The sequence below is a fragment of the Bufo bufo genome, chromosome 8 (assembly GCF_905171765.1).
Source record: "Bufo bufo chromosome 8, aBufBuf1.1, whole genome shotgun sequence".
Taxonomy (NCBI): Eukaryota; Metazoa; Chordata; class Amphibia; order Anura; family Bufonidae; genus Bufo; species Bufo bufo.
This window is the reverse complement of record NC_053396.1, coordinates 97,398,256-97,470,344: the sequence shown is the minus strand read 5'-3', so window position 1 is coordinate 97,470,344 and position 72,089 is coordinate 97,398,256. Positions and strand designations below refer to the sequence as shown.

The following is a 72,089-nucleotide window of genomic DNA, read 5'->3' as shown; positions in this document are numbered from 1 at the left end:
AAGGGCCCTGGGACAAAACCGCACCCACACCCACCTCGGAAGCATCCACCTCAACAATAAAAGGTAAGGAAACATCGGGATGCACCAAGACGGGAGCAGACGCAAAATTCTCTTTAATCTTAGAAAAGGCTGCAAGCGCCTCCTCCGACCAAGAGGAAAAATCCACCCCCTTTTTTGTCATGTCAGTGAGGGGTTTGACAACAGAGGAATAATTCAAAATGAACTTTCTGTAATAGTTCGCAAAACCCAGAAAGCGCATCAATGCCTTCTGATTCTCAGGAAGCTCCCACTCAAGTACAGCACGGACCTTCTCGGGATCCATGCGAAAACCAGAAGCAGAGAGGAGAAAACCCAGAAATTGAATCTCCGATACCATAAAAAGACATTTCTCCAGCTTGGCGTACAATTTATTTTCCCGCAGAATCTGCAGAACCTGAAAAAGATGATCCTGATGGGTCTGAACATCAGGGGAAAAAATCAAAATATCATCAAGATACACCAATACAAATTTCCCCATTAAATGATAGAAAATACTATTAACAAAATGCTGAAAGACGGCCGGAGCATTCATCAGGCCGAAAGGCATAACGAGATTCTCGAAATGCCCGTCAGGGGTATTAAAGGCCGTTTTCCATTCATCCCCCTCTCTGACCCTGACCAGGTTGTACGCGCCTCTCAAATCCAATTTGGAAAACACCTTGACCCCAACAATTTGATTGAAGAGGTCCGGGATCAGAGGAAGGGGATAGGGATCGCGAATCGTGATACGGTTCAGCTCCCTAAAATCTAGGCAAGGTCTCAGAGAGCCATCTTTCTTTTTAACAAAAAAAAAACCCGCGGCCACAGGTGACTTTGAGGGACGAATATGCCCCTTTTCGAGACTCTCGGAGATGTAAGTTCGCATAGCGATTCTTTCCGGTTGTGAGAGATTGTAGAGGCGTGCTTTTGGCAGCTTGGCGCCGGGAATGAGGTTAATGGGACAGTCAAACTCCCGGTGAGGAGGTAGCTCCTGAACACCGCTCTCGGAAAACACGTCCGAGAAATCAGAGAGAAATGATGGCACCGTTTTAGTAGACACCTCTGCAAAAGTCGCTGTGAGACAATTCTCTCTACAAAAGTCACTCCACTCATTTATTTGCCTTCCTTGCCAATCAATAGTGGGGTTATGTCTAGTGAGCCAGGGTAACCCCAAAACTAGAGGAGACGGCAATCCGTTAAGGACAAAACAAGATATATCCTCCACATGAGTGTCACCTACAGCTAGCCGGATATTGTGAACAATGCCTTTCAGAGATCTCTGTGAGAGTGGAGCAGAGTCAATAGCAAAAACAGGTATATCTTTATCTAATGTGCAAACCTGAAAACCATGCATGGCTACAAATTGAGTGTCAATAAGATTGACGGCCGCTCCACTATCGACAAAAATCTCACAAGAAATGACTTTGCTCTCTAGCGCCACCCTGGCAGACAGGAGAAAACGGGAACTGCAGGTCAGAGGAAAAGCATCAAATCCTACATCAACTTTGCCCAAAGTAGCAGATGAAGCAGAACTTGATGATTTACCTTTTGAGATTTTTCTCTTATTATCGCTCTTAGTACGGTTCAAGAATCTCCTAGATGGACAAACATTTGCCAAATGACCTATGCCCCCACAACAAAAACAGACCATACTCTGAGGACTAAATCCTCTTTTATCAGGGGCAAGTCGAGCTAGCTGCATGGGCTCCTCCTCAGAGGGGAGCGAGACAGGATGAGGCCCCTGCACACTGAATGAGTCCGCACCACTTCCCCTAGACTGACAATGGCTGGACAGAGAGGTCTCGTTTCTTTCTCTTAGACGCCTGTCAAGGCGTACCGCCAATGACATGGCAGACTCTAAGGACGTTGGTCTCTCATGGAAAGCAAACGCATCTTTTAATCTCTCCGAGAGACCATGACAGAACTGACTCCGGAGTGCAGCATCATTCCAACCCGAATCAGCTGCCCATCTCCGAAATTCAGAACAATAAAGCTCTGCAGACCGTTTGTTCTGGCATAAAACACGTAGGTTAGATTCGGCCAGAGCAACACGATCCGGGTCATCATAAATCTGCCCCAGGGCCACAAAAAATCCCTCCACGGATCGAAGGGAGGGATCCCCTGATGGCAGCGAAAAAGCCCAAGTCTGAGCATTACCCCTGAGCAGGGAGATGACAATCCTCACCCTCTGCTCTTGATTACCAGAAGAGTGAGGACACAAGCAAAAATGGAGTTTGCATGCCTCTCTGAAACGAACAAAATTCTCACTGCCCCCGGAGAACGTCTCCGGAAGTGAGACCTTTGGCTCGCAACAGACTCCATGAGCCGGAGCAGGGCCCAATGCTTGAAGCTGAGTCATAGATTGACGGAGATCCGCTACTTCCAAAGAAAGACCCTGCATGCGGTCAACCAGGCCAGAAAGCGGATCCATGTCAAAAAAGGACGGTTTTGGTGGATTATAATGTCACGGCTGTATGTGGGCAACAATAGTAATACACAGTACAGAGCTACTGACTGGACCCAGAACTAGGGAGGATAACGGGTGACCCCTGTCCGACCCTCAACGCTCTCCCTATTCTGCTAAAGCACATGCCCGGATCCAAATGGCGGAAAGAGGCATGCCCACGTGCCTAAGACTAATGACCACTGTAACCCCTACAATAGTGGAAGGGGCACGGCCACCAGTGCCCTACTCAGTATATGGAGGGAACCGTGGCCACCTCAGATCCAGTCAGAAAATAAACAGGAACACAACAATGTCTGCACACTTAGCTGACGGTGTTGCAGCCGCAGAGAAGACGGATCCAAGGACAGGCTGGCAATATCCGGAGTGCTAGCTGCAGCAGAACACAGGTCCAGTGAACTGATAGCTACAAGTGAAGAAACTAAAGCCAGAGCTACAACTGAAGTGAGAACTATAATCCACATCCTATCATAGGAGGAGGGGTGATATAAAGAGAGGAAAATCAAACACATGAAGGACAGCTGTGGTGAAAGAAACCAAAAGTAAACAGAGTAGTGAGAACTCCTCCCAGCTCTAGTAGTGACATCATCACAGGGGTGGAGAAACAGAGCTGTGAGAACGTCCCAAAGCTCTGGTAGTGACAGCTTGCCCTCGTCGATTGTGGTGCTCCTTGGGTGTTATTGCCTCCATGATGATGCTCCATCCTTCGGTTCGATTCTTTGTGGAGTTGACTCTGAGGCAGGTCCTGATGTGGTAAGGTGTGGCGTGGCGATGAACGTTTAGTTGGACATCCTTTCCATCAAAGACATAGGTTGATCCGTGGTGTATCTGGGAGCTGCGATTAGGATGTGATTATCTGCACGTGACTGGGCGATCCGATCGATCAAACAGCAGGAGCATCTCACCAGGATATATATGATAAAGAGAAAAACAACAACATAAGTATATATATATTCCTATTTCCTTCAACCAGTTACCTATGGAAAACAGGAAATCTCCAAAACCACCCAAAGCTGCGAAAGGATTCTATCCCTCAGTAATAGCCCTATCTCTGTCCTGAATTACAGTGATCTTATCCATATGGGCCTGGACTTTATCCCTGGTATCTGCAGTCCTCTCCTATAAACTCACAGAAACCCCCCTAAGAAGCTAAAAGATAATCCAGCTGGTGCACCTGTTGGCAAGGGAAACAAGAGCGAAATATCATTATAGTCAATGTTTAATTTCTTAATCAGTTTTGCCACATATTCTTCTTATATCTGCTGCAAGTCTCTAGGCATCAGAATTAATGGACTCATTGTCCATGGGGTTGGGAAGGGTCTTCCCATCCAATACTACTCCTCCCTTTGACCATAGACCGCTAGAGTCTTTGGTCAGCCCTTGAATCTTTAATGCCCTTGCATATATTGTTCTACTGGGCTGTGCAGACTGCACAATAGGCTGACTAGCATGCCCAGACAAAACTTGTTCCACAGGTTCTGTAAAGCCAGGAGCTTGTGGTAGAGTCAAGTGTGCGCATATCCCATCATCCAACTGTACAATGGCAGATATGGGGGTGGGACAGGAGTTGGGGTCACAATGGGGGTTTTTTACTTTGCTGTCTCGTGTTTGAACTGCACAAGTCAGTCCAAAAATTTTTCACAGACAGCCATGCTTGGCCACAAGTTTTCATATACATTCTTTTCCAATGAGGGTCTCCTTTGTACCATGGAAAAGTGTCTATGTCATTCAGACATAGGCCCTTGATCATGGCCATATGAAAGTCTGAAAAAGACCCTTCTTTTGGGAACGGGTCAGTACATTTCATTCCTTCTGTCCATTTACACATATTATCAACCCAAGGATCAGTATAAAATGGACCTACACACCTCTGGACAAACATTTTTGGACTTTCCCCCAATTCATTTTTAGGAGACAGTTTAACCATAGAGTGATTCACAGCAGACTTAGGAACATGATTTTCCGTTCTAAATTAAAAATTCAGTTTCTTTTTGGGATCCTCCTTACCATAAGAATTGCCCATTTTTACTTAGCTAAAATATACAGTGAGATCAGCTGAATTTGGAGGTTTATCAAAGGATGTTTGTGTTCAGTGCAAAAATACTTACTGATAAACCTTATGCTTATCAGTTTATGTGGGTTTTTTATCCTATTTCTTCTAATTCAGGTTCATAACTACTCCTGAATTTATGGCAGATTTTTTAACTATTCTGGATGGTATTACTTCTAATTCAGGCTCATACTACTCCTGAATTTATGACAGATTTTAAACTATTCATGGCCAATTTTATACCTTCAATTTCAGCATGAACTCGCATACAATCTATACATAATCTATACACAGTCTATACAGTAAAATTCAACCTTATTTATATATAACGACTAAATATGCTTAAGCAACTATACAGCAATATACAGGTTTTAGCAAAGGATATTTGTTGCACACAATACTGTTTTTTTCAGATTAGGGGACTACAGACCCCATTTTTTCTTCAGGAATATCAGATTCCTGGGGGACATCAGATCCCTCTATTTCTTTAGGAATATCAGATTCCTGGGAGACGCTTATCAGAAGCGCTTACCGGGTTCAAATAATCCACTCTTACAGTATAGGGCAGTAATAATATATATCTTAAATATAGAATCACTTACCCGATACTGTATTTTGGTGGATCCCACTTCTGACACCAAACTGTTAGCGGTTTTCTTCAGGCAGGTTTATGCTGATATAAGAGGAGGCATCAGACCTCCGACCCGTGAATATTTCCCTGTGCAACGAATAAAGATGTCAGATATTTAACAACCTAAGTTTGGTCTGGGCTGATATTTATCTCTCTGATCAGAAGCAAAGGGATATTCGTTGCACAGGGAAATATTCACGGGTCGGAGGTCTGATGCCTCATCTTATACCAGCATAAACCTGCCTGAAGAAAACCGCTAACAACCGTTATGTAGCTGACTGACATTAGCGATGCGCTAATGTCAGCACTACTTAACAGTATGTTTCTGACATTTGTCCCTGCAGCCGTTTTTGTAAAATAACCACTTTTATAATATGCTAATGAGCCTCTAGGTGCTATGTGGGCGTAAAATCAGCACCTAGAGGCTCCGTCCACTCACCCTTTATCCAGCCCAGCTCTTGGTTCTGCCCGCCCCGCTCCTCTTGATTGATGTCCCTGTTCCCTGCATCGCTGCCGAAATCCCGCGCCTGCGCCGTTCACTTCTGTATTCGGCGCAACAGGTTAAAGGGGTTGTGAAGTGGCGCAAAAGTTATGACCTATCCTCAGGATAGGTCATCAATATCAGATCAGTTGGGGCCCAACTCCCGGCACTCCCGCCAAACAGCTGTTTGAAGGAGTTGTGGTGCTCATACAAGTGCTGCTTCCTCTTTTAAATTTACCCAAGCACCATCTTCCTTGTAGCAGCGATGCAGTGCAATTACAACTGCTGGTCTCATTTATTTGAATAGGACAGAGCGGTTGTGATTACACTACGCCACCACTACATAGATAACAATAAACGTTGAAGAAGCAGCGCTTGCACGAGTGACAGGGCCCTTTCAAACAGCTGATCTGTGGGGGTGCCAGTTGGAATCCTGATGATCCTGCATGTGATGGAATCCATAGGGTGGATTTGCACAAATTTTTTGCGGTGTTTTACAGCACTGTTGCATATTTTGAACATGCGGTTTTCGCTCCAGATGTTGGCTAAAAGTCTGCGGGAAATACAGTATCAAATGCAGGATATAAAAGCGTTTTGCTGTTTTTTTTTGTTTTGTTTTTCAAATTGGTCGCACAGTATGTCAAAACAATGGGGGGTTTTTTCAGGCATTTTCCATCTGCTGTTCTAAAATAAAAAGTTATCCACACATTTGTTTTGAAAAACACATCCAACGTATGTGTGAAAGAAGGCTTTTGGGTATAGCTAGTTCTGGAGCCTGTGTTTTATGCTGCCCGTGGTTAGGGAAATCTTTTGAGAGGTTCTCTTTTTTATTTTTAAATACAATTATTAACGGTTATCCTAATTCTACAAATATACTAACTGGCATCTTCCCCTCAGAGCGGCAGTAGACTGACTGAGTTCTTTATATCAGGGATGCCCAACCCTCCAGCTGTTGCAAAACTACAACTCCCAATATGCCCGGACAGCCAACAGCTATTAGGGCATGCTGGGAGTTGTAGTTTTGCATCTATTTAGTTTTATCTCTGTGCTGACTGCAACAGAAGGACAACATTGTATTTAATTTTCAATGGCATGAAATGTAAAAAAGCCAATAGAACCTAAAAAAAAAAAATTATCCTATGAATATTTCTTGCCACCTTGGCTGCGAGCATACTTTGTGTGATTACAATAGGACTAGGACTGTTTTGAGCACTAAGGCCTCATGAATGTTGTCGCTAAAATATAACTTTTATTCATACATAATATAAAAAGGATTTCTCCACTGAACATGTAAACACACAATGTGCACAGGACGTCCTAGGTGGCGTAGTTGCCGGGTATGAGTGTGTTATGTGACACTCACCCCTACACCTAAGGCCGAATGCACACGGCCGTTCTCCACCTACATTCACACACCCTAACTCCAGTGACTCAGAGCCACTAGCACTGCTGCCCTGTGTTAAGGATAAAAATGGCTACAATAGTGTCCCTTCCTATAAGAGCTGCCCCCTCTCTTTCAGGGTGACTAGCCCAGCTCGACGCGTTTCTCTGGCTGCCTCTTTACTATACAACCACTTCATCAGGAGCTTTTAGGACACACAAACACAAACAGTGTACTGCAAGCTTCCATACACCGCGTGCAGACACGTAGCCTGCGGCACTGGGACAATCAATCCACCTCCCCCTAATATCCAGTTAGTCCACTGCTCCCTTCACTGCACACAGACTTAGGTGTAGGGGTGAGTGTCACATAACACACTCATACCCGGCAACTACACCACCTAGGACGTCCTGTGCACATTGTGTGTTTACATGTTTAGTGGAGAAATCCTTTTTATATTATGTATGAATAAAAGTTATATTTTAGCGACAACATATGGATAGTAAAGATATATATTGGGCGAGCACTCTAACATAAAGCACACATTTAATCAAGATAAAATTATCATTCACAATAAAAACAGATACATAAAAGGAATAAAATTACATCAATAATTTTGCAATAACCACAATGGGGCAGCTATGCATATTAAGGTGAATATTTAAAATGCAGATAAGGGGCTATTCCGCCATATGGCACTGAAGAATCCTTATAAGGCCTGATGTTGTATCCTTGGCCTAATCAGCAAAAAATTCTACAAGGAACCGCAGTTGTGGATGTTATTTGCTTTTTTTGAGTCCCTTTTTTAAGGCTAGAAACGTTGGTCTGTAATCCTCATGTGACAATCACAGTCGACTTTGTATGGTGGTATTATTTGTGCAAAGTACTCAAATCCGATAATGTTCTTTGTGGATATAATCGGTATTATTCAAGTACAGTCTGGAAGTTCTTGTCAAGATATAGATAATGTTCAGTCTGATAATGATTAGCGGTAATCTCGGCTTTCCTCCTCCTTCCCGGGATGGTCCACGTGTGTCCGCTGGTATTTGTCGAGGGGCGAGTGATGCGGGAAGCTCCGGCGTCTTGCGTCGCACTCCTCGATAGCCGTACTTACAAGCTCTCGCGGGATCACACTCACGTGACTTTCTCTTTCGTCCGGCGATGACGTCTCTACTGTGTCGATTCAGAGAATTCGATCTTCCAGATATTATAATAGTGTCTGCATGGCCATGCGACTAGAAGTATTTCGACAGGTGTATGGCGTTTACCAGACGCGTTTCGGGAAATGTAACTATCCCTTCCTCAGTGGTTAGTTTGGATAGTGAAACTTAGTATTTGGGTTGTCGCCTACCCTTTACAAGATTAGTGAGTTAACCCAGCACTAAGGCCTCATGAGCACAAACCTGTGCATTAGGGACTGCAAATTGTCATTTCCGATGCATGGGCACTGTCCGTATGGCCTGTGCTGACAGATGCAGACCCATTCAACTTGAATGGGTTCGTGATTCCGTCCGCAATGCAGAAAAAAAATCTTCTAGTTCTTGGGTGGTACGGAGACATGGACCGAAATGCTACGGAAGCGCTCTATAGCATTCTGCTCCATATGTTCCAGACCCATTCAAGTGAATTGGAGCTCTTTAATTTGTGTGCATGAGCCCTAAGGGTCCATTCACACGTCCGCAAAATGGGTCCGCATCCGTTCCGCAATTTTTCAGAACAGGTGCGGAACCATTCATTTTTAATCGGGCCGGAATGTGCTGTCCGTATTTGCGGAGCCGCACTTCCGTTCCGCAAAAAAATAGAACATGTCCTATTCTTGTCCGCAATTGCAGACAAAAGGCATTTTGTATGAGTGCCGGTGATGTGCGGTCCGCAAAATGCAGAACACACATTGCCAGTGTCAGTGCTTTGCAGATCCGCAAAACACATACGGACATGTGAATGGACCCTAAGTCTGATGTGTAGAATTTGGACCACTACATTTTGTATAAGTAGATCATCTCTTTGGATGGAATATACAGTCTGATGCTATATGCTTCCAACATAGGTTACAATTAGGGTTGAGCGAACCCGAACTGTAAAGTTCGGGTTCGTACCGACCTTTAGGATTTTTGGACCCCGGACCCGAACCCAAACATTTCCGTAAAAGTTCGGGTTCGGTGTTCGGCGCTTTCTTGGCGCTTTTTGAAAGGCTGCACAGCAGCCAATCAACAAGCGTCATACTACTTGCCCCAAGAGGCCATCACAGCCATGCCTACTAATGGCATGGCTGTGATTGGCCAGAGCAGCATGTGACCCAGGCTCTATATAAGCTTGAGTCACGTAGCGCTGCACGTCACTCTGCTGTTACAAGTGTAGGGAGAGGATGCTGCTGGACTTGTGATTTCAGGGTGAGAATAGGAGAGAATCTAACTCAGCGATCTACATAGAAATAGTTGCGTGGGTGCAGGGCACTATTGTTTTACCCTGCCCTGAGGCCATTGACCAAAAAAAAAAAAAAAATTTTATAATTCCGTTAGTTAGGTGGGTGGCGGCACTGCATCTAAGCTTTTGGGACATTGCAAATCACAATTTTTTTTTGGGCAAACTACAACATCTGGATTAGTCAGTGTGCAATTTAAGGTAGAAAAACACCCATCATTTTCTGGGGTTTTAAAAACACACATTTTTTTTTAAAAAACTGTATTTTCCAGATCTGCAAGTGTTAAATTCAAGTTTAATATATACAGCTTTCATATTCTGTTACCAAAAAAAGACTTTTTTGGCAATCTACAAAATCTGTATTAGTCAGTGTGCAATTTAAGCTAGAAATACACCCATCATTTTCTGGGGTTTTAAAAACACACTTTTTTTTTCAAAAAACTGTATTTTCCAGATCTGCAAGTGTTAAATTCAAGTTTAATATATACAGCTTTCATATTCTGTTACCAAAAAAAGACTTTTTTGGCAATCTACAACATCTGTATTAGTCAGTGTGCAATTTAAGGTAGAAATACACCCATCATTTTCTGTGGTTTGAAAAACACACCTTTTTTTTCTTCAAAAAACAGTATTTTCCAGATCTGCAAGTGTTAAATTCAAGTTTAATACACTGCTCAAAAAAATAAAGGGAACACTTAAACAACACAATGTAACCAGGGCCGGATTAAGAGCATCATGGGCCTGGTGCTGAGGATTTTGCTGGGCCTTTTTATGGAACTGCACTCAGTGTCTTAATTACATATATATTTTATCGATACCATTAAAGTATTTTGTTCCTGCAACTACCCCTTCATTTGGCTTCTATCTTGGCAACATGGAGGGGGACCACGGGAGGGGGACCCTGAGGGTGGGGCACCCTCAGGGCACTATAGTGTCAGGAAAACCGCTTTGTTTTCCTGACACTATAGTGATCATTTAACATGACTATGAAGATTACTGTTTTCTAGCTGCTGTGGACTGTGGACAACAGCAGCTAGAAACAGTAATTTTCATAGAGCTGTGTTATGATTTATGGACACAGCACTCAGCATGCTTAGCCAGTCAGATAGAAGGCTGGCTAAGCATGCTGAGAGCTGTGTCTAAATAACATAACACATTAAATGGATTCTGTCACCAGGTTTCACCCCTGTCAGCTAAAAATATGCTGATGTTCAGGGCGTCTTCACGATTCCTAATGTGGGCTTATAAATGTCATCTGTGGGCTTATTTAGCTAAAAAACAGCTTTTACTAACCTGTCAGTCAAACAAATAAGGTGCCCAAGGGGATGTTAATGAATGCAAGGTGTCGGCCGCACCCGCCGCCGTTCGTGCCCAGCGCCGCCTTTCCGGACTTCTGCGCCGCCTCCTAATCCTCTGTGCCGCCTCTCGCTCTCCCTCCCTCCCCCCTCCTCCTGCTGTAAGATCTTGCGCATACAGGGGTTGAGCGAAGTGCCGGCGCATGCGCACTTCGCTGTAAGAAGCCAAATGGAGAAGTCTGCACGGGCGCATCAGGCAGAGCCCTGTGCGCAAGCGCGAGATCTTACAGCAGGAGGAGGGGGGAGGGAGGGAGAGCGAGAGGCGGCACAGAGGATTAGGAGGCGGTGCAGAAGTCCGGAAAGGCGGCGCTGGGCACGAACGGCGGTGGGTGCGGCGGGCATCTTGCACCCATTAACATTCCTTTGGGCACCTTATTTGTTTGACTGACAGGTTAGTAAAAGCTGTTTTTTAGCTAAATAAGCCCACAGATGACATTTATAAGCCCACATTAGGAATCGTGAAGACGCCCTGAACATCAGCATATTTTTAGCTGACAGGGGTCAAACCTGGTGACAGAATCCCTTTAAAGAAATTACTGTTTCTAGCTGCTGTGGACTAGCAGCTAGAAACAGTAATTTCTTTAATGTGTTATGTTATTTAGACTGAGCTCTCAGCATGCTTAGCCAGTCAGTAATTTCCATAGTGCTGTTATGATTTATGGACACAGCTCTCAGCATGCTTAGCCAGCCTTCTATCTGGCTGAAGTATTATACATGAGTGAGCAATGAGTAAAAACAGGGCATGGAGGGGGGGTAAATGATGAAAAGTGGAGGACCTCCTCTTACCACTCCATTCCAGTCTGTATGGATCAATGCAGAGCTGATTGTGAACTTCAAATACTTGCTGTTAGGGGTTGAAGGACCTGTGATGATGTCATCACAGGTCCTGGCAGATGTACCTTTGAAACCTAGGAACTACACCATTTTTGGTGCAGTTCCTTTGCTAGATTCTGCAGGACCTGTGATGCTGAAGATGATGTCATCACAGGTCCTGGCAGATGCACTGTCCTAACCTGGGAACTACACGTAACACTGTGCAGTTCCCTTACAGGACCTGTGAAGTGCTTGCCTTGCCTCAGCTCTGATTGGTTGGTGGGCGGGGAGGGGAGGGGCTGGCAGAAGCAGCTTCCACTCTAGGATCATATTACGCTCCTCCCGAGTCCCTCCCTCAGGCTCCTGCTGCCAGCGTGAGGTGAGCGTCTCTGCATTGACTGTGTGCTATGTGACGCTGCGCTGTGTACAACAGAGGACTTTTAACCCTCCCGACGGCCTTTTGGCTGGCAGATGGGCCTATTTTATGGTAGGGGCCTGGAGCTGCAGCTCCATCAGCCCCTACGTTAATCCGGCCCTGAATGTAACTCCAAGTCAATCACACTTCTGTGAAATCAAACTGTCCACTTAGGAAGCAGCACTGAGTGACAATCAATTTCACATGCTGTTGTGCAAATGGGATAGACAACAGGTGGAAATTATAGGCTAGTGGTAGCAAGAGACGGAGTCTACAACCCACACAAGTGGCTCAGGTAGTGCAGCTTATCCAGGATGGCACATCAATGCGAGCTGTGGCAAGCAGGTTTGCTGTGTCTGTCAGCGTAGTGTCCAGAGCATGGAGGCGCTACCAGGAGACAGGCCAGTACATCAGGAGACGTGGAGGAGGCCGTAGGAGGGCAACAACCCAGCAGCAGGACCGCTACTTCCGCCTTTGTGCAAGGAGGAACAGGAGGAGCACTGCCAGAGCCCTGCAAAATGACCTCCAGCAGGCCACAAATGTGTATGTGTCTGCTCAAACGGTCAGAAACAGACTCCATGAGGGTGATATGAGGGCCCGACATCCACAGGTGGGGGTTGTGCTTACAGCCCAACACCGTGCAGGACGTTTGGCATTTGCCAGAGAACACCAAGATTGGCAAATTCGCCACTGGCGCCCTGTGCTCTTCACAGATGAAAGCAGGTTCACACTGAGCACATGTGACAGACGTGACAGAGTCTGGAGACGCCGTGGTGAACGTTCTGCTGCCTGCAACATCCTCCAGCATGACCGGTTTGGCATTGGGTCAGTAATGGTGTGGGGTGGCATTTCTTTGGAGGGCCGCACAGCCCTCCATGTGCTCTCCAGAGTTAGCCTGACTGCCATTAGGTACCGAGATGAGATCCTCAGACCCCTTGTGAGACCATATGCTGGTGCGGTTGGCCCTGGGTTCCTCCTAATGCAAGACAATGCTAGACCTCATGTGGCTGGAGTGTGTCAGCAGTTCCTGCAAGACGAAGGCATTAATGCTATGGACTGGCCCGCCCGTTCCCCAGACCTGAATCCAATTGAGCACATCTGGGACATCATGTCTCGCTCTATCCACCAACGTCACGTTGCACCACAGACTGTCCAGGAGTTGGCAGATGCTTTAGTCCAGGTCTGGGAGGAGATCCCTCAGGAGACCGTCCGCCACCTCATCAGGAGCATGCACAGGCGTTGTAGGGAGGTCATACAGGCACGTGGAGGCCACACACACTACTGAGCCTCATTTTGACTTGTTTTAAGGACATTACATCAAAGTTGGATCAGCCTGTAGTGTGTTTTTCCACTTTAATTTTGAGTGTGACTGCAAATCCAGACCTCCATGGGTTAAAAAATTTGATTTCCATTTTTTTTATTTTTGTGTGATTTTGTTGTCAGCACATTCAACTATGTAAAGAACAAAGTATTTCAGAAGAATATTTAACCCCTTAAGGACACAGCCTTTTTACACCTTAGGACCAGGCCATTTTTTGAAAATCTGACCAGAGTCCCTTTAAGTGCTGATAACTTTAAAACGGTTTTACTTATCCAGGCCGTTCTGAGATTGTTTTTTCGTCACATATTGTACTTCATGACACTGGTAAAATGGAGTAAAAAAAAAAAATTTTTTTTGCACCAAAAAATACCTAATTTAACAAAAATTTGAAAAATTTTTGCAAATTTCAAAGTATCAGTTTCTCTACTTCTGTAATACATAGTAATACCCCCAAAAATTGTGATGACTTTACATTCCCCATATGTCTACTTCATGTTTGAATTGTTTTGGGAATGATATTTTATTTTTTGGGGATGTTATAAGGCTTAGAAGTTTAGAAGCAAATCTTGAAATTTTTCCGAAATTTACAAAAACTCAATTTCTAGGGACCAGTTCAGGTCTCAAGTCACTTTAGGAGGCCTACATTATAGAAACCACCCAAAAATGACCCCATCTAAGAAACTACACCCCTCAAGGTATTCAAAACTGATTTTGAATACGTTGTTAACCCTTTAGGTGTTGCACAAGAGTTATTGGCAAATAGGGAGGAAATTTGAGAATTTCATTTTTTTGTCTAATTTTTCATTTTAACCCATTTTTTCCACTAACAAACCAAGGGTTAACAGCCAAACAAGACTGTATCTTTATTGCCCTGACTCTGCCATTTACAGAAACACCCAATATGTGGCCGTAAACTACTGTACGGCCACACAGCGGGGCGTAGAGTGAAAGGTGCGCCATATGGTTTTTGGAAGGCTGATTTTTATGGACTGGTTAATTTACACCATGTCCCATTTGAAGCCCCCTGATGCACCCCTAGAGGAGAAACTCCCTAAAAGTGACCCCATCTAAGAAACTACACCCCTCAAGGTATTCAAAACTGATTTTACATACGTCGTTAACCCTTTAGGTGTTGCACAAGAGTTATTGGCAAATGGCGATGAAATTTGAGAATTTCATTTTTTTGCCTAATTTTCCATTTTAACCCATTTTTTCCACTAACAAAGCAAGGGTTAACAGCCAAACAAGACTGTATCTTTATTGCCCTGACTCTGCTGTTTACAGAAACACCCCATATGTGGCCGTAAACTACTGTACGGGCACACAGCGGGGCGTAGAGTGAAAGGTGCGCCGTTTGGTTTTTGGAGGGCTGATTTTGCTGGACTGTTTTTTTGGCACCATGTCCCATTTGAAGCCCCCCTGATGCACCCCTAGATTATAAACTCCATAAAAGTGACCCCATCTAAGAAACTACACCCCTCAAGGTATTCAAAACTGATTTTACAAACTTTGTTAACCCTTTAGGTGTTGCACAAGATTTAATGGAAAATAGAGATACAATTTCAAAATTTCACTTTTTTGGCAGATTTTCCATTTTAATATTTTTTTTCCAGTTACAAAGCAAGGGTTAACAGCCAAACAAAACTCATTATTTATGACCCTAATTCTGTAGTTTACAGAAACACCCCATATGTGGTCGTAAACCGCTGTACGGGCACACGGCAGGGCGCAGAAGGAAAGGAACACCATATGGTTTTTGGAAGGCATATTTTGCTGGACTGGTTTTTTTGACACCATGTCCCATTTGAAGCCCCCCTGATGCACCCCTAGAGTAAAAACTCCAAAAAAGTGACCCCATTTTAGAAACTACGGGATAGGGTGGCAGTTTTGTTGGTACTAGTTTAGGGTACATATGATTTTTGGTTGCTCTATATTACACTTTTTGTGCGGCAAGGTAACAAGAAATAGCTTTTTTGGCACCGTTTTTTTTTTTGTTATTTACAACATTCATCTGACAGGTTAGATCATGTGGTAATTTTATAGAGCAGGTTGTCACGGACGCGGCGATACCTAATATGTATACAATTTTTTTTATTTATGTAAGTTTTACACAATGATTTCATTTTTAAAACCAAAAAAATGTTTTAGTGTCTCCATAGTCTAAGAGCAATAGTTTTTTCAGTTTTTGGGCGATTATCTTAAGTAGGGTCTCATTTTTTGCGGGATGAGATGACGGTTTGATTGGCATCTATTTTGGGGTGCATATGACTTTTTGATTGCTTGCTATTACACTTTTTGTGACGTAAGATGACAAAAAATGGCTTTTTTTACACCGTTTTTATTTTTATTTTTTTACGGTGGTCATCTGAGGGGTTAGATCATGTGATATTTTTATAGAGCCGGGCGATACGGACGCGGCGATACCTAATATGTATACTTTTTTTTTATTTATGTAAGTTTTACACAATGATTTCATTTTTGAAACAAAAAAAATCATGTTTTAGTGTTTCCATAGTCTAAGAGCCATAGTTTTTTCAGTTTTTGGGCGATTATCTTGGGTAGGGTATGATTTTTGCGGGATGAGATGACGGTTTGATTGTTACAATTTTGGCGTACATGCGACTTTTTTGATCACTTTTATTACCTTTTTTGGGAAGTAAGGTGGGCAAAATTTCAATTTCATCATAGTTTTTTATTTTTTATTTTTATGGTGTTCACCGTTCGGGTAAAGTAACATGACCGTTTTATAGATCAGGTCGTTACGGACGCGGCGATACCAAACATGTGTAGGGAATTTTATTTTTTTCATTTTTTATCAGTGATAAATGTGTTTTTTGATTTTTACCTTTTTTTCACTTTTATTCACTTTTTTTTGACCCAGACCCACTTGGTTCTTGAAGATCCAGTGGGTCTGATGTCTGTATAATACAGTACAGTACAATATATATTGTTCTGTACTGTATTTTACTTACACTGAACAGATCTATGCCTTTCAGCACAGATCTGTTCAGCACCATGGACAGCAGGATGCCTGAGAGGCGTCCTGTTGCCATGGGAACCTTCCCCGTCTGCTCAGTACTGCTCAGAACTTCGCAGACGGGGAAGGGTAAGGAGGGGATCTCTCGGGGGGCTCTCTGGGGGCTCTCTGGGGGCTCTCTCCCTCCCCATCGGGGGGCTGCAAAGGCACAGCAGCCCCCCTATGGGAGAGGGAGGGAGCTCCCTGCGCTGTTAACCTTTTCCATACAGCGGTCCGTACGGACCGCTGTATGGAAAGGGTTAAACGGCTGACATCGCATCGCAGATGTCAGCCGTTTATACCAGGGTGCCAGCAATGTGCTGGCACCCTGGTATCCCCACTAGACACCAACGATTATACCAGGGGAGGCGGGCGGGGGATCGCGATCCCGCCTGCCGCACCGCCCGCCTCCCGCACCGCCCACACCGCCCGCAACCCTCCCCCTGCACCTCCCGCCACCATAAAAATCATTCGGGGGTGCAGGGGGGGGTGAATAAAACTTTTTTTTTAGGCATATAAAGTTTCTGATCCCCGCGGTCAGGGACCGCGGGGACCAGAAACTTCAGAAATCACAGCAAACCGCAGGTCTGAATTGACCTGCGGTTTGCCGCGATCGCCGACATGGGGGGGTCACGGGACCCCCCCGCGCATTTAGCCTAGGTGCCTGCTCAATGATTTGAGCAGGCACCGGGCTCCGATCACTGCCAGCCGCACGGCAGTGATCGAAAATACACAGGGCGTACATGTACGCCCTGTGTCCTTAAGTACCAGGGCACAAGGGCGTACCTGTACGCCCTATGTCCTTAAGAGGTTAAAGAACTCAGATCTACGATGTGTTATTTTTGTGTTCCCTTTATTTTTTGAGCAGTGTATATACATCTTTTATATTTCTGTTACCAAAAAAAATGAATTTTGGCAATCTACATCTTGATTAGTCAGTGTGCAATTTAAGCTAGGAATACACCCATCATTTTCTGGGGTTTGAAAAACACACTTTTATGACAAAAAACACTATTTTCAAGCCTTGCAGCATCAGCACGTGTGAAATTACAGGCTTATATACTGCTGTCAAATTCAGTTGTTAAACAAACACTCGTTTGGGCACAAACAATTTAGTTGGCAGCCTTTGATGCAGATGTCATTGTGAGATACACCCTTAATACATTTGGGTTACAGTCAGAGATTTTAAATACCACCAATATTGAATTCAGACCTACACTGGTTCAGGCCCTGTGAGATACACCCTCTACATACAGGGGTTTGAAACAGGGATATGAAATACAGCCATTTGAAATACAGCCATTTAGGGCAAAGAAATATTTAATTCAGGCATACACTGGTTCAGACCATGTTAGAGACCCCCTCTACATACAGGGGTTTGAATCAGGCATTAGAAATACAGCCATTTGAAATACAGCCATTTTGGGCAAAGAAATATTAAATTCAGGCCTACACTGGTTCAGGCCCTGTGAGATACTCTCTCTACATACAGGGGTTTGATTCAGGAATTTGAAATACAGCCATTTGAAATACAGCCATTTTGTGCAAAAAGATATATTTACTTCCGGCCTACACTGGTTCAGACTGTGTGAGATACCCCCCCTCTACATACAGGGGTTTGAATCAGGGATTTGAAATACAGCCATTTTGTGCAAAGATATATTTACTTCAGGCCTACACTGGTTCAGGCCCTGTGAGATACACCCTCTACATACAGGGGTTTGATTCAGGGATTTGAAATACAGCCATTTAAAATACAGCCATTTTGGGCAAAGAAATATTTACTTCAGGCCTACACTGGTTCATACCGTGTGAGATACTCCCTCTACATACAGGGGTTTGATTCAGGGATTTGAAATACAGCCATTTGAAATACAGCCAATTTGTGCAAATACATATTTACTTCAGGCCTACACTGGTTCAGACCGTGTGAGATACCCCCCCTCTACATACAGGGGTTTGAATCAGGGATTTGAAATACAGCCATTTGAAATACAGCCATTTTGTGCAAAGATATATTTACTTCAGGCCTACACTGGTTCAGGCCCTGTGAGATACTCCCTCTACATACAGGGGTTTGAATCAGGGATTTGAAATACAGCCATTTGAAATACAGCCATTTTGTGCAAAGATATATTAACTTCAGGCCTACACTGGTTCAGGCCATGTGAGATACTCCCTCTACATACAGGGGTTTGATTCAGGGATTTGAAATACAGCCATTTTAAATACAGCCATTTTGGACAAAGATATATTGAATTCAGGCCTACACTGGTTCAGACCGTGTGAGATACTCCCTCTACATACAGGGGTTTGATTCAGGGATTTGAAATACAGCCATTTTGTGCAAAGATATATTTACTTCAGGCCTACACTGGTTCAGACCGTGTGAGATACCCCCTCTACATACAGGGGTTTGAATCAGGGATTTGAAATACAGCCATTTTGTGCAAAGATATATTTACTTCAGGCCTACACTGGTTCAGGGCCTGTGAGATACTCCCTCTACATACAGGGGTTTGATTCAGGGATTTGAAATACAGCCATGTGAAATACAGCTATTTTGGGCAAAGAAATATTTACTTCAGGCCTACACTGGTTCAGGCCCTGTGAAATACTCACTCTACATACAGGGGTTTGATTCAGGGATTTGAAATACAGCCATTTTGGGCAAATAAATATTTAATTTAGGCCTACACTGGTTCAGACCGTGTGAGATACACCCTTTACATACTGTCGTTCTATTCTACTATTAATTTAACACCCATTTAGGGCAAGATCCTAAATTTGAAAAATATGAGGCTACACGCACAAGTGAAACCCCTTCCTCAGGTGCGACAAAACCTGCAGTGGTATTTGCTCGGGCCTAATGCTGCTCTACGAATGGTGAGGCCTGAACAAGTACAGGCGATAGTAGATTGGGTTGCTGACAGTGGATCCAGTTCCTTCACATTGTCTCCCACCCAGTCTCCTGCTGAAAGAAAACAGTTGGCACCTGCAGCCGATGTCCATCAGTCTTTCACCTCACCCCCTTGCAAATCAGCCAAGTAGTCTGAGCCCCAAGTCATGCAGCAGTCTCTTCTGCTTTTTGATGACTCTGTTAGCAGGGTTTCCCAGGGCCATCCACCTAGCCCTGCCCCAGAAGTGGAAGAGATTGAGTGCACCGATGCCCAACCACTTATTATTTAAGATGAGTACATGGGAGGACCATCGTAGCACATCTCGGATGATGACGAAACACAGGTGCCAACTGCTGGGGCTTTCGAAAGTGTGCAGACCGACAATGAAGTCAGGGGTGAAGACTGGGTGGAAGATGATGTGGAGGACGATGAGGTCCTCGACCCCACATGGAATCATGGTCATACGAGTGACCTATGTAGTTTGGAGGAAGAGGCGGTGGTCGCACAGAGCCACCAGCACAGCAGAAGAGGGAGCAGGGTGCAAAAGCGGAGCGTCCGTCCTCTAGACAGTACGCCTCCTACTGCCCACCGCAGCAAGGGACCGAGCACACCAAAGCCAGCTCCAAGGAGTTCACTGGCGTGGCAGTTCTTCAGACAATGTGCTGACGACAAGACACGAGTGGTTTGCACGCTGTGCAATCAGAGCCTGAAGCGAGGCATAAACGTTCTCAACCTGAGCACAACCTGCATGACCAGGCATTTAAGTGCAAAGCACGAGCTGCAGTGGAGTAGACACCTCAAAAACCAAAAAAGGTCTCTGGCTCCTGCTTCCTCTTCTGCTGCAGTCGCGGCCTCTTCATCCACCTCTGGAGTGACAGTGCCACCTGGCACCCCACAAACAGAGGATCTGCCAGCAACACCACCACCTGGGTCACCAAGCATCTCCACAATGTCCCACGGAAGTGTTCAGCTCTCCATATCCCAAACGCTGGAGAGGAAAAGGAAGTACCCCCCTATCCCTAGCCCTAAATGCCAGCATTTCTAAATTACTGGCCTTTGAAATGCTGTCATTCCGTCTGGTGGAGACGGATAGTTTTAAAGGCCTTATGGCGGTGGCTGTCCCACAGTACGTCGTGCCCAGCCGCCACTACTTTTCAAGGCGAGCCATCCCTTCCCTTCCCTTCACAACCAAGTAGGGGACAAAATCAGGTGTGCACTGCGCAACGCCATCTGTGGCAAGGTGCACCTGACTACGGATACGTGGACCAGTAAGCACGGTCAGGGCCGTTATATCTCCATAACAGCACACTGGGTAAATGCAGTGGCAGCTGGGCCTGAGGCGGATAGCAGTTTGGCGCATGTCCTTCCACCACAGAGGATTGCAGGGCGCTTCAGTTTGCCTCCTGTTGCTTCCTCCTCCTACTCTGCTTCCTCATCCTCTACCAGCTCCTCATCCGGTCAGCGTAACACCTTCACCAACAACTTCAGCACAGCCAGGGTTAAACGACAGCAGGCAGTTTTAAAACTTATCTGTTTGGGGGACAAACCCCACACCGCGCAGGAGCTGTGGACGGACCTTGAACAACAGACCGATGAGTGGTTTGTGCCAGTCAGCCTCAAGCCCGGCCTGGTGGTGTGCGATAATAGGCGAAATCTTGTAGCAGCTCTGGGACTAGCCGGTTTGACGCACATCCCTTGCCTGGCGCATGTGCTGAATTTGGTGGTGCAGAGATTCCTTAAAAATTACCCCGACATGTTAGAGCTGCTGCATAAAGTGCGGGCCGTCTGTGCGCACTTTCGGCATTCTCACCCTGCTGCTGCTCGCCTGTCATCGCTGCAGTGTAACTTGGGCCTTCCCGCTCACCGCCTCATATGCGACGTGCCCACAAGGTGGAATTCCACCTTGTACATGCTGGCCAGACTGTGCGAGCAGCAGCAGGCGATAGTGGAGTTTCAGCTGCAGCACGCACGGGTGAGTCGCTCGGCAGAACAGCACCACTTCACCACCAATGACTGGGCCTCCATGCGAGACCTGTGTTCCTTGTTGCGCTGTTTCGAGTACTCCACCAACATGGCCAGTGCCGATAACGCAGTTCTCAGCGTAACTATCCCACTTCTATGCCTCCTTGAAAGTGGCACAGGAGGAGGAAGAGGGACAATTTCGTAGGGTTTCTGGCCAGTCATTCCCAAGTGGCTCCGAGGGTGGGTTCCTGCACCCACAAACCCAAGGTACACAATTGTCCAGCCAGGGCACAGTTCTGGAGGATAAGGAGGTGGAGGATGAGATGGAGGAGGAGGAACCATGTTCACAGCAGGGTGTCACCCAGACCAGCTCATGGCCATCACTGGTGCGTGGATGGAGGTATACAGAGGACACAGACGATACACCTCCCACAGAGGACAGCTTTTCGTTGCCTCTGGGCAGCCTGGCACACATGAGCGATTACATGCTGCAGTGTCTCCGCAACGACCGCCGAGTTGCCCACATTCTAACTTGTGCTGATTACTGGGTGGTCACGCTGCTGGATCCCCGTTACAAGGACAACGTACCTTCCTTAATTCCGTCACCGGAGCATGATCGTACGATGCACGAGTACAAGCGCACGCTGGTAGACGCGCTGCTGGTGACATTCCCACCTGACAGCGGGGGCTCAGTGGAAGCACAAGGCAGAGGAGGACCAAGAAGTCGCCAACACAGCTGGGGCACCGCCAGCACCTCAGAAGGGAGGGGTAGCATGGCCGAAATGTGGAAAAGCTTTGTCAGCACGCCACAACAACCAGCACCACCAGCTGATATGGAACGTCTTAGCAGGAGGCAGCATTTCACCAACATGGTGGAGCAGTATGTGTGAACACGCCTACACGTACTGAATGAGGGGTCTGCCCCCTTCAAATTCTGGGTCTCCAAATTGGGCACATGGCCTGAGCTTGCCCTTTACGCCTTGGAGGTGCTGGCCTGCCCTGCAGCCAGTGTATTATCTGAACGTGTGTTGAGCATGGCAGGGGGCGTCATCACAGACAAGCGCAGCCGCCTGTCCACAGCCAATGTGGACAAGCTCACGTTCATTAAAATGAACCAGGCATGGATCCCTCAGGACTTGTCCGTACCTTGTGTAGAATAGACATGTATACCGGCACTAAGCAGCCATTGTTATACTGCAGCGCAATTGCTCGTTTGTATTTTGGATATTTCGCACTCTTTTGGAGTGTACCTTAATTTTACAAAATTAAATTAAAACCGAAACCTGTGTTGGCTATCTCGTCCTCCTCCACCGCCGCTTCCACCTACTCCGCTACGTCCACTGCCTCCTCAAACTCCTACTCGATATGGAACTCCACCTCATAAATCCAAATTTTTTTTTTGTACGTGTTTTATTTTATATCATTTCACTACTTTGTCATTTACATTTTTGGGTGAAATTCACCAATTTTTGGGTGTATAGTACCACTGCTATACCTAGTAGATCGGTAAAAAAATATAATAAATTGCCAGTTACATTTTATGGTGAAATTAACAAATTTTGGGGTGTATAGTACCACTGCTATACCTAGTCGACAGATTAAACAAAAAATAAAAAAAGTCATTTACTTTTTCGGGTGAAATTAACCAATTTTTGGGTGTATAGTACCACTGCTATACCTAGTAGGCCGGTTAAAAAATAAATAAATGTCATTTTACATTTTAGGGTGAAATTACCCAATTTTGGTGTGTATAGTACCACTGCTATACCTAGTGGAATGATAAAAAAAATTTTATAAATAAATAAATTAAAAAATTAAAAAATTGTCAGTTACATTTTCTGGCGAAATAAACAAATTTTTGGGTGTATAGTACCACTGCTATACCTAGTAGACAGGTTAAAAATAAATAAAGATTGTCAGTTATATATTCTGGTGAAATTCACCAATTTTTGGGTCTGATGTACCACTCCTATACCTAGTAGACTGGAAAAAAAAATTGTCAGTAACATTTTTTGGTGAAATTCACCAATTTTTGGGTGTAATATACCCCTCCTCTACCTAGTTGACAGCTTAATAAATTTCAATAATTTTTCTGTTACATTCTTGGGTTAACATTATACAATTTTAGATGTGAATAAACACCTGCTATGCATAGGTGACAGGGAATAAAATTAAATAAATTATTCAGTAATTAATGCGCACCACATCCTTACATTCAATGCTTAAACTTTGAAAAGTTGTCACACTTTTATGCTTTAATAATTTCTCCCATATTTTAACTCAAATTCTAAATTTGAAAAAATGAATCCTCCCTTGGATGTGGTCTCTCTTTCTCACGCTCCCTCTCAGGCCTGGAACCCTGATTCCCCGCCACCCGTGATCACCATGGTAGGCGCATAAAAGAACATCGAAAGTTGATAGAGCAGATATCAAATTGGATCGTGAACATCACGGGGACGTGCGACATGGTGGGGCAGTAAGGCCCCTTTCACACGGGCGAGTATTCCGCACGGATGCGATACGTGAGTTGAACGCATTGCACTCGCACTGAATCCCGACCCATTCATTTCTATGGGGCTGTTCACATGAGCGGTGATTTTCACGCATCACTTGTGCGTTGCGTGAAAATCGCAGCATGCTCTATATTCTGCGTTTTTCACGCAACGCAGGCCCCATAGAAGTGAATGGGGTTGCGTGAAAATCGCAAGCATCCGCAAGCAAGTGCGGATGCGGTGCGATTTTCACGCACGGTTGCTAGGAGACGATCGGAATGGAGACCCGATCATTATTATTTTCCCTTATAACATGGTTATAAGGGAAAATAATAGCATTCTGAATACAGAATGCAAAGTAAAATAGCGCTGGAGGGGTTAAAAAATAAATAAATAATTTAACTCACATTAATCCACTTGATCGCGGAGCCGGCATCTCCTTCTGTCTTCATCTTAGCTGTGTGGAGCAACAGGACCTGTGGTGACGTCACTCCGGTCATCACATGATCCATCACCATGGTAAAAGATCATGTGATGGATCATGTGATGACCGGAGTGACGTCACCACAGGTCCTGTTCCTCCACACAGCTAAGATGAAAACAGAAAGAGATGCCGACTCCGCGATCAAGTGGATTAAGGTGAGTTAAATTTATATTTTTTTTTTTAACCCCTCCAGCGCTATTTTACTATGCATTCTGTATTCAGAATGCTATTATTTTCCCTTATAACCATGTTATAAGGGAAAATAATAATGATCGGGTCTCCATCCAGGTGTCCGCTCAACTCTAGTTACAATCACTTTTAATTGCAGAGATACTTGCAAAACTAAATTACACACAGTGTAAGCTAGACACCTCATCTCTTTGGAAGGAGAAAATATAGCCTGATGGATTGTGCTATATGCTGCTTTCCCTTTTTTCCACTAACTTTCTCTGCGCAGATATAGGATTAGGGATCATATGGGAAATATCTATAGAGCTACACACTGTAGTTGGGAAAGGTACATAGATTATTAACTCCTGCAGGACCAAGGCAATTTTGGTAGCATTTCATCTTTTCCTGCTTGCCTTCCGAGAGCTATAACTTTATTCTGTAGAAGAGCACTCCATGGTATGGAGACTTACCATCAATGCTCCCAGGAAAAAATATAAATATTCAAAGAGGAATATTGCAGGGAATCATATCACTAGCGCCACCTTCTGGAAGTAGCTCCCTATGAGTCAAAGTCTGACTTTTTAACAAGCCTTGGAACATGACGGGAAAATAGCAAAGCCAAATGTCCATCCGTAGACAGCTGTCAGGGTGTGTGCCCCTTTGTCAGTACAGAGTAAGATTCTGACTGGCTGTGGGACGATGCCTTGAACGCAGTTTAGGAAGGGTATAGGCTCTCTTAAGACCAGCTATGTATGGAGACTTATCGGCACTGCTCCATAGCGAAAGAAAAAAAATTATGCAGAGGTATCTCCCAGGGAAAGAAACATGTGGCTAGCTCCACCTACTGGAAGTGGCTCCCTATGAGTAGAAGTCTGACTCATAGGGAAACACTTTGAGAAGGTGGTGCTAGCAAGATAGGTCTCTTTCCTTGGGAGATAACTCTTTGCATATGTTTTCCCATGGAGCACTGCTAAAGTCCCCAACCAGAATCCTACTCCGTACTGATGAGGGGGCAAGCAACCCAAAACAGCTGTCTACGGATGGATACATTTTCCTTGTCATGTTCCAAAGCTTGTTAAAAAGTTGGCAGAAGGTGGCACTAAAGAAATGATTCTCTTTCCTTGGGAGAGGTCTCTTTGCATATACCTCCGTGGTCATGGACATATGAGGGTTTGTTCTTTGTAGGTCAAGTCGTATTTATCCGCAAGTCCGTTCCATGGCCCCACAAAATTTGTGCGGGCAAGGATAGGACATTACTGCAGGAGAAAAATATTAAATAAAAATGGTGGCAGGCTATTGGCCGGTATCTGATTTGGAGACCGCAAAAACAGATTTGTTTTTTAAATCAGATATTTTTTATTAAAGTTTTGTAAAAAAAAAAATATATTATTACAATAACAATCCCCTTTACCCACCCACCCACTCCCATCCCTTTTTCAGTCCTGCAACCGTTTAAAGTCCAGAATTATCTCCATGGTGTTTCTTGTAGTACTATACATCAGTTACATGCCCTCTTCTGCATGTCTCATGCGACCACGGGTCTTCACTTCGTCATTAACAGACCTCAGAATCACATTTCACCGAGTCATGTAGCCAACATCCATACTTCCCTGCAAGCAGTGATTGATCTAGCTTACAATATTATTGGTACACTTTTACCATTATACTTTTAAATAATGTTGTAATATCTTAACCACGAGAACCATATTATCAAAAAAAATTTGACCGATCCTCTCTTCTGATAGACATATCTTTCGAACCTTATCAAGGTATGTACCCTATTTACTAGCTCTTGCAGTGTTGGCGGTTGTAGATCTATCCAGTGCTGTGCAATGCTTTTCCTAGCTTGGTATAAAATACGCATAATGGCCGTTTTTTTCTTTGCCATTCCTGGCTGTACTTTAACACATCCTAAAACACATGTTAGTGGTGTAACATCTATATTTGTTTGGAACACAGTATTTATCAATTTCACATATCTCCCAAGTTTTGGACAATTCCACATTAGATGGATTAGGTCTGCGTTATGCCGATTACATCTTGGGCAGCAGTCATCTGTTCTGTATCCCATCTTTTTTAACAGAACCGGGGTTCTGTATACCCTGTGCATCAAGTACAATTGTGATACCCGTTGTGCTTCGCTCACTGCTATTGTTTGAAAGTTCTTCATTACTTCATCCCAGAAATCCTCAGTCAGATCCCCATTTCCCATACAATCCTAATGGCCTATTTTTATGTTGCATTTCCATCAGGGTCTTGTAGTGGAGAGATATCACCCCATTTGTGCTCCCCTGTGTTGTGGTGAGGTCTATAATACTATGTTTTGGTGCCTGAACAATACTTTCTTGTTTTTCTTGCGATTGTATTGCATGTCTGAGCTGTAAGTAAAGATAAAAGGATTTATGTGGTATATTAAATTCCTGTTGTAGTTGTGCAAATTCCTTTAGGGTATTATTAGAGAATAAATGAGCCATCCTATTAAGACCGTACCGCTCCCACATCTTCGTTTCTGACACTTTACCTATTTCCATATTGGTGTATATGTTGTATATCCAGTTATTTTAGCCATAGACCTGGCTTTCCACCATATTTTGTGTATTACTCCTAATATCTGGTATTGCGTACCTCTATTATAGAAAGTACCATCCTCTAAGGCTGATAGCAGACATTGTTTTCCTATAAGGTGTTTCACAATCCTCCCCGTTTAGGTTTTCACTATCTCCCCAACCCCTGATATGTTGTAGTTGGGCCGTGACATAATATACCCATGGGTCTGGTATAGCTAATCCCCCATGTGTTTTATGCCTCTGTAGTGTACTTAATTTTATGCGTGGGACTCCATATGAGGTCTCTAAAGATCGCATTGACCTTATAGAAGAACTGGAGTGGGATCCATGTTGGTGCATTGTGAATAAGATACAACTGGGGCATGAGAATCTTTTTAATAAGGTTGGCCCTACCAATCAGCGGTAACTTAGCCCACGCTTGCATTTTACGTCTGAACCTTTCAAGTAAAAGTACCAGGTTTAGATCTCCAAATTCTCGTGTATCAGTAGATATTTTCACCCCTAAGTATTTAAAAGATGTAACGACTTTGAGTTCTGGTGCCACTAGCGGAGTCGAATTCTCTTTGTTAGACAAGGGCATTATGACGGATTTCGACCAATTTATGGTTAATCCAGATAGTTGGCCAAAATCATTTATAACCTTAATAGCCTCCGGAAGGGATGTCTCCCAATCCTCCAAAAATAACAGTAAGTCGACGCACTTACAGTGCGACTTTTTCAGTAAGATTTCCATATTGATAGCCTTTTACTAGGCCCGCGGTTCTCAGGGCTTCAGCTAGTGGCTCTATTGCCACCGCAAATAATAATGGTGACATAAGGCACCCTTGTGTAGTCCCCCTATAAATGTGGAATGGGTCTGATAGATTACCATTCACTCTCACTGACGCTCTGCATAACATCTTTCAGGGTTGGTTCATCAGAATCCTGCACCCGTTTCAATGTCATCTTCTGCCTGCAGTAATGTGCACCCCTGCAGCTTCATCTCTCTCAGCCTCATCGTCTGGCAGTTGCACTTGCCTTTTATTCTTACCTCTGGTATTTTGTGCCATCGGCGTCCTGGTACACTTTTCCAGCCTCGCCGCTGTGTCTCTCTGCACCTCCACCATGCAGCCCTGCCGGCCTGGAGTTGCCGTTCCGCCATCTTGGATTTCTCTCTCCCTACTTTTGGTGTCTTTTTCAGCTTCAAGTCCACGATTTTTCGGCCCTGCTGTGCACCGGAGAGGTCGTTATTGGCCCAAAGGTAGGTTGAGGGCTGTTGGAGCGCTGCATTTGCCCGCTTTCAGGATGAATTAGCCAATGATGCAGAGGAGCTCAGCAGCAGTGCGTCTGCTCACATGCCTTGCTTAGCTCCGCCCCCCGCAAAACAGATATGGCTGTGTGCAGGATCCCTTAGACCAGGGATGCTCAACCTACGACCCTCCAGCTGTTGCAATACTACAACTCCCAGCATGCCTGAACAGCAGGGCATTGTGGGAGTTGGTTTTACAACAGCTGGAGAGCTGCAGGTTGAGCATGCCTGCCTTAGGATATGGAGCAGGCTAAGCTACTCCATATGTACCTGTAACATACATGTAGATCAAGGTGCACAAAAAGCTTAATCTTAAAGTAGCCGATTTTGTGCAAGATGTGATGAGGGTTTTAGGTCAATACAGTATACTGACAACTTCCTTGTTTAAATAGGCTGTTTGTTTGTCAGTCAGTAACATGGAGGAAAACTCCTGAAAAACTGATACACTTGTAAGGCTTCTTTAATGCAGCAGTATACTAGTCACACGTATTTGGAAGCCAAAAGCAGGAGAGGATCCAACAAAGAAAAATATAACAGAAATACTCACACCCATTCCCTGCTTTTGGCCACTAAACCCATAAAGTACCAGGCCACCACTTTAGGATTCTCTACTGGACTAATCTCCTCTATTTGCTACACAAAAGTTTGTTTTAAAGGGAATCTGACATCTCCATGATGCCCCTCCCAACCATCTGCGGTACCTTAAAGGGGTTTTCAGAGACTTAAATACTGATCAGTATCTGCTCAGTGGGGGTCCAACACCTGGGACCCCCGACGCAACTCTTCCCGATAGAATTGAAAAGGAGCCGAGCTGCGATACCAAGCTCAGCAACTATACAATGTACAGCGCTGTGCTTGGCGATCACGGAGAAGGCTGTGGCACTCAAAGACTCTCATACAGCTGATCTGCAGGGATCCTGGGTGTAAGACCCCCACCGATCAGATACTGATGACTTATCCAGAGAATAGGTTATCAGTATTTAAATCTTGGAAAACTCTTCTTGAAGCACAAGTCTTGACTCAAATGTCTTTTGTTCTGTCATCTGATGGCCAACTTAGATTTTTTTTTTTATCCTTCAGGGACGATGCACCCGATATCTCAAGCTTGTGCTGTCCTCAATTGTTTTTGGCGCCTGCACAGTGCGCCCAGCTGCACTTTATTGGACTTCTGAGGCTCACTGCGCAGACCACCACTTGACTTCAGGCTGCCTCATTTACATTTTTATGTGGAGATTGTTAACTTCGTCATTTACAGACCTTATGCTAATATATAGAAGAAACAAGTAAACCAGACTGGGAAAGAAAAAAAAAAAGAAAATCTTAAAATCCCATTTATTTATGAACTGTTTCCACATTGCCAAGTAATCAATAAACTCCTCCAGAAAATACTGAGGATTAGACATTGAGGGAGGTGATGTGATGCCATTGGAAGGTTAATAGAACATATGAAAAGCCATGACACTTTAGTGATACCTTACACTAGAACATTTAGCCAAGTGGACAAAATTATCATGATGTAGAAATAAAAAACATTATACAAAAACAATACTACATACAGTATGGTCCAGAATGGGGGAAAAAAAAATACATATAAAAAAAATATGATCTTTACCACAAAAGCTCAGGTCAGCTATGTGGTTGCTTTTCAGGAACAATAACTCAAAAGGTATGGTGGACCAAAGAGGTGGGAATGGGAGGCACAGTGGCAATTTACAGCTTAGAATTGTCCAAAAGGGGTTAAGCCTTTTCTGCTAGAAAAGATGGTCAGCAGTATATTTGTTGTGAAGTTCACATTAGAAGGTCACCAGTTTTAAAGCAGTATTCCCTCCCACCCCTTATCCCCTCCCCAAAGTGTGCCTAAAAACATAGGACTGGTCTCCATTTGCACCAGAAAATGCCCTACAACATGAACACTACCAATACAAATCCAGTCACACTAATCTTGGGCAACTCATACGGCTGATGACATTAAAAAAAAAAAAAACTAAACAAAAAGAGGCTGTCAGTATCTACGACGCTTATTAGGACCAAAGTCAGCTCCTGGTGTGCCGCGCTGGAAAGCTTGCTGATTAGTTGCACCAAGGGCTTCAATGTTGGCGGGCTGGCCAAAGCGGTCAGCTGCCGGTGGAGTCTAGAAAAGAAGATCAAGATATTTAAGTCATTACTGATAAGGATTTCAAAAAGGTAAAAAAAAATAAAAAAAAATCCCCAAAGTTAACACACCATGCCAATTGCAGCTGCTTCGGGCATCATGGCACCAGATCCTGTTGCTGCGGCTGCTCCTGCAGGGACATTGCTGTTGCCTAGTGATGAACGATTGTTCATTCCCATGGACCCTAGATAAGACCATAGAGAGTGAGCCCTCGCCATGAAATGCAATCTGCAGACAACATGTTAGAGAGCAGAATGAGCTAAGGAGATGTATAGTTTTATGGGGAAAGATTCAATAACCAATATATATCTTTTCCGACAAATCTATATATCGATCTGCTCAGCTCCTTGGTAACATGCTTCCTGGACAAAAGCCCTCTTTATCTGCAAAACAGAACTCCGGCTCCAAAAAAATCTGCACTTACCAGGCATAGTCATCTGTGCCATCCTCATGTCAGCTTCCCTCTAAATAAAGAAACAGGCCTAGGTTACACAATCTCAGTGTCACTTTGTAAATATGCTTCTACTGCTGCCTTAATTCAGGAATTTCATAGAAAGCATAAAGGTAGTTCTATAGCCTCATATCATGTTATCGTAACTACCAAGAGCATGCTCAGATGGTGGAAACATATCAGAAAAATCCACTGTGCATTTGCTGTGGAAACTGCAACATTCTCCACCCGCTCCAAAGACTTTACATCTGCCCTGTATGAATTATGACACAGCTCATTGAAAAACAATGGGAGGTGGAACACATGCGGTTCTCCCAAAGATTTGATGGTAAATATCAAAATCTGTGCGGAAAATCCAGTGGGAATATACTTTAACATATAACATTCTCTGCAAAGCATGCGTGAAAGCCATGTATCATGGACAAATACACTTCTATTACAGGACTCATCATATGACTTACTGAATCGGGGTAAGCATTTTTGAAGCCTTCTTGACGCCTGAGCATTTCCTCTTGCTGGCGACGAGTTTCTTCTTCACGTCTCCTGCGTTCTTCCTCGTGCCTGGTAAGGAAACATTTAATGGTTTGCACATGGATGATGCTACATTTCATCTGTACGCCAGTAAGGGCTCATGCACACAACTTTTGCTATGCATCCAATCTGCAGATTTTCTGCGAGTCAGATGCAGACCCATTTACTTCATTAGGGCCACAAAAGATGTGGACAGCACACTATGTGCTGTCCATTCTGTGGCATTCGCATAAATATAGAACAAATCCTATTGTCTGCTTTACGGACAAGGATCGGACATGCTGTAAAATGCTAAACACATGGCGGGTATCAGTGTTTAGTGACTGCAATAACTGCTACGGATGTGTGCATGAGCCCTAAAAAAGTGCAACATGCACAGAGAAACTTTACCTCAGTTCAAGCTGCTTCCTCTTCTGTACATCTTGATTATGCATTTCTTCCAATCGACGCAATTCCTCCTGGCGTCTCATTAAATCTGCCAAGATAGCAGGGGCATGAATGTTGTGGAAATAACACACTGAGTAGCATGGGCATAAACATAGTGAGGAGTTTCCACTGAAAGTTTAGAGCAGGCATCCTCAAACTGCAGCCCTAGAGCTGTTGTAAAACTACAACTCCCACAATGCCCTGCTGTAGGCTGATACCTGTAGGCATGCTGGGAGTTGTAGTTTTGCAACAGCTGGAGGGCCGCAGTTTGAGGATGCCTGGTTTAGAGCATTGCTTTTTGTCCCGGGTTGCCAGGCCAATTTTATCATATGCCCACATTAGATATATAATATATGTAGTCACTGTCAAATTTTCTCTCTATACTATCCATCATCTTCCAAGACAATTACCTTGCCGCATAAGCATAACCTGGTGCTCATGTCTTGCTGCCTCCATCTCCAGCTCCATCTTCTCCTGAGCTTCTTTAATGTTTCGGTCTACCTGCTCCTGCTGCTGTTTTTCCATTTCAATGAGAGCTTTCCAGCGCATTGCATATTCATACTCAAAACTTCCAGGCTGAGCAAAGCGAGGAGGTTGCTCTCTCTCCCTACAACAGCAACACAGACCAATCAGAGAAAACTGAAGATACATCCCCATTAGCTGGACACAACATTAAGCGTTTCAAATATCAAAATATACAACTTAGGTCTCCTGCACACGAATGTGTGCTTCCCGTTGCCGTATAGCGGACCCGCAATACACGGGCACCGTTCAGTGTGCATTTCGCTACACGGATGCGGACCCATTTACTTCAACGGGTCGCCAAATCCAGAGATGCGGAACGTAACCCTTTGGGAGCACTACAGAGTGCTTCCGTGGGGTTTCGTCCCATACTTCCGTTCTGCAAAAAGATAGAACATGTCAATCTTTTTGCAGAACGGCCAGATTGCGGACACATTAAAGTGAATGGGTCCGCGATCAGCTGCGGCTGCCCCACAGACGGTGTTCGTGCATTGCGGCCCGCAGCACGACCACGGGGCACACACGTTCGTGTGCAGGAGGCCTTACTCACTCAAGGTGCCCCAGTTCCCCACTGTCATCTTCTGGCCCATGTCCCACAGCTTTACTTCAGCTTTGTGCTTTAAACCGGATAGGTCTTCCTATGTCAGTACATCAGTCTTGCATGTGAAATGGGCAGGTAGTCTCTAAATGCAATGCGAGCCCCCTTGTCATAACCAATGCATAGACTGGTTTCAGTATCTGTGCCAAAACCCTCATCAGCCGCTTTCACACACAGAACAGGTCCCACAGAAAGGGATACCTGGCTGTCCAGTACAAGTTGTACGTGAAGCTGCAGGACAGGAACGGAGAGGGTGGGCCACCTTGGTTAACTGAAGAGTTTCAGCAAGTTGTATATTCTGCTACTTAAACATTTAAACACATTTCTTGAGATGGACAACCCAAAATCAGCCATTTGTGCAGCTGAACACAAGAGCTTGACAGGAGCATTTCTCGGAACAGAAACACTGAATACATTTAGTTATAACTGTATATACAATAATGGAAGACGTGACAGGAGCTTCCTCCACCAATACTGGTGCCAACTTAAAGGGTTTCTGTCACCCCACAAAACTCATTTTTTTTTTGGATAGTTATATTCCTTATAGCGCGATATAGGAGAATATAATAGTCTTACTTACTTTCATGCGGCCGATTCTTTAGAAAACTAAGTTTTATAATATGTAAATGCGGTCTCTACCAGCAAGTAGGGCGTCTACTTGCTGGTAGCCGCAGCAGAAATCCGCCCCCTCGCCGTGTTGATTGACAGGGCCAGCCGTGATCTCCTCCGGCCGGCCGGCCCTGTCAGTATTTCAAAAATCGCGCGCCTCTGGTCATTCGGCGCAGGCGCTCTGAGATGAGGAGGCTCGTCTCCTCAGAACTCCCTCAGTGCGCCTGCGCCGATGAAGTCTTCTCTTTCGGTGATGTCATCGGCGCAGGCGCACTGAGGAGACGAGCCTCCTCATCTCAGAGCGCCTGCGCCGAATGACCAGAGGCGCGCGATTTTTGAAATACTGACAGGGCCGGCCGGCCGGAGGAGATCACGGCTGGCCCTGTCAATCAACACGGCGAGGGGGCGGATTTCTGCTGCGGCTACCAGCAAGTAGACGCCCTACTTGCTGGTAGAGACCGCATTTACATATTATAAAACTTCGTTTTCTAAAGAATCGGCCGCATGAAAGGAAGTGAGACTATTATATTCTCCTATATCGCGCTATAAGGAATATAACTATCCCAAAAAAAAAAAGAGTTTTGTGGGGTGACAAACCCTTTAAAGAGGACCTTTCATGCAATTTTATTAAGGGAGATATATACCTGTACTTGCGGGGTACCACCCGCTGATGCGGCCAACCTGCTTGATTTTTTAAAATATGCCTCCTATGCTCTAATACTGAGAGGAGGAGACGCCAGGGTTTCTCAATCTACGTCCCCTTCTCCCTGGCTGTGCCGTGATCCAATCGGAGCGTCGCAGCCAGAGAGGAAAAAAAAAAAAAAAAAAAAACTGCAGGTACAGGTATATATATCCCTTAATAAAAATCGCATGAAAAGGTCCTCTTTAATATAAGCAACAGAAATAGGCAGATATCCATATGTCAAGAGATTCTTATTACAATATATTATGGAACCGCAAAACTGGCAATTAAATAGTGCAACAGATAATATAGTAAAACTAATGCATACTGGGTAAGCTTGCCAAGGCTCAGCTGTTTTTGGCAGTCCCACAGAAATGAATGGAGGGCGGTGGTGTAAGCACAGTTCGCTCTCCTTCACTTTGCGGGCTCTGTTCTAGAGATGTGGGACCCACACCTATGAGAAATTGATAGCATATCCTAGCGATATGCCACCAATGCTTGGAGAGGACAACCCCTGATCCAGCGGAAAGGTCCATTACTGGCTTATGGGGCTCGCTTATTAATTAGCACTGCGCCATTGGTTGTTTCTGTATACAGGATTTTAACTGGGTTTTTGTATCAAAACTCATCTCTCCAAATACTGGATGCGTGACCTTTGTGATTACATATACTGGACGTTCTGTACATGTCTTTAAGCTGAAATACGCGATGTGTGTCAATATATCTGGGGCTGAACGCTGCTCCTCTGATACGACTTCAAGGCATTATAAAAGATTTATAATGCTGTGTGTTTAGGCCCGACCTCGGCTGTTAAGAATTCTACTCACATAATGCCATCAGTAGAGATTAGGCTACTTTCACACTAGCGTTCGGAGCGGATCCGTCTGATGTTTCATCAGACGGATCCGCTCCTATAATGCAGACGTTTGCATCCGTTCAGAACGGATCTGTCTGCATTATAACTTAGAAAATTTTCTAAGTCTGAAAGTAGCCTGAGCGGATCCGTTCAGACTTTACATTGAAAGTCAATGGGGAACGGATCCGCTTGAAGATTGAGCCATATGGTGTCATCTTCAAGCGGATCCGTCCCCATTGACTTACATTATAAGTCTGGACGGATCCGCTCGCCTCCGCACGGCCAGGCGGACACCAGAACGCTGCAAGCAGCGTTCAGGTGTCCGCTCACTGAGCGGAGCGGAGGCTGAGCGCTGGCAGGCGGATGCATTCTCAGTGGATCCGCCTCCACTGAGAATGCATTAGGGCCGGACGGCTGCGTTCAGGGCCGCTCGTGAGCCCCTTCAAACGGAGCTCACGAGCGACACACAGCATTATAAATCATTACAGGAGCAGCATTCAGCCCAGGAAATACTGCTGTCAAGGACTGAATACGCTGGTGTCAAATCAGACTTAGGCCTCATGCACACGACCGTTCTGGTCCGCATCCAAGCCGCAGTTTTTGCGGCTTAGATGCGGACCCATTCACTTCAATGGGGCTGCAAAAATGCGGACAGCACTCTGTGTGCTGTCTGCATTCGTTGCTCCGGTACGTTACCCCGCAAAAAAAGATATAACACGTCCTATTCTTGTCCGTTTTGCAGACAAGAATAGGCATTTCTACAATAAGCCGCCCGTTCCACAAATTGTGGAAGGCACACGGGCGGCTTCTGTGTTTTGCAGATCGGCAAAAAAACTGAATGGTCGGGTGCATGAGGCCTTAGTCTGTAGGTCATTTGTCTTGCACTCTGCATATCATCTAGACTGCTCACCCATTGTTTTCCATATATACTATAATGGCAGGCGTCCATAGGTCATGAGACTCATTACAATGTATTATGAACCAGCAGAACTTGGACTTCAATAACCCAACATCCTATATTACAACTAAGAAAGTAAATGATGCTTAAAATTGGTAGCGCAGGATATTATTTCTGTGAACTGACCAACTAGGGGAGGAAAAGAAAAAAAAAAAAAAAAAAAAAACACAACACACCTATCATGGACAGAAGGTATCAACACACAAGTTGAAACAATCTTTTGCAGCACAAAATAAGGAGGATCTAGTAAACTTAAAGGGGTTTTCTGGGATTTTGATACTGATTACCTATCAGGATAGGTGCTTGGTATCGCAGCTTAGCACCATTGAAGCAATACAAGGTACGGTGCTGTGCTTGATAAGCACAGAGAAGGCCCCACAGCTCACAGTAATGCAGGTGCCTTCTCAAACAGCTGATCATAGGCTGGCATCCCAGATGTCGGACCCCAACAATCAGTATCAAAATCCCAGAAAACCCCTCGAAATAGTGCTTAGCAGCAAGAAACCAAAGTACATACTTGTGGAAGGCTTGATTCTTAGGAATAAGTTTCTCAAGTAATCCTTCATCGTTATCAAGTTGATCCATAGGTTCCACAGTTATAGGACGGGGGAAGCTGCACATAAGGATGAGAAAATAATAGCTTTAGAAATCACAATGAATTAGTGAATGGAGTGAGACACTGAATAGCGACCCCTTATTGTCTGCAGCCATCTGTCACTTAGAAGGCAATCAATATCCTGGCACACATCAGTGCGGGTAGAGCCTCCCTTATATCACGGTCAGTGGTAGCAGTACTGGAAATACAGCTTAAGTTCTAAAGCAGATGGGAAGAAAACCCTACATTGGAGGAGGCTGTCAGAGAGGAACTGTCATATCTAAAACTTAGGACCAATCAACAGAATCCTAGCAGCTGTAAGCAGGACAAATTCTTAGGACATCAGCCACTTGCTGTGTGGCTTACGATAGCCAAGCATCTAGTGCAGAGGTCAGCAACCTCTCTGAACTTCCACAGAAGTGAAGGGAGCATGCTGGGAGTTGTAGTTTCACAACAGCTGGAGTGCCAAGGGTTTCTGATCACCAATCAAGTGTCAATGATGGTGTTCCAACTCTGACGGCAGAAAAAACGATTGGGGAGTTGGATTTTAATACGTCAATCCTTTTCTCTCACAGGAGATAAACCACTGGTAGAGGCGGTTTACTTCTCCTCCCCATTCAGAACACATGTACTAAGCGTATGTGTGTATTTGGGGGAGGGGGAAGGAATAGCTGACAAACCAGCATTTGCCTGAAGGCTACAGAAAATGTACAGCCAGTCACAGCTTGTAGTCATATTGAATGGAACTGGACAGCAAGATATTTTATATTTAATAGAATATATTCAACTTGAATGGGTCCGTTATCTGTCTGCAGCACAAAAAAAGAGAACATGTTCCATTTATTTTTGTGGTGCTGAGGCAAGGAGAGAAACCCAACGGAAGCACTCTGTGGTGATTCCGCTGCGCACTGGAACTTCTGGATTGCGGACCCATTCAAGTGAATGGGGTCAACATCCGCGATGCAGTGCAAACACAGCCGGGGCCTGTATATCGCAGACCGCAATACGGACCCGGCCAGCATGAGCCCTAACTCAGAGGCTGCAAGTGCCTCCTTGACTTGAAAAAACTGCTCCGCATACAGTAGACATGCTGAATAAACACACATACACCTGAAACAAAATCAAGACAAGGCACCATTGGGGACAACATGCTTGGACAGACTAGTGTTTAGTTACCGTATTTTTCACTTTATAAGACACACTCACACCCCCCCCCCCCCCAAAAAGTGGGGGAAAATGTCAGTGCGTCTTATAAAACAAATACTAGTGAGCGCTTCCATTATGGAAGCGCTCACTAGTATGTATTAGGAGCAGGGAGCGAAGCGCCACAAGCGCAGGTAATATTTACCCCCTCCCTGGTCTGCGCCACAGCTCCTCTTCAGCTGTCGCGCTCCCATCTTTCTGGCCGGCGCTGCACTGTCCTGACCCCGTACAGCGTCAGGACGTAGTGCGCGCACTATGACTTGACATTGCACGCATGCCGGGAAGATGGGAGCGCAACAGCTGAAGAGGAGCCGCGGAGCAGGACAGGTAAGATGATTTTTTATTTTAGTAAGATTGGGGGTACTGACGGGCTAACCTGAGGTCCGATTGGGGGTACTGACGGGCTAACCTGAGGTCCGATTGGGGGTACTGACGGGCTAACCTGAGGTTTTATAAGGCTCTGAGTGGGCTGATATGAGGTCTGATGAAAAATATTTCTTATAAATCAAAAAAAGACTGTAAATGTCTTGCTGTCAGGAAAAAATAAATAAAAAAATAAGTTGTTTTCACTACTTACGCAGTAAGAAGATAAGACCCATCAGCGCAGCGGTCAAGAGCCTTCCGGGCTGCAGGTTTAGCTGCAAACTCAACAATTCCTTTGCCTGTTGGTCTTCCACGATCATCCACAATAACTACAGCTCTCTCCACTTGGCCAAACATTGAGAAGGCTTCTTCCAAAAGCTCATTAGACACAAACTGAGGAAGGTTCCGCACAGACAATGCCGCACTATGGCAGGCAAAGCGGACACGCAGCTGTTTACCACGGAGAGGAAGATTATCGAGCTCTACCTTCGCTATCTCTGCCAGAGTCCGTGTTTCCTACAAAATGAGAGAGCTGTGGTAACACCCGTGTGGATTTTAACATAAATGCAGTGGCTCAAGGAACACCAAGCAGTCAAACAAGTCCTAAAATAGACAAATAGTAGAACTCTCCAAATCCTACAGCGTCTTATGTGTCAACCAGAAGTCAGACTCGCCGTGCATTCCTTGGAGATGCTCAATGTTAGTCTTGAGACTACCAGTCCTTACATAAAAAGCTGTAGGATTCAGTCTGAATGCAGGTTACATGGTATGACAGAACAAATCAGACTACAAATGGACCAAGCGGGGGGAAAAAAATCCTTTGTTCAGAAAAGTACTTCAGTAAAGTGACACTACAATTTTAGGAAAATGTTTCACAAGTCAGACAGACGTCTGGTGGGCAATTAAGAAAACCAGCACTGTGGTCTCCATTATATATCCAAAGTAAATCCAGCATTAAGCCTTGTTCACACTTAAAGGGGTTATATCGCTAGGATATGCCCCCATTGTCTGATAGGTGCGGGTCCCATAACCTAGGATATGCCCCCATTGTCTGATAGGTGCGGGTCCCACCTCTGGGACCCGTACCTACAACGAGAACGGAGCCGGGGAGAGTCGTGGCTGGAGGACCCCGGGTTTCCCAGAGTCCGTCCACCACCAGGCGCAGCTCCCCGCCTCTCCCATTCAAGTGAATGGGAGCGCACCGCGCATGCGTAGCCACTGCTCCCATTCATTTCTATGGGGCCGACGGAAATAGCCGAGCCAGCGCTCTGCTAATTTCGGCGGCTCCATAGAAATGAATGGAGGGTGGCTGCACATGCGCAGTGCACCCTCCACTTTCTGCGCTCTGTTCTCCTTGTAGGTGCGGGTTCCAGCGGTGGGACCCGCACCTATCAGACAATGGGGGCATATCCTAGCGATATGCCCCCATTGTCTAAGATGGGATAACCCCTTTAAGTGAATCAGGGACATGTGCTGTTCGTGTCCTCCATAGACAGCTCACGGATCCATTGACTTTAGCGTGTTCACACATCATTTTTCCACTTTGCTCCCTGATGTGCACCAAACATGTCCATTGAAGTCAAAGGGTCTTAAGGGTAGCGTATTAAGGCTAAGTTCACACCTCCGTTGTGAATTCCGGCAGAGAACAGCATTCAGGAACTCACCAGATCCGGCACTGCCGGATGCGTATGGAATGTCCGCTGGCCCCCATTAAAGGGAACCCGCCACCTGAATTTTGGGAATAGAGCTGAGGACATGGGCTGCTAGCACATCCACAATATCCAGTCCCCATAGCTCTGTGTGCTTTTATTGTGTCAAAAACCGATTTGAGCCATATGCAAATGAACCTGAGTTGAGTCCACTGTGAAGGAACCCAGCCCCGCATCCTCAGAATCTTCTGCTTGCTCCCTAATGTCACACAGCTAGAGTGCCATAATCTTGCGATGCGCCAGCTAGCGCATGTGTAGTTCGTTCCCTGAGGCTGATGCCAGCACAGGGAAGGAACACTATGCCGACAATGCGCAGGCGCTAGCTCACCCATCGCGAGATTACGGCGCTCTATTGTGACGTCGGGGGAGCAAGGAGGAGATTGAGGATGCAGGGCAGTGCTGGGCTCCTTCACGCTGGACTCATCTCAGGTTCATTTGCATATGGATCAAATTGGTTTTTTGACACAATAAAAGCACACAGAGCTATGGGGACTGGGCATTGCAGATGTGCCAGTGGCGATCTAGCAGCCCATGTCCTCACCTCTACTCCCAAAATCCAGGTGACAGGTTCCCTTTAAGTATATTAGGTCAGACGGAGATCTGTACGCCGTTCCAGCAGACAAGCGGAGGGTAGGCCAGACACAAATTGCTGCATGCTGCGGTTCGTGTCTGGCCGATTCCCCACTTGTCTGCCGGATCAGTGTGCTGGAATTCCACAACAGAGGTGTGAAAGTAGCCTTGGTGGTTTTTTTCAGAACATGAACGGCATCTGTGTTCCTTCAGTGGTTTTCACAGATCATTGCTAGATGTTCTGGAAACCATTTTTTCAGCCGAGCAGTGTACTCGGAATATGGAAAACACGGAGGGCAAACACGGATGAAAAAGATCCTTCAATGATATCTTCTGTCACAAATGTCGTTACGGTGACAGAAATGTGAGCAAGGCCTTGGAGAAGTGGTCGGGACCTTTGGAAAACTGCAGGTCTATCTGCCAGCAACTGAACTGCTGGGAGCCCATTTCATAGTTCTCACAGCAGCAGAAGAGAGGCAGCTTGCAGTGAAACTTACCGGACATATATTAAAGGGGTATTCCCACCCTGGCATTTCATGGCTGAGATAGGAAAAAACACATTAAGTTCCAGAGTCATGAAAACATATGAATAGGCTGCACTCCACTGTTCCCGTAACTTCCATAGTGTAGCCACCATTCACTGCTATGGGAGTCACGGAAACAGCAGAGCGCCAGCCGCTCGGCCACTTCCGTAACTCCACCTATCCCTGGTGGTTATTCTCACCCCAACCATGAAAGGCAGGTAGGATTAACCCTTTAAATCCCATGTATAATACCACAGAACATTACTCACCAGCCTGATAAAACCAAAGCCTTTGTCCTTGTGTATGAAGATCTCGCCTGCATTTCCATATTTCTCAAACAATTTCCGCATTTCCTCTTCTGTAACATCATTGGGTAGGTTACCCACAAAGAGACGACTGCGCTGAGTGAAAGTCTTTTCAGTTGGTTTCCGGAAATTCTTTAGATCTATAGTGATTCCTTCATCTAGGAAACAAATACAATAAGATAAACCTAGCCGGCGAGCCACAGGGACCAGTCACTGGCTATGTCAGCCCTAGTACTTACTGGAGCTGGTGTTCTGCTGTCCATTAGTAGGGGATTCAGCGTCGGGATCATACTGGTGATACTGGGACTGATGATGCGGTGGCCTCTTATGAGCGTGGTTCTGCTGCTCCATCCTATAGCCTCTGTTTCCCTGCATTTTGACTGAAATAAATAAAAAAAGTCAACCTGGAGAAACCTCAAAGATTACTACCATGGGCAGCAATATTACCAGACTGAAATGTAACAAGAACACATGCAAAGTAAAAACAAAAAACGTATCCATTATATGCCATGTGCATGGGGGTATTTAGTATATTATTGAATGGTTCATACAGGCATTGAGGTGAAAGGGGTATACCCACAGAATATGTTAGAAACGTCCAATGTAGGTGCGGGTACCATATCGAGGTCTGAAATTGTGAGGATCCCGACCCGGTCCCAAACACTGCTACATCCAGGCTTGTGGAGGTGGCCAGTCTTATAGAAACAGCCAAGTCCGCTACTCCTACAGAAGTGAATGGAGGCTGCAGAAATAGTTTAACGCTGTGAGCTCGGCGGTTCCCACCGACCCCTTCACAAGGTAAGACGTGGTTGTGAGCGGGATGGGTCGGGGGGCTCCCATTCTACCACAAATACTTGAGATGTGAATCCACCTTTAAGGCTCTATTCACAGCACTCGTGGTGTAGCTCCAGATGTGCAGCCCTGACATTTACCATCATTATATACAGTTCTATCCCTCTCCTGTGTCCTTCTCCCATACCTTGTAGATTGTAGGCCCTCTCTCCATCTGTACCGCGTCTTGTTCATGCAGATGTATTATGTAAGTATACCCCTTATCATATGTACAGCGCTATGGACTGATTGGCACCATAATAATAATAATACAGTCGCATACATCACCCTTCTGCACTGAGAAATATAAACAATGACTCCATTTCTTTTTTTAATACAGTATGTCATGTATCCCACCCTTACGTTGGGCTCATAGGAGTCTGAGGATATGGTCGGTGTTCATGTTGGGCACATTTCCCATTGAACTGACCAGATGTCAGCACAATGGTTTTGGTAGATGACCCTTTTTTGGGAGTCTGAAAGACATCCTTAAAACCATTCTGTTTTCGGAGGAATAGCTGGCCCACACATCAGATGATCTGCCACATATCCCTACAGAACAATGCCCCATTTCATGGCACATATTCAGATGACTGGGCTTCATTGTCTGCTTCCTGCCAAGGGGTGGTACCTCTATGCCCCAATAGGGCCTATTAGCAGAGGTGGTCTTCATAGGACACCCCAGTAGGAATAAACCATGGTCACCTGACATTAAACATGGCAGAAGGATGGAGCAATGCCCTGTGTGAATATAGCCTTAAAGGGGCATCTGATCACTGGGGGCCACCTGTCCCTCATCACCACAGTGGGGGGGAAGTATAGTGGGATCCCCAGTGATCAGTCAGCTCCTTTATGATCCTACGATCCCATACAGGTTCCGCACAAGATCTGATGGTGCCACCTCATCACACAGACCAGGAGGACGCTGCCATCTTTTCAGTTTTACATGTAAAGCGGTAAGTACCAGCCATTCTCACTTACCTTCCACCCATGAGCATGTGCCCAGCCCTAGTCATGAATGAGAGGGGCTCTAATTCTATTCCCTCTAATTAGCCACGGACTGATGGGCGCCCAGTATCCCGTCAGCCGGCCCTCCTGCTGCATGCACGGTCTGGGCCTACAAAGCCTAAGGCGGTTAGACCGCGCGGAACGCGTGCTCAGGGCCAGCACCTCCCGCTCCCGGCCGCCGCTGTACCATAGAGAAGCGTTACCTTGTCAGCCTGAGGTTTACCACGCAGCACACGATATTCAGAGTCAGCCCCACGACCTCCCGCGCACGAAAGGAACCTCCAGCCTACCCGACGGAAACTGGCCACAACCAAGGCTCGGGCCTTTTGCGTCTAACTATTGGTCTACGTGCTCACACGAAGCTTTTTTTTCAGCTTTAGGATTGGTCCCAGCAACCGCCACTCAAAATACAAGTCTATGCCGCGCTGTGATTGGCCAGTTTTCGCCGCTCTAACCTAGTGACGACAGTGGGCGTGAACAGCAGGACGTCTGTTGTTCGACAAGTTTGTGTGAGAGCTGAAGGAAGAGAAGAATAGAGAGGCTTCTGCGCAAGCGCAACTGGTTGAAAGGCCAGCAGCCAACAAAAGATTGGTTCGCGGGAGGGAGGCCTCAGGCCATCGCCTTTCTCGTTACGTCCGCTGTGCCGGTCGTACAGGCGGCTTGTGCTGTGTACTTAATGTGTTTATATCCAAAGTATACAATGAATGCCTTGCTGGCGGCAAATGGAAGGCCTCAGTACTAATCATCAGCATTTGGAAGAGGGGTGCAAACTGCAAACCGTTTCATTATGGTTTCTTTCCTGGTTTGGGTTTACAAAACCAATTTGTTGCCGAATATTTTTGGGCTGTAAGAATAACCGCACACTTTCTATTCGCCATCATGGTGCTTTTTTCGCAAACTGTGGGGCACATTTACTAAGGCTACTTTCACACTTGTGGCAGAGTGATCCGGCAAGCAGCTCCGTCGCCTGAACGCAAAACGTATGCCAACTGCATTTGTAAGGCTACTTTCACACTGGTGTTTTGGCTTTCCATTAGTGAGATCCGTTCAGGGCTCTCACAAGCGGTCCAAAACGGATCAGTTATGCCCTAATGTATTCTTAATGGAAAAGGATCTGCTCAGAATGCATCAGTTTGGCTCCAATCAGTCACCATTCCGCTTTGGAGACGGACACCAAAATGCTGCTTCCAGTGTTTTGGTGTCCGTCTGATGAAACTGATAGTGATGTCCGGATCATGAACGAATCGTTCTTTTGAACCGATTCAGTTCACTGATCCGGAAGAGTCGATTCCTCTGACTGAGCCGATCCGAATGAAACGGCTCAGTCAGATTAGCATAGAGGCAGCAGCAGGCAGAGGAGCTGACAGTGGAAGCTAGCCCCGCCCCTCCCTGCCCTCCAACCAATCAGAGGCAGACAGCACTGACTCACAGCACAGGGGGAGTCGCAGGGACTCAGAGAATCGTCTGAGAGTTTATTAGTTAAAAGAATCGAATGAGTCACAGTCCGTGTCACCGAGTCCCTGCCGCCAGGCTTCCTGCTCTGCGGCTCCCTGTCTCCTGACAAGTCCGTCCGGGGGGCATTAGTCTAGCATGTAGCGGAGCTGTGTGTGTACAGGGTGCATGCAGCAGTGTAGCATCATGCTACACTGCTACATGCACCCTGTACACACACAGCTCTGCTACATGCTGTAGTAGAGCAGGAAGTGTGGTAGGGACTCGGTGACACGATTCTTTTAACTAATAAACTCTCAGACAATTCTCTGAGTCCCTGCAATAACTATAGCCACTACATCACAGTCTGCTCCACTGCATTCACTGCAGCAGAGCTGTGTTTGCCAGGAGCCAGTCCCTCCTGACCTTCAGTTCACTTGAGAGCCGACTCAGCAAGTGAACCGAAGATTCAATGAGCTGAGCATGCGCATTGATCTTCAGTTCACTTGCTTCTGCCGGCTCAGGAAGTGAACCGAAGATCCGATTCATGAATCGGTTCTTTTGAGTGAACTGATTCAAATGAACCGATTCATGAAAAAGATCCGAACTTCCCATCTCTAGAAACTGAGCCAAATGGATCCTGACACACAATGTAAGTCAATGGGGGCGGATCCGTTTTCACTGACACAATAGAAAATGGATCCATCCTCTATTGACTTTCATTGGAGTTCATGACGGATCCATCTTGGCTATGTTACAGTTAATACAAACGGATCCATTCTGAGCGGATGCATGCGGTTGTATAATCTGAACGGATCCGTCTGTGCAGATCAATGACGGATCCGCACCAAACGCGAGTGTGAAAGTAGCCTAAGACTGATCAGTCTTAAAAATGCATTGAAATGCCGGATCTGTGTTTACGGTGTAACCCGGAAAAACGGATCCGGCATTTATTTTTCTCACCTTTTTTTCGGTCTGCGCGTGCGCAGACTCGAAGGACGGATCCGGTATTTTGAATGCTGGTTCCGGCACTAATACATTCCTGTGGAAAAAAATGCGGCATTCAGGCAAGTCTTCAGTTTTTTTGGCCGGAGATAAAATCGTAGCATGCTGCGGTTTTATCTTTTGCTTGATCAGTCAAAAAGACTGAACTGACGACGTCCTGAACGGATTACTCTCCATTCAGAATAGAAGGGGATAAAACTGATCAGTTCTTTTCCAGTATAGAGCCCCTAGGACGGAACTCTATGCCGGAAAAGAAAAACGCAAGTGTGAAAGTACCCTAAAGCCCGTGCGGGTGCGATGCGTGAGGTGAACGCATTGCACCCGCACTGAATCCGGACCCATTTATTTCTATGGGGCTGTGCACATGAGCGGTGACTTTCATGCATCACTTGTGCGTTGCGTGAAAATCACAGCATGCTCTATATCAGGCATAATCAACTTGCGGCCCTCCAGCTGTTGCAAAACTACAACTCCCATTATTCCTGGACAGCTATCAGCCTACAGCAGGGCATGGTGGGAGTTGTAGTTTTACAACAGCTGGAGGGCCGCAGGTCGAGCATCCCTGCTCTATATTGTGCGTTTTTCACGCAACACAGGCCCCGAATCGGGCTGTGTGAAAATCGCAAGCAAGTGCGGATGCGGTGCAATTTTCACGCATGGTTGCTAGGTGACGATCGGGATGGGAACCCGCTCTTTATTATTTTCCCTTATAACATGGTTATAAGGGAAAATAATAGCATTCTTAGTACAGAATGCTAAGTAAATTAGGGATGGAGGAGTTAACATTTTTTTTTTTAACTCCCCTCATCCACTTGTTCATGCAGCCCAGCTTCTCTTCTTTCTTCTTCTTTGAGGACCTGGGCAGCTATCAGCCTACAGCAGGGCATGGTGGGAGTTGTAGTTTTACAACAGCTGGAGGGCCGCAGGTTGAGCATCCCTGCTCTATATTGTGCGTTTTTCACGCAACACAGGCCCCATAGAAGTGAATAGGGCTGTGTGAAAATCGCAAGCAAGTGCGGATGCGGTGCAATTTTCACGCATGGTTGCTAGGTGATGATCGGGATGGGGACCCGATCTTTATTATTTTCCTTTATAACATGGTGATGGACCATGTGATGAGCGCAGTGACGTCACCAAAGGTCCTTTTCTCCCAGGTCCTCAAAGAAGAAGAAAGAAGAGAAGCCGGGTTGCGCGAACAAGTGGATGAGGTAAGTAAAAATTTATATTTTTTAACCCCTCCATCCCTAATTTACTATGCATTCTGTATTAAGAATGCAATTATTTTCCCTTATAACCATGTTATAAGGGAAAATAAAAAAATTTACACAAACCCAAACTTCTGTGAAGAAGTTCGGGTCTGGGTACCAAATGATTTTTCTCACGAGCGTGCAAAACGCATTAAAACGCATTTTCCCGCAACGCACCCGCATCCTATCCGGCCCTCACATGCGACGCCCATGTGAAAGAGGCCTAAGGGACTTGTGACTTTTTTTAGTCCCCTTTTTTTAACTAGCTGTGCAGCAATATTTAGTTGCACAGCCATTTTTACACCGTGGGTGTGGCGGGGGCCGTGCTAGGACTCCATCCCCCACAAATTTACTAACATTTACGCCTGGAAACCAGTGTAAATGTTAAAGAAAAACTGTGCCAGCCAGGGACAAGGACTGCCACAGATGCACCTAATTTATGATGTGACACAAGCCTTGTCATCAGTCGGGGTCCATTCAAACGTTCGCATCCATTCTGTAATTTTGCGGAACGGGTGCGGACCCATTCATTTCAATGGGGCCCGCAAAAGATGCGGACAGCACACCGTGTGCTGTCTGCATCCGTAGTTCCGTTCCACTGCCCCACAAAAAAGATAGAGCATGTCCTATTCTTGTCAGCAGCTACCATCATAGTTCCGGCCATGTGCAGTCTGCAAAATGCGTAATGCACATGGCCAGTGTCCGTGGTTTTGCCGATTGCAAAACTCTTGCGGACTTGTGATGAATCTAACGGCATCGCAAGGGGGGAAACGAAGACTGGCGTAAAAGGCCGGTTTTAGTCAATGTGCCCCTGTGTGCTTGCCTACTAGTGTTTTCCTCATGATGGTTTTCCCCTAAAGAGAAAGTTATCTAAAAACACCAAGCATACGGGGCCTCATTTAACAAAACTAAAAAGAAAATTGTCTTAGTTGCCCATACCAACCAATCAGAGCTAACCTTTCATTGCTATGGGTAACTAATAGTGTTGAGCGAACTTGTTTCAAGTTCGGCGTGCAAGGTTCGGGTTATCTAAAAATTCCGTTATGGATTCCGCTACCATGGACCATAACTTATTGTCCGTGGTAGCAGAATCCATAACAGAATTCTTAGATAACCCGAACCTTGTACGCCAAACTTGAAACCACAAGTTCGCTCAACACTAATAACTAAGTTTTTATCAATGAGGTCCACTGTGTTTTTAAAAAGAAGTCAGGAAGATGAACACCACCTAATTAAAGGGGTTGTAGGGAGTCATTGATCGGCGGGTGGGGGTCCAACTGGGACCCCCTCTGATCAGCTGTTTGAGGATGCTCATACACTGTTTTTAAATATGCCCATAATAAAAAAAAAAAAAGATGAATTAAAGTTAATGATTTTAAGGGTTTACCTTTTTTTTTGCTGGACCATTGATATTTTTGCTTTCAGGAACTCGATCATATCGATTGCATCATATTGCTGGACTTGTTGTTACTTTCATGTATTATGGCTGGTGTGCCGGCATACATACATAATTCCTCTGGGTAGCCATTTTGTATGCTTCTGGCCTATGTAAAAGAACAGTGAACTCTCATCTTCCTGAAGCCTGGGTCAAGTATGATATAGATGGACACTTTTATTACCACTACTCTGTGAGGCCGGCTATAAAAGGTCATAAAGGCTATACCAGGCCCAGCTCATCTTGTCCTATAAGATAAAGATCAGCTTGCTGTCAAGCCTGGCTGGAGCGTGACGTCATTAATTTCTAGGTCTGGTTTGAGGAGAGCTAATAGCCCTTAATTAGCTCTGGGCATAAAACCAGTCCACTTTCATATTTCAGTTATGAATCAACTTATGCCCTTTCTGACACCAGATCCAGGCTCTACAGAGTATTGTGGTTAATTGGGTATCAAATATGACCAGAGGATGTGATTCTGTAGCTCACCTATGGGTGGTAGAAGAACTACAGGTCCCAGCATTACCGTGTGTGGTCTCATTCTGTATGTAAATAAATAAGGATCGCAAATATGTATTCTGTATAAAAATATGCCGATGTATCAGGGAGATACAGGCTTAAGTATAATCCTCATTGTAGGAACTGAACTTTGATGGGGGTCATAAAACCCTTGGAGGCCAATCCCTAGGCTTCACAGTCACTCTGCTGCCATTGGCTGACAGGAGTAAGTCTCCTGCCCATGGCAGAGTTCATAAAAATCTGTGCACAAGGACAGAGGAGAGAGACCCATGGAACATCACCAGACACTTAATTGGACATTGACGGCATATCCCTGTATCAGAAGAACTTTGAGGGTCTCCCCTGATACATACTGAACGGGGTTTGCAAGGATTCAAAAAGGACATATGAGCGACCATCTGAAACCCTCCAGAGAAACTAAGTATTCTTTCATCTTTTTCCCTTTCATTTGAACTGTCGTGATTATTTATATTGTTATTATTATTCTGTAGATTTATAGTCATTTTCATTAGACTTGTATGCACTGCTTTTTACCTCTTATTAAAGATTATAAAATCTAAGTGGCCAAGTCTTCCATATTCTAAGCTGCTGAACAACGTACCTTGCCTTTGAAGAGACGTTACCAGGTAGTTAGTTAAATTGCATTTAGGAATTGTAGCTGGGGGTGATTGACTGCGGTTGGTCAGTAAGTGATATCCGGTTCATCCACTGATCTGTGTGATAGTGAATGACCCGGATAGTCGGCTCGTGGACCGGGAACCCACGTGGTGGCAGTTACCGAAGTGTAGTGGGGGGGGGTGTTAGCCGAATGGTAATACCCCGGTCACGTGAGGTCTCTGTGTGTGCGCAGACTCCGTCACAGACCACTACGTCAGAGCTGTGGGATCCGGAGCGATCGGATCCATAGTTCGTGACAGCTGGTTTCTTAACAGGGACGGTATTCACTGAGGCACTAATCAAGGAGGCCAGCGACATTTTTTTAGATAAAGACATCCCGGGGCTGACCACATCAACTACATGCAAATTGGCCTTTAGAGACCTATACACAGGATATAAGGACAACATCAAATCCTGGTGGGAGATTAAGTCCCTTGAGAGCTATTTGGAAAATTAAAACAGTTTCTAAGGGACTTCGTATACAAATTCAACCTGCACCATGTGTAGTTTCCCCTTCCCTGACCATCAAGTGGGAGGAGACACTCACACAAAGTTCACTGAATTTGATAAAAATCCTCCTTGAGGAGGAGAAACAGATCTTTGATACATCAACTAAATTACAAGAGCTAATAGAGGCAGCTTTAAAATTCAAGGACGAACCCGACTTTAATAAAAGAGAAACAGCTCTACAAACGTCTGTTGAAAAATTTCAACAATTGTTGAAGGAACGCAAACACAGAAAGTCCTATAACTTAGAGGGTAAAGATTTACCTCAGTCAGGTTCGGAAATCTCCTCGTCTGATATTGAACTCTCTGATACAGAAACTTATCATATAACATTGATTAGAGGGTCTGCAAGAGGAGCCGTTGCACCTCAACGACAGGGGAGGCGATGGCCAAGAGGAGGAGGGAGACGAAGAGGTTATTCACAGGGATAAAATTATTCCTCTACCTCGCCATCCTCCTCCTCTTTGAACAGTGTCTCTGCACACACCGCATCTTTTTTCGAAAAAAATCAGATGACTTACCAACTACGGGATTGGGGCAAGTCAGGCGAGACCAAATCGGCCCCGACGACTTACAGATCATAAATCTGACCGATAGACAACTTAGTCAGACTGAAATAAATGTTTTAAAGAAGGGTTTGTCCTTTGTACCGACTACTAATTTTTGCCTTTTCACGTGGATCAAAGATCTTAATCTATTTTGTAGAAAACTTAGGTGGCACAAGTTTTTCAGGCATTCCAACAAACAAACCTGTGAAAAACTTGGGCTACATGAGAAGGATTTTTCCGATTTTCAGACCCTTCTGGATCTAGAGGAAGAGGGAACACGAGGTCCAGGTCAGGTGTATAAAATCCAGGTGTATTCACTGCTTCCCGATTTCAAATATAAAGCCCATATCTCAAGCTGGTACCAAACCAGAGATATTTCAGTCTGGAGGAGGAGGGGGAGCAGTTGCGGAACTGACAGGCTGCAGGAGGAAAGGAAAAATAGTAAAAAATATATAGAAATATAGCATTATCATCACTGTACTGACCCACATAATAAAATTGTCATTTTTACAACCCAGTGAAGACCATAAATAAATTCCACAAAATAATGTTAAAGTTGCTGCTTTTTTAATCTTTCCTCCGAATATAAAATAAGAAAAGTTATTAAATACACAAAGGGGGAAAATATTATTGGTCCTTAAAGGGGTTATCCAAGAGTATTAAATGCCCCCCATTCGCTCGGGCCCCTCACAATGAATATACTTACCTGGCTGCCTACTCCCTGCGCCGCTCCTGGTCCCCACACCAGCGCTGCTGCTTCTCCCCATGAGCGGATGAAAGCGTCGGGGGGGGGGGGGGTGTTAGGAGCTTCCCGAGCATTGTGGGTGACGCTAGGGATGCTCGTCCCCATCCCCACCTGCCATTGGCTGCTCCCCCCCCGACACCAAGAAGCAGCGGCGGTGCGGGGACCAGGAGTGGCGCAGGAAGCTAGGTAAGTATATTCATTGCCAGGGGCCCGAGCATATGAGGGGCATTTAATAGTCTTGGATAACCCCTTTAAGGCTAAAATTAATTATGTCACTAAGGGGTTAAAATGCAATTGTGTCCCCTGAGTTGTGCGCCAACAAGATTTACTGCCGACACATATTAAAAATCTACAATAAAAAAAGTGACATTTTGGGATGGTTTCTCCAGTTTGAATGTGACTGTTAGGAGGGTAAACAGAATCAGATTATTTCAGTTTTCTGTTACCAAAAGTACAGAAACGAGTTCACAAACCTCCGGACAGACCTATCGCCATCTCTACTGACTTCATTCTAACTCTGCTTTCCAAATTTCTTCAAAGAATCCTGACTCCATTAGTGGAAAATGAAAACCACCCAAAAGCATCATTCACACATCAGTGTTTTTGTCAATGATTTCCATCAGTGATTGTGAGCCAAAACCAGGATTAAGGCCCCTTTCACACGGGCGAGAATTCCGCGCGAGTGCAATGCGTGAGGTGAACGCATTGCACCCGCACTGAACCTGGACCCATTCACTTCAATGGGGCTGTGCAGATGAGCAGTGATTTTCACACATCACTTGTGCGCTGCGTGAAAATTGCTGCATATTCTATTATCTGGATTTTTCACGCAACGCAGGCCCCATAGAAATAAATGGGGCTGCGTGAAAATCGCAAGCATCCGCAAGCGAGTGCGGATGCAATGCGATTTTCACGCATGGTTGCTAGGAGATGATGTTAGTAAATTAAATAAAGTCAAATTACTGTATTATTTTCCCTTATAACATGGATATAAAGGAAAATAATAGCATTCTTAATACAGAATCCTTCTATCTTCATTCAGCAGGACCTGTGCTGACGTCACTGCGCTCACCACGTGGTGAGCGCGATAACGTCATCAAAGGTCCTTTTGCAGGGCCTCAAAGCCCTCAAGCAACATTTTAACAATGGAACGGTGGCTCACTCTGGACGGAAATGTGGAACAGGTGCTGCTAGCCCAAATTAGAGGGACACCCACCCTCAGGGAAATAAATGGATAAAGCTAGAATGATGGGCGAGCACACTTCATTTGTATCATGTATATAAAATTTAATTAAATCCAATATAAGTAAACACGTGTATATACATAAAATCTAGTCATTCAATAAAATACAATAAAATACCATAAAACCTGAATGTGCTTGATATAATACACTTCAGTTGATACCACAGATTGATAATAATTGTGATAATTTTCTGTATAATAGAGTCCAGTTATTAATATTTAGACCAGAGTACTATATACCAATTAATATCATATATTGGAAGTCCGCTTATTTGATGAGGTTGCTTAGGTTTTCCTATCAGGCGACCTCTAATCACAGTTGCGTTTCACAGATGTTGCACACACAGTATATACTGGTATTGTAATTTCAATATAAATGGATTGCGTGGATATCCTATTTCAGTCTCTGGTCGACTGCATACATTCAATTCTTGTATAATCCCAAAACCTTGGGTGCCGGTTTTCTGCACCGGTTATGCTGGATAGTATTCCAAAGTCTCGTGATCACTGTGAATATTGTAGCTTGTGTATAAAGGTTTCTTACCTCCCTCGTTGTGGACGGTCTGTTTCCAATGTGAGTCGGGCGGCGCGGGACACTGCCGGCGTCTGACTTCGTTCAGCTGCAGCTGACTTACCCGAAATCTCACGAGATTTCCAAACAGGATTTCGTCTGATACAGCAGAGAGGGCACAGTGAATCTCCGGTATGTTTCTAGTTATTGAAAAAGTCCTTCAATCCTTTTACAGCATGGCCATGCTTGTAGACGTGGAGGTGCTTTAGTTACAGGTGTGCGATCCGGACCATACACGTTTCGGGAACTCTCCTTCCCTTCATCAGTGGTGTCGCATCACCTGATGGCCTCCACCTTTTATATCCCAAATAGCACCAAGATGTGGATCACTGGATTACTTCCTCTAAAATGCAGGCATGCGTTTTTTTGTGCATGCGATTTTTATGCGTCTTTTTTGATGCTGTTGCGTTTTTTGTATCACTTTGTTCCTTCCATCAATATAAGTATATCTGTGTTGGCAGAATATATAATATCGGCTGCGCTTAAAAGTTATTCAATTTAAAACTTCACAGTATAAATCACTGAATTTCTTCCTCTAGAATATAAGCATGCGTTTTTTTAGGGGTCATGCGTTTTTTCTTTCCTTTTGTTCATTTCATCAGTATAATCATATCTATGCAGACAAAATTTATAATATAGATTGTATATGGAAGTTATCCAATTTTGTAGTTCCATTTGTGTATATAATAAATTCCTTTGTTTCATAACACTGTAGTCATAAATGAATGTTTAAAATGTTAAAATCAGACTATATCATGGTAAAAAATATAAATAATAGTAGCGGATAATCTAATTATAAATGCATAATACATATTATAGTTCATGTACCCTTATAAGGGTCTGGAGTTGGAACACCTGACCATAGGGATAGCCCTCCAATAAGATAGATTTCTTTCAAATGCAAGGATCTCTAAATATTATTATCAATCTGTGGTATCAACTGAAGCAGGGGCGTAGCTAGAAATGCATGGGCCCCATAGCAAAAAAAAATTATGGCCCCCCCCCCTGTGCCATCCACAGATCCCCCTCCCCTAAATAGTGCCATCCACAGATCCCCCTCCCCTAAATAGTGCCATCCACAGATCCCTCTCCCCTAAATAGTGCCATCCACAGATCCCCTCCCTAAATAGTGCCATCCACAGATCCCCTCCCCTAAACAGTGCCGTCCACAGATCCCCCTCCCCTAAATAGTGCCATCCACAGATCCCCCTCCCCTAAATAGTGCCATCCACAGATCCCCCTCCCCTAAATAGTGCCATCCACAGATCCCTCTCCCCTAAATAGTGCCATCAACAGATCCACCTCCCCTAAATAGTGCCATCCACAGATCCCTCTCCCCTAAATAGTGCCATCAACAGATCCCCTCTCCCCTAAACAGTGCCATCCATAGATCCCCCTCCCCTAAACAGTGCCATCCACAGATCCCCCTCCCCTAAACAGTGCCATCCACAGTATCAGATGCCTCTCTCCCCCCCCCCCCATTTGTCAGTATTAGGTGCCAACCCCCCTCCCCCTATGTGCCAGTATCAAGTGCCCCCCGCTCCCCCCATGGCAGTAACAGTCGGGTATTAAAAAAAATAAAATAAACACTTCTACTTACCTACTTCATGTCAGCGATGCGATGCAGCCTCTTCCTGTGTCCCGCCCTGTATGTCCATATATGGAGTCAGTGCTTGTATTTCAGAAAATTTTTCAGTCAGCAGCAAGCCAGCTGTTATGGTCTTGTGGTTAGATGCTTTGCCTCTGATACATTGGAAGTTGTGGGTTCGAATCCCAGACACATCAGGAGACTTTAGAATACAGTAAGATTAGATCACATTAGCGAGGGGGCCTGAACATTAAGACCGCTGCTGTGAAGGGGCCCTGAACAGTAAGACATCGATATTTAACTAACTTGAAAATAAACTGTCGGGCCCCAAAGCAGCTGCTTCCCTGGTAGTTACGCCACCTCCTGGCTGCCTGTGTGTAGTGTCTGTGTGTGTTATTAAAAAAAAAAAAAAAACTGAATGCGGTCGGACGGGCCCCCCAGTGGCGTAGGGCGCCATAGCCACTGCTATGGTTGCTATGGCGATCCCTACGCCACTGAACTGAAGTGTATTATATCAAGCACATTCAGGTTTTATGGTATTTTATTGAATGACTAGATTTTATGTATATACACGTGTTTACTTATATCGGATTTAATAAAATTTTATATACATGATACAAATGAAGTGTGCTCGCCCATCATTCTAACATTTTAGTAATCATTCTGTATTAAGAATGCTATTATTTCCCTTATAACCATGTTATAAAGGAAAATATTAACATCTACACAACACTGAACCCAAACCTGAATTTCAGTGAAGAAGTTCGGGTCTGGGTACCACATTAAGTTTTTTTTATCACACGCGTGCAAAATGCATTGCACTCGCGCGGAAAAAACTAAACAACGCAATTTCAGTCAAAACTCACTGAAATTACGTGCGCACTCGCGCGGGTTTCCCGCAATACATCCGGAGTAAATCCGCCCGTCTGCAGTGGCGTCTCTAGCTTTCAAATTTTGGGGGGGCACACTGGGGGCCAGGACAAAAGTAGGGGGGGCAGCTATAACAACGATACATTTACACAAGTACGCTTAGAAATGCTGCAATACTTTACCCAATACCTAAAACCGCAACAGGGAATTAAAGTCCAGCTGTCTGTGGATGACACTGCTATGGGGGGGATCTGTGGATGCCACATACCGTATATAGCATCTTATGCTATATGTGTTATCCACAGATCCACCCCATGACAGTGTCATCCCCATTTCCCCCTCCATAACAGTGTCATCCACCGATCTCCCTCCCCGCCTCTCACAGGAGTGTACATATATAAAATAAACATATTTCACATGAACACTTACAGTTACTTGGCTTGGCCCTTGGGGATCTCGGACGCCACTTCAACACTTGGCCGGGGGCTCGGCGGAACTGATGTTGTGTTTTATCCTAATGAGAAAGATTTCATAATAAGGATTTGGAGAAGGGGCAGAGGGATAGCAGAGCAGGGAGAGGCTGGTGCTGCTACTAGGGGGTCATACCATGGGGGAGTAATAAAGCCCACCATAATGCCCCCCCAGTAGAAATAATTCTCCTTATAATGTGCAAAACATACCCCCTTATGCCCCCAGTTGAGCTAATGTCCCCCATAATGTGCCAGTATAAAATACCCCTATATAGTGCCCCAGTAAATGCCTCCATAGTGCTCCTCTCCCCCCTTCCTGCTAGTGCCCCCCATAATGTACCAGTATAAAATGCCACATATATCGTGCCCCAGTAGATGCCCTCAGTATCCCCCATAATTTGCAAGTATAAAATACCCCTTCTTAGTGCCCCCCGTAGATGACATCATAGTACTTCTGTCTCCCCTTCTCCATAGTACCCACCATAATGTGTCCCAGTATAAAATGCTACTGTACAGAGCCCTCCATATAAAACACCCCTTCTTTGTGGCCTCAGTAGTAGTGCCCACCAATAATGTGCCAGCAATAAGTGCCCTCAATAACGTGCCACTGCCAGTAACAAGAGCCCCCCAATGTGCCAGTAATAAGCCCCCATCACGTGCCAGTAGCAAGAGCCCCCATCACGTGCCAGTAATAAGCCCCCCTCATTACGTGCTAGTAATAAGCCCCCATCACGTGCCAGTAATAAGCCCCCCATCACGTGCCAGTAATAAGCCCCCCAATGTGCCAGTAATAAGCCCCCCATCACGTGCCAGTAATAAGCCCCCCATTACGTGCTAGTAATAAGCCCCCCATTACGTGCCAGTAATAAGCCCCCCATCACGTGCCAGTAATAAGCCCCATCACGTGCCAGTAATAAGCCCCCCAATGTGCCAGTAATAAGCCCCCCATCACGTGCCAGTAATAAGCCCCCCAATGTGCCAGTAATAAGCCCCCATCACGTGCCAGTAATAAGCCCCCCATTACGTGCTAGTAATAAGCCCCCCCATTACGTGCCAGTAATAAGCCCCCCATCACGTGCCAGTAATAAGCCCCATCACGTGCCAGTAATAAGCCCCCCAATGTGCCAGTAATAAGCCCCCCATCACGTGCCAGTAATAAGCCCCCCAATGTGCCAGTAATAAGCCCCCATCACGTGCCAGTAATAAGCCCCCCGATTACGTGCCAGTATTAAGCCCCCCCATCATGTGCCAGTATTAAGCCCCCCCATCATGTGCCAGTATTAAGCCCCCCCATCATGTGCCAGTATTAAGCCCCCCCCATGTGGCAGTATTAAGTCCCCCCCATCATCATGTGCCAGTATTAAGTCCCCCCCATCATGTGGCAGTATTAAGTCCCCCCCATCATGTGGCAGTATTAAGTCCCCCCCATCATCATGTGCCAGTATTAAGTCCCCCCCATCATGTGCCAGTATTAAGTCCCCCCCATCATCATGTGCCAGTTTTAAGTCCCCCCCATCATGTGCCAGTATTAAGTCGCCCCCTTATTGTAATAAGCCCCCCCATTGTAATAAGCCCCCCCCAATGTGCCAGTAACACTATTGTAAAAAAAAAACAAAAAAAAAACACTTATACTTACCTCAGTGTCAGCGATGCGATGCAGACTCTTCCTGTGTCCCGCGCTGTAAGGCTCAGGCGGCGCGATGACGTCATAGCTCCGCCTGCGCCGGCCTCTGATAGGCTGCAGGCACTAGGCCGGCAGCCTATCAGAGGAAGGGGAAGGTACACGCCTCTCCCTCCCCTGCACCTCCGCTGGCACAGGCATGTCAGGCAGATTACAATGGAGATGAGCGCAATGGAAGCGCTCATCTCCCTGTGCCCGGCGACGGCGGCGGCTCACTTAGGGGGGGGGAATTTTATTTGGGGGGCACAGCATGATGTAGGGGGGGCCGTGGCCCCCTCTGGCCCCCCCCTGGCGACGCCACTGCCCGTCTGAAAGGGGCCTCAGGCCTCCACATACATAAGGTATAAGGGAAAGATCTGCATCAGTTCTGTGTTTAGAGCCGCACCTGGTTTTGGGTCACAATCGATGGAAATCACTGACCGAATACTGATTAGTGAATGAGGCAGTGCCGTCTTTAACGTGGGGTAAAAGGGGCAGCTGCGCCGGGCCCAGTTGCTCCTGCAGCTGCCTTTTGAGCCCCGCTGGCCAGTGGCATAGCGTGGGGGGGGGGGGGGGGGGGGCGTTGCCCCGGGTGCAAAATTCCAGGGGGCGCTAGCAGGGCCACACCGCCAATTAGGGTGCATTCACACGACCGTATAAATGGATCCGCATCTGTTACGCAATTTTGCGAAGCGGTGCAGACCCATTCATTTTCCAAAAAATATGGAGCATGTCCTATTCTTAGGCATTCTCTATATAGCGCCAGCCATGTGCGGTCCGCAAAATGCAGAACGCACGCGGCCGGTATTTGTGTTTTGTGGATCTGCAATTTGCGGACCGCAAAACACGATCGTGTTAATGCACCCTTAGGCAAAATGAGGCGATGGCCCCAGGCGGCGAGGCCCTGGTGACAAGTGGCGGGCGGCAGCAGGGCACAGGGAGATGAGCGCTTCCATTTTTCATAGTCCTCAGGACAGCGATACAGATGGAAGTGCTGCAGCGGGGGAGGGAGAGGCGTCTCCCTTCCCCGTTCCTTTTATAGGCTGCAGGCGCCGCCTGAGCCGTACAGTGCGAGACACTGGCCGGAAGAGGCCTGCATAATTATTACTGTGGGGGCACCTTGGCACAGTGTCAGCTTACCACAATTATTTTTGGGGGACGTTATGTTTACACTATTAATATCAGGGGCACTATTTGCTGGACACAGTTATTTTAGGGCACTATGTGCCAATAATTATTGAAGGGCACTTTCTGCATGGTACTACTGTTATCAGGGGGTTTATCTGTTTCTGCAAAATAGTATTGGGGAGTACAGCGGCACAGTATTGGGGGTGGTAGGATGATTTGTCCAGAAGATGGGAGGATGATGGAAAAGTAGTAAACTAAGATTTTGTTGGTGGTCTGGTCTGAAAGGAGAAGATGAGGAAAGAGAACATCTACATCAAAGAGACGTCACTGGATGTAAGAGAAATGTGGCGCTGTATTACCCTGTATGTAGGGGTGAATGGAGGGGTTAGTAGTACAGTACTAACTGCACATTGTAACATAGTACATACGGCCAAAAAAAGACATTTGTCCGTCCAGTTTGGCCTGTTATCCAGCAAGTTGATCCAGAGGAAGGAAGAAAAAAAAGTGAGATAGAAGCCAATTTTCCATTTAAGGGGAAAAAAATTCCTTCCCGACTCCATTCAGGTAATCAGATAACTCCCGGGATCAACGACCCCTCTCTAGTAGCTATATCCTGTAATATTATTACGCTCCAGAAATACATCCAGGCCCCTCTTGAATTCCTTTATTGTACTCACCATCACCACCTCCTCAGGCAGAGAGTTCCATAGTCTCACTGCTCTTACCGTAAAGAATCCTCTTCTATGTTTGTGTACAAACCTTGTTTCCTTCAGACGCAGAGGATGTCCCCTCGTCACAGTTACAGTCCTGGGGATAAATAGATGATGGAAGAGATCTCTGTACTGACTCCTGATATATTTATACATAGCTATTAGATCTCCCCTCAGTTGTCTTTTTTCTAAAGTGAATAACCCTAATTTTAATAATCTTTCAGGATACTGTAGTTGCCCCATTCCAGTTATTACTTTAGTTGCCCTCCTCTGAACCCTCTCCAGCTCTGCTATGTCTGCCTTGTTTACAGGAGCCCAGAACTGTACACAGTACTCCATGTGTGGTCTGACTAATGATTTGTAAAGTGGTAGGACTATGTTCTCATCACGGGCATCTATGCCCCTTTTGATGCAACCCATTATCTTATTGGCCTTGGCAGCAGCTTTTTGACACTGGTTTTTACAGCTTCGTTTGCTGTTCGCCAAAATTCCTAGGTCTATTTCCATGTCAGTGTTACCCAGCGTTTTACCATTTAGTATGTACGGGTGACTTGCATTATTCCTACCTATGTGCATAACCTTACATTTGTCAGTGTTGAACCTCATCTGCCACTTCTCTGCCCAAGCCTCCAATCTATCCAGATCCATCTGTAGCAGTATACTGTCCTCTTCCGTGTCAATTACTTTACACAGTTTAGTGTCATCTGTGTGGCCCCATAGATGCCCCCCAATAATTGATATTTTACTGTGCAAGCCTTCTACAAGATCATTAATAAATATTTTGAAGAGGATAGGGCCCAGTACTGACCCCTGAGGTACTCCACTAGTGACAGTGACCCAATCTGAGTGTGTACCATTGATAACCACCCTCTGTTTTCTATCACTCAGCCAGTTACTTACCCACATACAGATGTTTTCTCCCAGTCCGAGCATTCTCATTTTATATACTAACCTTTTATGTGGTACAGTGTCAAATGCTTTGGAGAAGTCCAGATATAAGACATTAATTGATTCGCCGCTTTCAAGTCTAGAACTTACCTCCTCATGGAAACTGATTAAATTAGTTTGACATGGCCAATCCCTCATGAAGCCATGCTGATATGGCGTTATTTGCTTATTTTCATTGAGGTACTCCAAGATAGCATCTCTTAGAAAACCTTCAAACAGTTTATCCACGACAGATCTTAAACTTATCGGCTTATAGTTTCCGGGCTTTGTTTTTGGACCCTTTTTGAATATCGGCACCACATTTGCTATGCGCCAATCCTGTGGAACATTCCCTGTCAGTAAAGAGTCCTTAACCCCTTCACGACTGCAATCCGTTTATATACGTGCTATTTGCACATACCCCGTGCAGCTAGCACTTGTATAAACGTCAAGCCAGCTCTTTAATCCAAGCGCTGCAAAGCGCTTGGATTAAAGCTTCTGCCCCTGCCCTGCTGCTGTCACGTACAGCATACAGTCCAGTAATGCCTGCAAGGGACCAATTAGAGTGGTCCCTTGCCGGCAATCAATCCGATTGGTTAGTCTGTGCAGACTAACCAATCGGATCGTGGCAGTGCTAAAATGTCAGTTTCAGGCTCTGATCTGCGCTCTGCAGATCAGAGCCTGAAATCAGGTAATGTGTCCTGGTGCCCCCTTCCTGTGCGCCTCCAACCCCCCACCACCACCGTGAGCCCTGCCTCTGCCTGCCCCTGATGCGGTTCGTTCGCCCCCCCATCCATGTATCGTGCCCTGCCCCCCCCATCCATGTATCGTGCCCTGCCCCCTCCCGTCCAATACATTTATCATGCCCCCATCTGTTCCCCCTCCATGCTGGCCGTACCCACAGTTTCCAGCCATGCCCCATTTGTGCCCCCTGCCCCCGATGCGGTCCCCCTGCTATGATTGATGGCGGCAGCTCCATTCCTGAGCCGCCGCCATCATCAGAGAGTGTCAGCTCTATGCTAACACTCTGCTCTAACCTCTTAGATGCCGCGGTAGCAGCATCCATGGGGTTAATAGAGGGAGTGGGCTCCCTCTCTCAACCATCGGGGCTGCCGCGCTGCCCATGGCAACCAGATGCTTTGCAAAGGCGTCCGGTGTTGCCACCTACAGGAAATCTAGTAGTATTATACTTTGCAAAGCAAGAGCATTGCAAAGTATAGTACAGCCATCAGCCCCACTGGATCTTCAAGATCCAAGAGGGACTTGATAAAAAAAAGGTGAAAATAATAAAAGTAAAAATAAATAAATAAATAAAAATGTAAATTAAAAAAAAAAATTGCCTTTTTCTTATAAAAAATGCAAAAAAAACACGAAACCACACATATTAGGTATCACCGCGTCCGTAACGACCGTCTCTATAAATATATCACATGATCAACCCCGCCATTTTTGTCACCTTACATCACAAAAAGTGCAACACCAAGCGATCAAAAAGGCGTATACACCCCAAAATAGTACCAATCAAACCGTCACCTCATCCTGCAAAAAATGATACAATCGCCAAAAAAATATTAAAGCTATGGCTCTCAGACTATGGAGACAGTAAAACATAATTTTTTGGGTTTCAGAAATGCTATTATTGTGTAAAACTTAAATAAATAAGAAAAAGTATACATATTAGGTATTGCCACGTCCGTAACAATCTGCTCTATAAAAATGTCACATGATCTAACCCCTCAGATGAACGCTGTAAAAATAAATAAATAAATAAAAACTGTTCCAAAACAGCAAATTTTTTGGTCACCTTGCCCCATAAAGTGTAATAATGAATGATCAAAAAATCATATGTACCCCAAAATGGTACCAATAAAAACATCAACTCTTTCTGCAAAAAACGAGCCCCTGCGAAAGATGATCGGCAGAAAAATAAAAAATATATGGCATTCAGAAAATGGACACACAAAAACGTAATTTCTTTTTCAAAAATACTTTATTATGTAAAACTGAAAAAAACAAACAAAGTAGACATATTTGATATCATTGCGTCCGTAACAACCTGCTCTATAAAAATAGCACATGATCTACCCTGTCAGATGAATCTTGTAAAATATAAAAAATAACAAAACGGTGCCAAAACAGCAATTTTTTTGTTACCTTGCCTCACAAAAAATGGAATATAGAGCAATTAAAAATCATATGTACCCCAAAATAGTACCAATAAAACTGGCACCTTATCCTGTAGTTTCCAAAATGGGGTCACTTTTTGGGTGTTTCTACTGTAAGGGTGCATCAGGGGGGCTTTAAATGGGACATGGCATCTAAAAACCAGTCCAGCAAAATCTGCCTTCCAAAAACCATATGGCTCTCCTTTCCTTCTGCGCCCTGCCGTGTGCCCTTACATCAGTTTACGACCACATGTGGGGTGTTTCTGTAAACCGCAGAATCAGGGTAATAAATATTGAGTTTTGTTTTGCTGTTAACCCTCAATGTGTTAAAGAAAAAAATTTAATAAAATGGAAAGCTGCCAAAAAAGTTACATTTTGAAATTTCATCTCCATTTTCCTTTAATTCTTGTGGAACACCTAAAGGGTTAACAAAGTTAGTAAAATCAGTTTTGAGTAACTTGAGGGGTGTAGTCTCTACAATGGGGTCATTTATGGGGGGTATCCACTATGTAAGCCCCACAAAGTGACTTTAGACCTGAACTGGTCCTTAAAAAGTGGGTCCTTAAACTTCTAAGCAACTTCTAAGCCTTGTAACGTCGTAAAAAAATAAAATGACCTTTCCAAAATGATTCCAACATAAAGTATACATATGGGGAATGTTAAGTAATAAATATTTTATGAGGTATCACTTTCTGTTTTAGAAGCAGAGAAATTGAAATTTTGAAAATTGTGAATTTTTCAAAGGTTTTGGTAAATTTGGGATTTTTTCATAAATAAAGGTGAAATATATTGACTCAAATTTATGACTGTCATGAAGTACAATGTCTCACGAGAAAAAAATCTCAGAATGGCTTGGATAAATAAAAGTGTTCCAAAGCTATTACCACATAAAGTGACGCATGTCAGATTTGTAAATTTTGACCTGGACACTGGGGCATCAATGACCTTTGGTCATGAAAGGGTTAAATATCAGACTTGACAGCGGCAAATTAATGGATGTCGTATATCTGGACTTCTCCAAAGCATTTGACACTGTACCACAAAAAAGGTTAGTATATAAAATGAGAATGCTCGGACTGGGAGAAAATGTCTGTATGTGGGTAAGTAACTGGCTCAGTGATAGAGAACAGAGGGTGGTTATTAATGGTACACACTCAGATTGGGTCACTGTCACTAGTGGAGTACCTCAGGGGTCAGTATTGGGCCCTATTCTCTTCAATACAATGCTCCAGACTAAAAAAAATACCTAGTAGCCATTGGCTCCTGAACTGAAAAATTTAGGAGCCAAATTAAATTTTTAGTCGCCAAATCGAAACCGAATCAAAATTTTGGTATCATGACAACGCTACGCCGATCAGATCCGCGTAGGGTTGTTTCAATACAAAAATATTGATTCGCTTTCGTCACCATAAAAAAGTATTGCGATACTCAATACCATGCAAAAAAAAACAACACCAAAGAAAAGCCGCGTGCATTTCGCATTTTATGAAACGTTCGGCCCATAATAGAACAGTGCTATCCTATTTTTTGGGGTGACAAGGTGACTAAAAAATGACAAATCGCATGGTTTTTATTTATTTATGTCTGTTACGGCGTTCACCGCATAGGAGATATTTTTTAATAATTTAATAGTTGGACTTTTCGGACGCAGCGTTATGTAATATGCTTATTTATTTATTGTTTATATATTTTATATGTAAAATTGGGAAAGGGGGGATTTAAACGTAATATTTTAGGGTACTTTCACACTAGCATTTTTCATTTCCGGCACTGAGTTCCGTCACAGGGGCTCTATACCGGAAAATAACTGATCAGTTATATCCCCATGCATTCTGAATGGAGAGTAATCCGTTCAGGATGCATCAGGATGTCTTCAGTTCAGTCATTTTGACTAATCAGGCAAAAGATAAAACCGTAAAAAAACGGAAGACTTTTTCCCCATAGGAATGTATTAGTGCCAGATCTGGCATTCAAAATACCGGAATACCGGATCCATCCTTGCAGTCCTAAAATGTGTAAAAAGATACAAGACGGATCCGTCTGTCCGCATGACAAGCGGAGAGACGGATCCGTCCTTGCAATGCATTTGTGAGATGGATCCGCATCCGGGTGCGTCTCACAAATGCTTTTAGTCACATGCAGATCGGCGGATCCGGCAGGCAGTTCCGACGATGGAACTGCTTGCCGGATCACACTGCCGCAAGTGTGAAAGTAGCCTTAGGCCCCTTTCACACGAGTGTGACGGATTAGGTCGGGATGCGTTCAGTGAAACTCGCACTATTTTGCAAGCAAGTTCAGTTAGTTTTGTCTGCGATTGCGTTCAGTTGTTCAGTTTTTTCTGCGCGGGTGCAATGCGTTTTGATGCGTTTTTCACGCTCATCACATCTCTTAGCAACCATCAGTGAAAAACGCATCGCACCCGCACTTGCTTGCGGATGCAATGTGTTTTTCACGCAGCCCCATTCACTTCTATGGGGCCAGGGCTGCGTTAGAAACGCAGAATATAGAACATGCTGCGATTTTCACGCAATGCAGAACTGATGCGTGAAAAACAACGCTCATGTACACAGACCCATTAAAATTAATGGGTCCGGATTCAGTGCGGGCGCAATGCGTTCACGTCACGCATTGCACCCGCGCGAAAAACTCGCTCGTGTGAAAGGGGCCTTAGGCCCTGTGGCGAAACCAACCTCGCCACTGGGTTTTGGAGAGGCCTGTTTATCAGCCTCTTGCCTCAGGATTATGGCCCATACTAACTTTTAAACCCCTGAACCGATTCAAGTGAATTTTGGATAGGTTTGTCCCCAAGTTATACTGTTTAAATTGATGTAAGTTATATGTATGGCCAATGTAAACTCACAAAGTTGTAACAATTTATAATAAGTGTAACTTGTCAGCTTGGGAGGAAAATGCTGGGTGTGTTTCTATTGTGCCATTGTGTGTTTAAAGGGTGATGTCTGTCCTGTTGTCTGCACATGTGTATTGGTGATTTCTCTTTGTCTTGAGAGATAATTGGATTACGCCTCGGGTGTCTCCAGGGCAGAGAGGAGGAAACCATGATGCATTGTGGGGATGTATTGTCTCTGTGTATCCTACAGTGCTGCATATCTGTCCTATGTCACAAGTCTTCATTCTGGTCCCCTAGGGGCGTGTACACCAGATGGGCTTGGTTGTTTTATACCTCCCTGTGGGCGGACCTGTAATTGCAAACAACTGTAATAAAAACCAGGCTGGGCTCAGACCACTGCTTGACCCTCAACACGGAGCCTTGTCTCGTTATTGGGGGGATCCGCTGTATGCTGTTAGAGACTGATTGCCAGGAGTGTAAGCTGATTCCTGTTCGTCTGCTAGCAGCTATTCGTGAGGTTCCAGTTTGGAGTGCTACTTTGTATCCAGTTCGGGACATTGGTGTTCTGCAGTAGCTGTGCCTGTCTCTCAGAAAGGGGCACATCGCCTAAACGGATTTTAACCCCTTGTCTGCTGAAACGGTCCGTTACAGGCCCCTTTCACACGGGCGAGTATTCCACGCGGATGCGATGCGTGAGTTGAACGCATTGCACCCGCACTGAATACCGACCCATTCATTTCTATGGGGCTGTTCACATGAGCGCTGATTTTCACGCATCACTTATGCGTTGCGTGAAAATCGCAGCATGCTCTATATTCTGCGTTTTTCACGCAACGCAGGCCCCATAGAAGTGAATGGGGTTGCGTGAAAATCGCAAGCATCAGCAAGCAAGTGCGGATGCGGTGCGATTTTCACGCATGGTTGCTAGGTGACAGTCTATTCACTGTATTATTTTCCCTTATAACATGGTTATAAGGGAAAATAATAGCGTTCTGAATACAGAATGCATAGTAAAACAGCGCTGGAGGGGTTAAAAAAAATTAAAAATAATTTAACTCACCTTAATCCACTTGATCGCGTAGCCCGGCATCTGCTTCTCTCTCCTTTACTGAATAGGACCTGTGGTGAGCATTAATTATAGTTCAAGGACCTGTGATGACATCACTCCGGTCATCACATGGTACGTCACATGATCTTTTACCATGGTGATTCTGTATAGCATTCTTTAATACAGAATGCATATAACTCACCTCCTCCAATTGATCGAGTAGCTGCCGATCTCCTGTTCTTTCTTCAGGACCTGTCAAAGGACATGTGGTGACATCACTGTGTTCATCAGATGGTACATCACATGATCCATCACCATGGTAATGGACCATGTGATGAGCTCAGTGACATCACCACAGGTCCTGAAAAAAGAACAGGAGACCGGCAGCTGTGCAATCAATTGGAGGAGGTGAGTTAATTTTTATTTATTTTTTTTAACCCTCATTGGCACTGCGCCACCAATGTTTATTATACTGGGGTGTTGGGGGGGGGGCGCACTGCACCACCAATGTTTATTATACTGGGATGTTGGAGGGGGCGCACTGCGCCACCAATGTTTATTATACTGGGGAGGGGGGGGGGGACGCACTGCGCCACCAATGAAGATAACTGACCTGTTAATACAAATACAGAAGGCGGGTGCCAGAATCAAATAGCCGGGACCCGACCTCTATGACAGGGAGCTGCGATCAGCGGCAGTTAACTCTTCAGGTGCGGTATCTGAGGGGTTAACTGCCGCTGATTGCAGCTCCCTGTCAGGGTGCCGGCTATTTGATTCCGGCACCCGACTCCTGTATTTATATTAACAGGTCAGTTATCTTCATTGGTGGCGCAGTGGCCACAGCCCCTCCCCTCCTCCTCCCATCTCTCTTCTTATTGGCAGCGGCGGTGGCAGCAGCACAGGGGGAGGGAGAGACTCCTCCACTGCGCTGCTGAGAAGAACATCGGCGGCGGGGCAGAGAACTATCATCTCCTGTGCCCCGCCGCTGTATTCAGAGCTGCGGCGGCGGGTCTAAAAAGTCTTGTCGCCATTTGTAAATTTTAAGTCGCATTGGCGACCATTTTGGTCGCCATCTGGAGCCCTGCAATTTATTTATTAATGATCTTGTAGAAGGCTTGCAGAGTAAAGTATCAATTTTCGCAGATGACACTAAACTGTGCAAAGTAATTAACACTGAAGAGGACAGTATACTACTTCGGCGCAGGCGCAGTGACTGTTGGACTGCTTCCTGCGCCGTAATCGGCACAGGCGCAGTGAAGATGCCGGCGCAGGGAGACAGTCACTGCGCCGAATACAGAAGCACACGGCGCAGGCGCGAGTAGGCTGTCAATCTAGAGGAGAGGGGCGGGCTGGAGCGCGCTGGGCGGCAGAAATGGTGAGTGGACCGAGCCTCTAGGTGCTGAAAAGACGCCCCCATAGCACCTAGAGGCTCATTTGCATACCAATAAAACTACGTTTTTTAGGGTAACCGCTGCAGAGAAAGGAATTACAATAGCATGGTTAGGTAGAGCAGACAGTAGCAGATCGATAGTGTCTGACAGCTAATTAGGTCAAAATGTGGTGGTAGAAACCCTTTAAGTTGTCGCTGTACTTCTTCCTGGGTCAGACAGGGCATTTTTAATGGGGAATTTACTTTTACATTCTGCATTTCATCTGACAGTTTATTTTCTTCAGTGAATACAGTGGAGAAAAAAATATTTAATAGCTTTGCTCTCTCCTCGTCGCTCTCTGCGACTCCCCCCTCATTACTCTGTAAAGGGCCGACACACTCAGATTTATAATTTTTACCATTTATATAATTGAAGAACATTTTAGGGTTAGTTTTGCTCTCTTTGGCAATTAATCTCTCGGTCTCTAGTTTGGCCGCTTTTATTTGTTTTTTACATATAAAAAATTTTTTCCTTATAGTTTTTCAGTGCTTCCTTACTACCCTCCTGTTTTAGTGATTAAATGCTTTCTTTTTGTCATTTATTGCTTTCTTTACAGTTCTATTTATCCACATTGGTTTCTTCTCATTCCTTTACCTTTTATTCCCATAAGGTATGTACCTCTCACAATTAGATATTAGGATGCTTTTAAAAATATTAAATTTTTGTGGCTGTATTTTTATTTTTGAGGACTTTGTCCCAGTTAGTTAGGCCTATGTAAAAAAAATAAAAAAGTAAACTGCAAAATACTATATATTTGTGACAGAAGTTGTGCTTTTTTAATTTTTAGAATAATGATACGCCCATTTTTTTGATACTTTTGTGCTGATTCTTTTTTTTCTTCTCTATATTAAGGGACACTATAGTCACCAGAACCACAACAGCTAAACATAGTAGTTCTGGTGTCTATAGCATGTGTCTGCAAGCTTTTTAATGTAAACACTGCCTTTTCAGAAAAAAAGGCAGTATTTACATTACTGCCAAGGAACACCTCTAGTGGCCACTCATCATTATTAAAGTTTACTACTCTACGAGTTGTGTGTATTTTTTGTGTGTGTGTGTGTTGTGGTGGAGGGTGTGATTGCATGCTAGGGTGTGGGAAGGCGGGATCCAGGGGGCCTAAGTAAATTCTTGCCCAGAGTCCAATCAATATTAAAGACGGCCCTGGAATGAGGCATAACCTCTTTTTCTACATCTCATACATGACATACAATGGATTTCTGAAGAAGCTATACTAGTTACAGGAGACATAACCAGCCTTTACACCTCCATAAAGCACAGTAAAGGCTTTGAAGTAGTACCTAGTCTACTACATAATGCTGAATTTGACCCTTGTGCCACTAATCTTTGTCTTCATCTGCTATCATTTGTACTTCTTCCTTCAGGTACTACCATGAGGTCCATGTGTGCCCCCCTTATGGAAACACCTCAGTGGCTTGGTTTGAGGACTGCTGCGTTTAGTAGAGCACTCTTTGTCACCAACATGCTTTTGTATGGTGAAAATACACTGATGACATATTTTGCATATGGGGGGAACATTAGACACCCTACTAGAGTTTCACGTCCCTCTTAACTGTCAGAATTACAGTTTTCCATACAGCACAATCAGAAAAAATATAAACTTTTTAGACACAATTATCAAGGACAACCCGGGGGTTTTCACCACAGATTTATTCACCGAGCAACAATTTGTAACATTCCCAAAGCTGCCATCCTGAAGCCACTAAGAGAACTCTGCCAATCTTGCAATTCATACAGATTGAGAGGATCGCAGTGGTTTTAGTTCCGGCTGATTCTCTGCATATTTACCAGGTTGCGGGTATTAAGGTGGCGTCCAGGAATGCCTGCTTGAACAGCCTGCTGGGTCTCTGGAAGCTAGTGTGAAACTAGCCTTAAAGGGGTTTTCCAAGATTTTAATACTGATGCCCGGCCCCCACCAATCAGATACTGATGACCTATCCAGAGAACAGGTCATCAGTATAAAAATCTCAGAAAACCCTTTTAATCAATGTTGAACAATAAATATAAAAACAATGAGAAACATACAACTTTTACCCATGCTTTCCACTCCATGCTGCACAATGTTCATAAAATTATTCAAAACTATTGGTCTCTGTTACGAAAAGCTTCTCCCAATATGAGGGAATTTAAACAACCCTTCTTGCTGTGTTTCTAACATAATCTTATGACCAAACTTGTGAGGGCCGATGTACCACATAAAAGGTTAGTGTATAAAATGAGAATGCTCGGACTGGGAGAAAACGTCTGTAAGTGGGTAAGTAACTGGCTCAGTGATAGAAAACAGAGGGTGGTTATTAACGGTACATACTCAGATTGGGTCACTGTCACTAGTGGAGTACCTCAGGGGTCAGTATTGGGCCTTATTCTCTTCAATATATTTATTAATGATCTTGTAGAAGGCTTGCATAGTAAAATATCAATTTGTAACTGTGTAAAGTAATTGACACTGAAGAGGACAGTATACTACTACAGAGGGATCTGGATAGACTGGAGGCTTGGGCAGATAAGTGGCAGATGAGGTTTAACACTGACAAATGTAAAGTTATGCACATGGGAAGGAATAATGCAAGTCACCCGTACATACTAAATGGTAAAACACTCGGTAACACTGACATGAAAAAGGATCTAGGAATTTTAATAAACAGCAAACTAAGCTGCAAAAACCAGTGTCAGGCAGCTGCTGCCAAGGCCAATAAGATAATGGGTTGCATCAAAAGGGGCATAGATGCCCGTGATAAGAACATAGTCAAGAACATAGTCCTACCACTTTACAAATCGCTAGTCAGACCACACATGGAGTACTGTGTACAGTTCTGGGCTCCTGTAAACAAGGCAGACATAGCAGAGCTGGAGAGGGTCCAGAGGAGGGCAACTAAAGTAATAACTGGAATGGGGCAAGTACAGTACCCTGAAAGATTATCAAAATTAGGGTTATTCATTTTAGAAAAAAGACGACTGAGGGGAGATCTAATTACCGTACTATGTATAAATATATCAGGGGTCAGTACAGAGATCTATCCCATCATCTATTTATCCCCAGGACTGTGACGAGGGGACATCCTCTGCGTCTGGAGGAAAGAAGGTTTGTACACAAACATAGAAGAGGATTCTTTACGGTAAGAGCAGTGAGACTATGGAACTCTCTGCCTGAGGAGGTGGTGATGGTGAGTACAATAAAGGAATTCAAGAGGGGCCTGGATGTATTTCTGGAGTGTAATAACATAACAGGCTATAGCTACTAGAGAGGGGTCGTTGATCCAGGGAGTTATTCTGATTGCCTGATTGGAGTCGGGAAGAAATTTGCCTTCCTCTGGATCAACTTGCAGGATGACAGGCCGAACTGGATGGACAAATGTCTTTTTTCGGCCTTATGTACTATGTTACCATCCACATTCTGGTAAAGTTTTCTCTATAGATATTTTTCTGTGATTCTATATTTGTGGGCTAGGTGACTGAATGCCTACGTGGGTTACTTTACAACGGATCAGGGACTGAATTAAACAATACAAATCGAACATACACTTTAAAAAACTATTACTTTCACTACCACATCACTTTGATCAAGCCAACCGCACAACAGCCTAGTTGAGGTATCAAACCATTGAACGGGTTCCCAAATTGGTCCTCTTTCACTCGGTCAGTATTTTTGCATCAGTATTTGTAAGCCAGAACCAGGAGTGGTTCCAAAACACAAAAGAGGCACAAATATTTCTATTATATACTTTTTTCTGTAGGTTCCACTGGTTCTGGTTTTGGCTTACAAATACTGACCATGTGAAACAGGCTTTAAACAGACGTGGCAGTCGAATAAAATTAGCCAGAGAGGCCTATTTGATACATACACTAGACACATTTTCCTTAAGAGGTCTAGGGAATAGGGAGTGTAATATTATAAGGCCTACAGTAACAGTCTTTTATGTTTTTTGCAGGTTCATTAATCCCTGTTTGTTTGAAAGCCTGTTGACCGGTCTCTGAGTTGTGACATTTTTGTTAGTAATATTTGTTTAGGTCCAGCACCTTATTTTTTACTCTATAGACCGACAGCTTATTAGATATTCTATATCGTAATTTTATTAGCTTTATTGCCCCTCTGTTTCTTTGCTCATTATGTCTATTACTAGTTTCATTCTTTCATTTACTCCATTCTCCTCCTTTCTATCTTCCAATTGTTCTCCTGACTTTGTTCTTCTCCTCCCTCC

General features: G+C 44.9%; 1 protein-coding gene and 1 long non-coding RNA gene across 3 annotated transcripts in view; both read right to left on the bottom strand.

Annotated features, from left to right (window-relative positions):
* LOC120977902 overlaps window positions 1-3,475 on the bottom strand; it is a 5,943-nt gene extending 2,468 nt beyond the window's left edge. The window contains exons 1-2 of the long non-coding RNA XR_005774001.1: window positions 3,125-3,475; window positions 167-169 (exon numbers count right to left, since the gene is read on the bottom strand). This is a non-coding gene — a long non-coding RNA (uncharacterized LOC120977902). The remainder of the gene's footprint in view (window positions 1-166; window positions 170-3,124) is intronic.
* A 26,075-nt stretch (window positions 3,476-29,550) lies between these two features.
* On the bottom strand, window positions 29,551-43,471 carry NONO (non-POU domain containing octamer binding). Of its 2 annotated transcripts, none has more exons than XM_040442739.1 (11): window positions 43,327-43,471; window positions 41,524-41,664; window positions 41,249-41,442; window positions 38,391-38,692; window positions 36,533-36,628; window positions 32,201-32,397; window positions 31,755-31,839; window positions 31,295-31,394; window positions 30,807-30,846; window positions 30,454-30,566; window positions 29,551-30,361 (listed from the first exon to the last, which is right to left on the bottom strand). In XM_040442739.1, the coding sequence occupies exons 2-11, from the start codon at window positions 41,657-41,659 to the stop codon at window positions 30,233-30,235; spliced, it is 1,392 nt and encodes a 463-aa protein (XP_040298673.1). In that variant the 5' UTR covers window positions 41,660-41,664; window positions 43,327-43,471; the 3' UTR covers window positions 29,551-30,232. The 2 variants fall into 2 exon arrangements, with proteins under 2 accessions (XP_040298673.1, XP_040298674.1); XM_040442740.1 differs by having other exon boundaries at window positions 41,524-41,688; window positions 43,327-43,454.
* Window positions 43,472-72,089: the final 28,618 nt, after the last annotated feature.

Coding starts and splice junctions, on each gene's coding strand:
- NONO (XM_040442739.1), bottom strand. CDS start 41,659: ATGCAGGGAAACAGAGGCTATAGGATGGAGCAGCAGAACCACGCTCAT. Junction 36,629..38,390: donor GGGTCTTATCTTCTTACTGC/GTAAGTAGTGAA, acceptor CCTTATGTGCAG/CTTCCCCCGTCCTATAACTG. Junction 31,395..31,754: donor AGGAAGCAGCTTGAACTGAG/GTAAAGTTTCTC, acceptor TTTCCTTACCAG/GCACGAGGAAGAACGCAGGA.